Source organism: Seriola lalandi, unplaced genomic scaffold, assembly GCF_002814215.2.
Source record: "Seriola lalandi dorsalis isolate HSWRI2012SDOR001 ecotype SW California unplaced genomic scaffold, Sedor1 jcf7180002054916, whole genome shotgun sequence".
NCBI classification, from domain to species: Eukaryota; Metazoa; Chordata; class Actinopteri; order Carangiformes; family Carangidae; genus Seriola; species Seriola lalandi.
In genome coordinates this window covers 2318301-2387444 of record NW_019525468.1, presented here as the reverse complement: position 1 = coordinate 2387444, position 69144 = coordinate 2318301, and the positions used below count along the sequence as shown (strand labels likewise).

At 39.8% G+C, this 69144-nt stretch overlaps 8 protein-coding genes and 1 long non-coding RNA gene across 13 annotated transcripts in view; 3 read left to right on the top strand and 6 right to left on the bottom strand.

Annotated features, from left to right (window-relative positions):
* nhsl3 (NHS like 3) overlaps positions 1 to 1465 on the bottom strand; it is a 33253-nt gene extending 31788 nt beyond the window's left edge. For 2 of the 3 annotated variants that reach the window (XM_023430991.2, XM_023430993.2), the window contains exons 1-2: positions 1326 to 1465; positions 220 to 689 (exon numbers count right to left, since the gene is read on the bottom strand). In XM_023430991.2, coding sequence (XP_023286759.1) covers positions 220 to 451 — 232 coding nt within the window. In that variant the 5' untranslated portion in view covers positions 452 to 689; positions 1326 to 1465. The remainder of the gene's footprint in view (positions 1 to 219; positions 690 to 1325) is intronic. The other variant, XM_023430992.2, reaches the window with a different exon arrangement.
* An 11192-nt stretch (positions 1466 to 12657) lies between these two features.
* Positions 12658 to 16905, top strand: sync (syncoilin, intermediate filament protein). The gene is made up of 6 exons (XM_023431054.2): positions 12658 to 12802; positions 13952 to 15540; positions 15624 to 15838; positions 16045 to 16252; positions 16375 to 16499; positions 16580 to 16905. Exons 2-6 carry the CDS (start codon positions 14011 to 14013, stop codon positions 16626 to 16628), a joined length of 2127 nt encoding a protein of 708 aa, XP_023286822.1. The 5' UTR covers positions 12658 to 12802; positions 13952 to 14010; the 3' UTR covers positions 16629 to 16905.
* A 304-nt stretch (positions 16906 to 17209) lies between these two features.
* On the bottom strand, positions 17210 to 22742 carry rbbp4 (retinoblastoma binding protein 4). Its single transcript, XM_023431055.2, has 12 exons — positions 22442 to 22742; positions 21667 to 21817; positions 21417 to 21562; positions 20929 to 21102; positions 20682 to 20797; positions 20361 to 20521; positions 20082 to 20208; positions 19799 to 19876; positions 19385 to 19461; positions 18862 to 18919; positions 18642 to 18752; positions 17210 to 17989 (listed from the first exon to the last, which is right to left on the bottom strand). The coding sequence occupies exons 1-12, from the start codon at positions 22455 to 22457 to the stop codon at positions 17927 to 17929; spliced, it is 1278 nt and encodes a 425-aa protein (XP_023286823.1). The 5' UTR covers positions 22458 to 22742; the 3' UTR covers positions 17210 to 17926.
* A 315-nt stretch (positions 22743 to 23057) lies between these two features.
* On the top strand, positions 23058 to 33460 carry tert (telomerase reverse transcriptase). Of its 3 annotated transcripts, none has more exons than XM_023431074.2 (18): positions 23058 to 23266; positions 24787 to 24961; positions 25431 to 26745; positions 26830 to 27019; positions 27096 to 27249; positions 27345 to 27512; positions 27616 to 27777; positions 27865 to 27966; positions 28097 to 28182; positions 28292 to 28408; positions 28517 to 28588; positions 29315 to 29503; positions 29743 to 29869; positions 31120 to 31181; positions 31472 to 31596; positions 31697 to 31834; positions 32612 to 32775; positions 32908 to 33460. In XM_023431074.2, exons 1-17 carry the CDS (start codon positions 23187 to 23189, stop codon positions 32713 to 32715), a joined length of 3366 nt encoding a protein of 1121 aa, XP_023286842.1. In that variant the 5' UTR covers positions 23058 to 23186; the 3' UTR covers positions 32716 to 32775; positions 32908 to 33460. The 3 variants fall into 3 exon arrangements, with proteins under 3 accessions (XP_023286842.1, XP_087025933.1, XP_087025931.1); XM_087169807.1 differs by lacking the exon at positions 23058 to 23266 and adding an exon at positions 23502 to 24655; XM_087169805.1 differs by lacking the exon at positions 23058 to 23266 and having other exon boundaries at positions 24677 to 24961.
* slc6a18 (solute carrier family 6 member 18) lies at positions 32486 to 39384 on the bottom strand. The gene is made up of 12 exons (XM_023431079.2): positions 38886 to 39384; positions 37849 to 37989; positions 37466 to 37603; positions 36691 to 36872; positions 36480 to 36590; positions 36270 to 36382; positions 36059 to 36187; positions 35808 to 35964; positions 35386 to 35590; positions 35135 to 35294; positions 34857 to 35019; positions 32486 to 33855 (listed from the first exon to the last, which is right to left on the bottom strand). Exons 1-12 carry the CDS (start codon positions 39025 to 39027, stop codon positions 33637 to 33639), a joined length of 1860 nt encoding a protein of 619 aa, XP_023286847.1. The 5' UTR covers positions 39028 to 39384; the 3' UTR covers positions 32486 to 33636.
* On the top strand, positions 36426 to 37210 carry LOC147817694 (uncharacterized). Its single transcript, XR_015436135.1, has 2 exons — positions 36426 to 36560; positions 36681 to 37210. It is a non-coding gene; the product is annotated as an uncharacterized LOC147817694 (long non-coding RNA).
* A 2280-nt stretch (positions 39385 to 41664) lies between the features above and the next one.
* On the bottom strand, positions 41665 to 50024 carry LOC111673328 (sodium-dependent neutral amino acid transporter B(0)AT1-like). The gene is made up of 12 exons (XM_023431077.2): positions 49708 to 50024; positions 47667 to 47807; positions 47382 to 47519; positions 47019 to 47200; positions 46811 to 46921; positions 45598 to 45710; positions 45323 to 45451; positions 44580 to 44736; positions 44297 to 44501; positions 44021 to 44180; positions 43366 to 43528; positions 41665 to 43155 (listed from the first exon to the last, which is right to left on the bottom strand). The coding sequence occupies exons 1-12, from the start codon at positions 49904 to 49906 to the stop codon at positions 42982 to 42984; spliced, it is 1872 nt and encodes a 623-aa protein (XP_023286845.1). The 5' UTR covers positions 49907 to 50024; the 3' UTR covers positions 41665 to 42981.
* A 1533-nt stretch (positions 50025 to 51557) lies between these two features.
* On the bottom strand, positions 51558 to 57144 carry LOC111673330 (sodium-dependent neutral amino acid transporter B(0)AT1-like). The gene is made up of 12 exons (XM_023431080.2): positions 56883 to 57144; positions 55453 to 55593; positions 55232 to 55369; positions 54959 to 55140; positions 54380 to 54490; positions 54192 to 54304; positions 53912 to 54040; positions 53317 to 53473; positions 53034 to 53238; positions 52777 to 52936; positions 52399 to 52561; positions 51558 to 52180 (listed from the first exon to the last, which is right to left on the bottom strand). Exons 1-12 carry the CDS (start codon positions 57079 to 57081, stop codon positions 52031 to 52033), a joined length of 1848 nt encoding a protein of 615 aa, XP_023286848.1. The 5' UTR covers positions 57082 to 57144; the 3' UTR covers positions 51558 to 52030.
* Positions 57145 to 57631: 487 nt separating this feature from the next.
* On the bottom strand, positions 57632 to 63324 carry LOC111673348 (sodium-dependent neutral amino acid transporter B(0)AT1-like). Its single transcript, XM_023431103.2, has 12 exons — positions 62881 to 63324; positions 62387 to 62527; positions 62001 to 62138; positions 61726 to 61907; positions 61505 to 61615; positions 60719 to 60831; positions 60506 to 60634; positions 60255 to 60411; positions 59932 to 60136; positions 59673 to 59832; positions 58906 to 59068; positions 57632 to 58794 (listed from the first exon to the last, which is right to left on the bottom strand). The coding sequence occupies exons 1-12, from the start codon at positions 63077 to 63079 to the stop codon at positions 58588 to 58590; spliced, it is 1905 nt and encodes a 634-aa protein (XP_023286871.1). The 5' UTR covers positions 63080 to 63324; the 3' UTR covers positions 57632 to 58587.
* Positions 63325 to 69144: the final 5820 nt, after the last annotated feature.

Genomic DNA, 69144 nt, shown 5'->3' with positions numbered 1-69144 from the left:
TTTTATTAGTTCGGATTTAGAGTTAAAATATGATTTTTGTTTTCATGAATACAATCAATTTAAATTTCTTTCATTAGCTGCTATTTAAACTCATTTCATACACTCAACTTTTAATGGCCCTTTTATGTTTAAAGATTATTGTAAATGTGCAAAAGTCTTGACAATTCTTTAGTGAGAATCTTGTTTTCTCTAGTATAGTATAACGCCATGATCACTCACCTTTAGCAGGATCATGGTTCTGAAGTCCCAGTTTGGCATCCGTCACACCAGTACCAGTTCGGTTCATTCCATTGCCGATGCTCTTCTTCTTCCGGCTCCCCTTTAACCAGTTGAAGGCCTGCCCCAAGGAGCTTCCCGGCTTCCTCTGCCCACGCTGAGCCCTCGCTTCCCGGGCTAAGATCTCAGTGATGTCCCTGGGCACCAGGTCACCTGTGGACCTCCTCCGGGACATCCTGGAGGTTGGTCCTGGGAGCTAAGGCCCAGTACCTCCCCTTAAATCAGTGTGTGTCTTCTGTCAGAAATAGGTTACAGGATCTGAAATCTCTCTTCCTTCGGAGGGTTTGATGAACCCCTCTGTCCCTCTTTGGCCTCGCTCAGCGTCTCTGTTTTTCCTGTCTGTCACCACCTGGGACAACAATGAGATCAGCAGAATAAGAGAGACAGGTCGAGATGGAAAGAGAGAAAAAAGGCTGAAAATGAAAGCCACAGGGAGGACAGAGTTACATGAGAAAGCAGGAACAAGACCATGAAAAAGAGCAGACTAATTAGAACAGGGAGATTAACTGGAATAAGTCAAACTCACAAAGGAGTATTACAAAATAAAAAGGTAAAAAATGGTGAAATATTGTGAGAATAACTGTTAACAATGTATCAAGATCAAGAGCGTTCCCACATTGTCCTACTAAAGTTTTCCCTTTACTTGTCCGCCCCAACTTTCCCTCTTCCTATTCTCTCATTTTTGTGCTTGTAGAGAAGAAGCCCCAGGGAGGAGAACTGGACCTCTGCAGCGTCTATGTATGTGTGTGTGTGTGTGTGTGTGTGTGTGTGTGTGTGTGTGTGTGTGTGTGTGTGTGTGTGTGTGTTCATGCATGTGTGACATGTGGTTCACATCAGCAGAAAAGTTTGTATGGGTGAGTTAGAGAAGAGAAAGAAGCTTAATTCAATAAAACTAGCAGTGGAAAATACTTTGAATGCATACTTTTTACTTTGTAAAGACATACAGACAAAGAACGCTGATGAACACAAGCAATTTCTCTACATGTTGCCCAACTCACAAACAATGCAAAATACGTGCCGTGAAACGGTGAGACATGTATACAACTTACTCGGAAAACGTGCTGTCGTCTCCTCCGCTCCCCTCTTTTCTCTCAGCCTGAGAACAGCCTTGCGGAGCATGTGTGTGTGTGTGTGTGTATGTATGTGTGTGTGCATGTGTGTGTTTAGCAGAGTGAATGAAGCTCCATGCTCTCTGAACAGTCAGTCCCTCCCTCTGTATGAGAGCCAGCCTCTCCTCCCACCTCTCACAGTGCTGTTAGGAGTTAGGTACTCCATTTCAGTGCTGGCTAGCTCCAAACAGCTGGGATTTAGTATTTTAGCTTCAGTGTTGAGTCCTTTACTTGACCTGCACAAGTCATTGGTAGTTTCTTGTCATACAGTTGGCTTTCCTTTTATATTTTCTCCTAGCCTCCTTTCCGGGGATCAGGTGCAGTCATCCCAGTCTCCCTCAGGAGGGGAACCCCTGGGTCACGAATCATCATGGCAGCTAGGAAAGAAAAATACACTCCTTGGATCAGTGTATCCATATTATAAGGCAATACAAGACAACAAGCCTGGTGTTATTCTTGTGTGGTTTTCACAGAGGGTACAGGTGGATTTCTTTTGCTCTTGAAGAAAAAATCTTAAAAAGCAAATCTGATGGCAAAGTTTCCTGGAAAACTACTGTAGAGTCCAGTGTTTGAAGGTGGTCTGGCAAAGGTGAAGAGGTTCAGCTCTTTCTGTATATAAAAAGGGAGTGGCTCTTTCCTGTCACTATGTAGCCAGGTGGAAACCCAACACCCCTTGTTAAAAATAACACACACACACACACACACACACACACACACACACACACACACGCATAATTAGACAGACAGGTAGGGTGAGTCACATGAGACCAGTTAACTTTAAGTCTTGTCCAGTTGTACTCACTGTCAACATGGAAGCTGTGTGTGTGTGTGTGTTTGTGTGTGGGTTGGCGGGAGACACATGTCAGAAGTAAGTGCAGTGCATATACATGTGTGTGGTAGGACTAGCTCATCTGGTTTGAATGTGGAGGGGATCCACTGGGGAGGGGAAGGGGGAAGCAGGAGGACAGGAGTCAAAGCCTTGAGGGAGCAGAGTGAGACACACCTGTGACCACTGTGACTCAGTCTTCTTCATTTAGCTCCTGAGATGGGGCAGATAAATTACCTGTCTGTTGGGATTCCTGGGCTAATTCTGGCACAGGATCTCCGGACATCACGATCAGCCAGAGTTGCTGTATCAAAAGGGCAAACATAATGGGGAATCATATGGATCATCTTCAGCCAAGAGGGAATTAATACATGTGGAGTGAATTTACTTGACACACTAAATATTGGGTAAAATTATCATGTGCCACATTGCCTTTATCACCCTAAGATTTAAACGTTAACTTGCTCCACCCCCCCCCCAAAAAATCTGACCTATTGCACAGCTATGAATGTGAAATGATTCATAATGTCTCGGTGTGTGATGAGGTAGCTGTGTGTGTGTGTGTGTGTGTGTGTGTGTGTGTGTGTGTGTGTGTATGTGCATGTGTGAGGTGGGGGAATCCATACTGTATGCGTGTACTGGTGTGTTGGGAGGGGCTGAAATGAGTCATAGTTTAGTTCACTCATGCCGAACACATTGAAATGTTTTAACGTTTCCATGGCGATACAATAGAAAACAGCCACACTCGGTATGTCTGCGAGGGAGCTGAAGAGTGTCTGTGCTTGTGTGTGTGTGTGTGTGTGTGTGTGTGTGTGTGTGTGTGTGGTAAGAGGTACAAAATCATTAACTCCCAGAACGCTATGGGCCTACTGGGGAATGTAACACCAATCCTCCCCGACTCTGTTTTCCGCTGTTTCTCTCTTTCTTCGTCACTTCTTTTCTAGCTAAACTGTTGTAGCTACATTTACTGACTATGTTTACATGCACGCACGTATTCTTTTCCAAGCCTTTCTGCTAGAGAGAAGATTACGCAGAATTACTTATGGAAATGTTAATACTTTTGTTTTGAAGGAACATGGTCATGCTAACAACTTAAGATGGTTGTAGAATAAGATACGGTATAGGGCAATGGGACTTCTGAGCGTGTTTTGGAATCCGTTTCGTATGTAGCTGCAACAAACTTTAATTCTATATCATTAGTGGAGGAATACAGACAATCTGGGATCATGTTTATTTATGGATACATGATTACAGAGATATGCAGGATCTTGTTATGTATAAATAATAAATCTTGCAAAAAATGAGGCAGTATCTGGAAAACTGTGCATATAAAACATAACCGCCGACTAAAACAAGTTCAAACAGTCTGAAGTCCAAAACATAACAAGCATAGCAAACTACAAGGAGCCTGTGGTGTCTCACACATAGGAGTGTGATATGGATAAAAACATGCACACAATGAAAATACTAACATGCGGGTATTTTGCAAATATTATGTTTATCGTGTTCACCATCTTAGTTTAGCGTGATAGCGTGCTAACATTTGCTAATTAGCCAGAGACACAATAAACCAAAGTATTGGACAAATTAACATCTTGACCTGATGACAGCGGTAACAGAATTAAAAAAATGTTTTTGTTAAAGTTCATCCTGCAGGAAGAATAAATGTATTTAACAAAATGTATTGCAATCATCCAGCAGTTGTCCAGACATTTCAATCAAAACGACAAGTGTCAAAAAGCTGGTGGAAAAGTCAGGGGCTCACGAATGTCATTGAGATTCATCCTCTGAGGACCATGAATGTTTGCACAAATTTGATGACAATCCATCCAATAGTTGCTGAAAGTGAAGGACTGAGCCACATCGTCACATGCATAAAAAACTCCCAAATTGCCATAAAGCAGTCGTGTTCACAAGGTCTAATGCAACCTAAACTATAGAGATAGCAACCTTAGGTATAAACGTTTTAACAGATTTTTATTGTGTCACAGTATATATCATCATATGGTCAACTATGGACCGAGAAGTACAAAATAATAATGTAATTCACACAGTAAGAGCTGTCTGGTTCCCATATTGTAACGACTGCACACTGCTGAAAAGATCTTTTTTTTTTTATTATAATATCTGCACCAAAGAAATACAGTATAAAGCTGACATAAGGGATGAAACAGCATCCAAAGATCAAACAATCCTCTGCAGCAGTCAGAGGGAAGAACCTTGCTCAAAGACATTCGGGCCTTGAGACTGTCCAGTCACACAGTACCATAAACAGGCAGCACTAAATCAGTAATGACACCAACACGAACTTTCTGTCATCGGCCTCTGTGCGTATCTGTGTGTGTTGGATGTGACTGAAAGGAGGCTGCAGGCAGGAAATCCATACTGCCGGTTGGGATAAGCCCAGCTCTCTCGGACCAGCATTATCATTCCCGACCTGCCTTTGTCCTGCGACAGACGCATTCTTTCTGCACCGACTACTTCTCTCTGTCCATTTCTCAAACAGAAGCATACAACACTCAAACTATGTCAAAAGAACACCAAAACAGGTCTCAACTGCACTAATCCATTGTTTTCTTCCATCACCTCTTTAACATGAGTGTGCATGTTTACTCTCTGTATGTACAGTAGTACCAGAGAGTAATCGAAAACACTGAAAACTCTGCAAAATTACATTCCACAGTCCACTATTTATAACATCAACCAACTCAGGGGATGGGAGGGGTGCAAATTTAGGTGAGAGAAAAAAGAGAAATGAGGGCAGAGAAAAAAGCGTGGCATGTAATAATAGTGTAAGAGAGAAGAGGGAGAGATTCCAGGTTGATACTCAGCTGTGAAACACACAGAGGGGAATCCTCTGTGTAACAGAGACAGCTTTGTCTCACCAGTCTACGACTAGAATAGATGTTAGAGTCTCTGTTGGCAGTGAGTTGTGCTTGGTTCTGGTTGAAAAAAGGGGTATGGAAACAGGAATGAACAAAAGTATAAACCAAAGTAGTTCAAGAGCTAAAAAGTGTGAAGAAAAAGAAAAAGGGAGGAGGTAAAAACAATTCTCTGACCTCTACTTCACTCCAGCTTTCCCTGCCCAGGCATGTTGTTGCCCTTCATGCTGTATGCAGCCACTGACAGTCCCTACCACATTCTTCTGACCTGCCTCAAACAGACACACAAAAAGACCAGGTTATAAGGTTGTAAGAGTGGGCAGGAGGTGTCCATTTCCTTGCCCTCATGAGAAAAAGCGAGGAAATGGAAGAAACATTGTTGAGTAATATCTCTTGTGTGTGGGTTAAGTTTGATGAGGAGGAGAGGAAAGAGAAAAATATGGGTTGAAACTGCAGAAAATGAAGCTATAAGATTTGGCTGTTGCCTGTTTTATGATGCCTCCAGGGAACAATTTTGTCTGAGAGCCAGACAATAAGGCTAAAGGAGGGTCATTTTCTTAGAGTCTGTTAGTTCTACCCTAAAATAAAGTGATATCCTTGAAACACTCTAACTCTATCCATCACTCTTAGGGACAGATGTGTAATTCACTCTCTGGAAATACGTTTGCCATGTCAGGCACACAAATTACACAAAATACCCATTATCCACAAATAATGTAGTGCTCATTGCCAATGTAAACTATGTTGACTGCTGTCACTGAAGACCTCTTCCTGACCTTCGACAGTGACAAGTATGACAAGTATCGGCTTCAGTGCTTTGAACTTAAAAGCTGTGATGTGATGAGAAACTGAACCATAATGCTGACCCTAGATCAGTGTCTCTATCTGTCTGATACTATCTAGCGCAGAGAAGGAGGCGGGTGGGATCTTCATGTGTGTGTAACCCTGTCGCAGACCAGCTCTGTGACCCGTAAGCTGTTCATCAAATTTTATTGGCCAATCAGTGTTTGCCTTTGCCTGGACAAGTTCAAACTGGCCTGTTGATGGTTCTTGCTTTAGGCTGACTTGACCCTTCCTGGACATACATAAACAGACATAAATTAAATAAAGGGACCTGTAAAATGTTACAAATGGCCCCTGACCAACTACACCGCTCCTTGTGTTTTTGCTGAAAGATAAAATAATAAAACACAGTCAGAGCAAACACACAAAGCCCTGTGTGTCTGATGTTAAAGGGTGAAGCTGTCTTCTCTGTGGACACTCAAGTATTTCTCAGAATCCAGGAGTGGTCACAGCCAAAACACACTGGCTGTTTGCAGAGCCATCTGGTTAGCAATTCACACATACTCATGAAGATACACAAACAGACTCACACAATTCACTCAAGTTAAAATACAAGCAGAAATATTTAGGCTTAGATTCCAGATATTTCTGATTAAGAAAAACCTTGTTTTTGGCATTTTCTTGGAAGTCTGCAATTGTTTTGTTGTCTGTTTCAGCCATCCCAGTCACAACAGAAGGTCCACGGGACCTGTTTTGGTATCCTGACTCACTACAATCAGGGTCTATATCCCTACTTTATATAACATTCATCAAATAAATCTCTTTCTTTTCTTGTGTAAAATGTTTTTTTTTTTCCATTGAGTAACTTTATATTTTTCCTCCTCATTTTTATTAATTGTGTAGTCAACTTTGTGGATAACTATTCAACACTATTTAGAGAACTACTCTGCACATAACATTAGTCAACAAAAACAATATTCACTAATGTGAAAATAAAATGTATACAGTATATGGTTGAATTTATTTCTATATACATCTATATACTGTACATCCCATTTTGCAACATGGGGGTGTTTCAGGGAAAAAGACCATTCATAATGTTATGATAAAGCTGAACTGCTCCTTTAAAAACATGACATGAAATATTTTTACAGCAGGAATTCCTGAAAGGGTGTGGTTGCTGCTGGTTTGTTTGGGACTGGACAAAAACAGGCCACAGCTTTCCATCTATTCATCCATCCATCCATCCATCCATCCATCCAACTATCCCTCCGTCTTTCTTTGTCTCTCCCTCTCTCCAGTTGCAGAGGAACTGTCTGTCTGTTTTCATTCTCTCCAGGGGGTCGTTTAAATGAGGCACTGACGTCACAGCCAGGAAACCTGAAGTGACCCCTGTCGAATCTTTACTAAAATAACAGGATTGGCACTGCTGCAACATCTAATTAAGAGAGCTGAAAGCACAGTGGTGATTCTCTCAGCTTAAACCATTTCTGAAAACAACAGGGATCAAGTCTAAGGTTTTTGGGAGTGTGCAAAAAGATATTTGTTAACTTTTGAAGTCTAAAACCTACTTTATTGTAAGAAGGCATCACAATATTTACTGTAGTAGCTCAAACTAACATTTACACCACACCATCTTAAAACAGCAAATTCCAGCTCCTTTAAAGGATGCAAACACACTCAGTCACATAGACACATGAATACATGCTGTACACTGAACACCAGCCAATGACTCAGAGGAGTCATATTAACTTTACATCTAAGCATTATATGTTTGGATTTAGAAACAAACTGCAGTTGAACAGACCGTCCTCTTGGGAGCATTTATGATTCATGGCTGTGCTGAAAGTGGTACCAGTAAGAGCTGGGTGAGCCAGAGGAATGCTACAGTTTATACTGACTTAGTGTGGTGGTTAACATGTCGTTGTACTTTCTGTGAGATTCATGTATACTAACATTGAAACAAGACTAAGAGTCTGCAGCCCTGGTAGCAGGTCTGTGAGGGTGTACTTGAGCATAATGCTAACAAGAGAGTGAGCTAACATACTCTAGGCCTACCGCTAATGCAGAAGTTAGATACAGCATTACATGCACACAAACAGCCTTAAAATACAACTGAACCCCTATCCAAATCTAATATCACTATTTATCAAGTCTTTGGTTGATCAATGGTCAGTATCTCCTAATGGTTTAAAGTTCCTCTCCAGACATGTTTTGTAAAACTCTGTAAAAATACTCTGCTATGATTTATACTTTATTTAACACAGTCTTCCCACATAAAAAGTGAAAACAATTGTAACACTGGAGCAGGAAGCACATCTTCCCTTACTTCCTCATTAAGAAATTCCGGATCAGGCCTTGTGCCCCGCCCACCAGCACTGCTTGCGTTAGCTTGATAGGTGAAAGAGCAGTGTGTATCAAGATGGTTTGCATTAGAGGAGACATTGGAGAGACTCATATCTTTGAACCTCAGTCAGACCCAGACTCAGATGAGGAGTCTGTTGTGCACCAAAATCAGCAAATAGCAGACATATCAGAACTTTCTCTGTACTGAAAAAGTTTCAGGTTTATTTTGCACGCCTCCCTGGTACCTGCAAGTTGATGGGATTGGTTCCTTAAGAATATAGCACATGAAAAACCTGGCTGCCTGAATCCGTTTTCATGAGACCGTCATTGGTGCACTGAAGTTGTAAGGTTGAAATGGCATTGGCAGACATGGTGTTGACTGTTTATTTGGCTCATGATGTCTAACAAGGTTAAAAGCTTGATTTTCATTAGAGGTGATTTCATTGATGGTGTTCACTCTGTAGATGAAGTCTATGGCAACAGAACCTACAGTGTGAACCTCACTGACTGAACATGTGAGCTCCTCTTTCGTCAGCTCGTCTCATCTTTCCATATCAGCTGTTCTCATCTGCAGTGCCGTTTCATGGGAACTGGTTGTGACTGTGCAACAGTGTAAGGGTGACACACCGAACAGTAAAAGATCGGCAGAAGAGGTTGACTTAGTGTTAAAAAGCCTGGGCTCTGCCTCAACACTTAAAAATTAGGGCTATTTTCAAAACATCCATTTAGCAGCTACAGCTTGTTCCCTGTGTCTTTTTAAGGGTAAGCATGTCCGTCATCTTTAAATGGAGGAAACATACTTAATCCAGACCAGTGGAAAAACACACTGAAGGAGGACATGAGGCCACCTACTTCATTATATTAAGTGATCCCTTAAGACTGTGAAAAGCCAACTGGTACAAACACTGGGTGGCTGATGACAGTAAGAAGATGGCGACTGACAATTATGTAGCAGAGGCACTCTCTTTAAATAAACACCAGATAAGGTCACTGTCATTAAAACACACTTAGACACAGTGAGACAATGCTGTATGATGCATGGAGTGACAGACAGCAGGGAACAACAAAGTGAGAAAACATAATTTGGGAAAGCGGGATGGTAATCAGATGATCCGCAGTCGAAATCTTCTGACCAGCAGAGAAAATGTGCCTGGAGACACTGAATCAGCAACGCCACGTCCTCCATCTCAATAAACAGCTGTCAATGTGTCCTTGAGCAAGGCATTTTATCTCTTATCTTAGCAGTAGAACTCGGGTTGTACTAGGAGGCACTGGTATGAAAGTGAGATTACGAAGTAAGAAAGTGAAAATGGCATCCATGCTTTTCTGACTTCCTGTAAAGACAAACGTTTACTGCTATCTAATGTCAACTTATGTAACCGTAACCTAACATACAGGAGGTCCAATTAATCTATAAGTCTCTTCTTTAGCAAATAGAGTGACATACGAAGAATATTGTATTATAATCTGTATTATAAACTTTATTTATGAACATGTAAAGCACAGCACATGTATGGATGTGTTACAGTCTCAATACCCTTTCTTTATGGCATTTGAACATTTCACATTTCATGAAAGAGTTCCTCTAAATACTTGTTTCCATGAGAAAAGCTCATGACAAAAACAGCTACTATTAATTTGAATGTACATACAGCTTGTGGGTCATATATAAGACAGAAAATGGACACTTTTTGAGCTACCAGTGTAAATATGGTGTACATATTATTCATTATTGGTCGATTTAGCAGCAATTTCTTAACCTTTCACTTAACCTGTATTTCAAAATCACACAGGGAAAAGTAACCCCAGAATTGAATAAAACCATGAGTACAACCAAAAAGGAGCCACCCATAAGGGACTCTTTGAGAGGAAACAGGATTCTAAACTATTCTTGGAAAAACGTTTTACAGCTGACAATGGAGTATACGCACATTTAGTTTTGAGTGGGATGTATATTCTGAAGAGTCACTTAATCTGTCCACCAGTCGACACAGGTCTCAGAAAATACACAAAAGAATCTTAACTGATCTCAAAACAAATTTTAGTGAATATTGCACAGTATACTTGTCTGCATTTGTGGTCCTCCACCACAGTCCCAGTCTGAGCCAAGAAATACTGTACTGTCAGCTCCAAATGGCAGAAACGGGAAATATGAACAATATGAAACCGTGTGTGTTTTATATCTCTGCCATGTACAAAAGGAAACTGGCTACAGTAAAATTAAAACATTTATGAGTTCAGCTCTTTCTAGATACTGATGCCTTACTGCTGCTTAAGGCACAAAAAAAAAAGGAAGAGAAATGTGAGGAAGAAGGAAGACACACTGACAGGATGTTCTGGCGAGTTTGGGCAGTACTGCAGATTGGAGCAGACAGTAACAGGCTAGTCCAAATGAATGTCCAGCATATGGTCTACCTCAGTGGGACATTCAGTCCTGAACCACAACGCCCCCTTAAATATTTGGTTTCCCCCTGTCCTGCTCTACACCCACCCACACACACACACACACACTGATGATCTCTCCATCCTCTACGAAGGAAATGACAGAAAAAAGACAAAAAAAGAGCATAAAGGATGTGAGAGAGATTTTTATGGCAGAGAAGTGAGAAAGAGTCTCTCTCTGGATCCAAGTGGCTGTGTGGGTGTGGATCAGCACAACAATGTTAAACCGTTGAAACAGATCATCTCTGGACATAACGTCATGTAAATTACTGTCTCTCTTCTAAAGCCTGGACTTACAAAAACACAGAGTCACAGTGGTCAACAAGGGTGAATAAGATAAAAATTACATCTTTTCTTGAGTAAAAGGGACGCAATCTTTTCTTGGAAAGACTGAATCAGAATAACAGTCAGTATTTTACAGGGTGTTAACTGCAAACAAAAGCATATTTGGCAAAAAAAAACTCATGTAAATTCTCAGAAGTAGGACTTGCAGAAAATTAATCTTAGATTCATTTTCTAGCACATATATTAGTGCTTATAGTGGTCCATCATTCTCTTACTATGCCCCAATTCCTTTGTAAAGCAGGAATTAACCATTAACATAACTTTAAAAAACAAAACATAAATACAGAGAAAATACTGCGAAGTTATCCAGAGCATTGAGGTAAATTTGTATAATGCATGTTATTTCATCTTGTTAAAAACTAGATAAAACTATTGCTGTTAGTGCTTTAGTCTTGTATTTACATTTCATGACAATCATGACTTCTAAACTGATGCTGCATTCATAAAAAGAAAAGCCCACAGGAACACGGGGTAGAGAGGTTGAAGCTGTTTCTAGACAGAACTGGTTCTTCAGAGTTAGGAACTCAGCATTTCCATTTGTTACCCTTGTGAGAGGAGTTGTGGAGCCATCTAGTGGTGTCATTTTATTATATTATTTCTTATGTAATATAAATATAAAGAAATATAAAGACATATTCAAAAATAGTGTGAAAATGACAGGCATGGCATAGGAAAAAGGGAAATGAATGACAAACTGTCATTACCCAAAATAATATCTAGAAGATAACTTGAAATCATAGTTTTGGGGTAAAAAATAAAAATAAAAAAGTAAGTAGTCATTGCAGCTCAAGATATGGGTTGCACTGAAATCTGATTTTCACCATCTTCAACATTTCATCATCTCAATCGTCTCCTCCTTTATTCCTGTAAACCTTTCCCTTTCCTCTACGTCTGCCACATCTTTTCATGCTTTCTACAGATCTATCCCATCCTCTCTGGCCTCAGACTACAGAGGGGGACCACCTGGTCCATTGTTGGGGTCAGAAGTTTAGGTGAAAACCAATCCTCCCGTGGGAAGTGGCTGGAAAAGTGCAGGGAGCTATTTAAAGACTTCTCGATAATGAGGAGGCGCGGGTGGAATCCTGGAGCCATGGTCTCTTTCATCATAAACATACACACACACCATAAACCCCCAACACCCATCCACCTCTCGACAGCCATAATAGATGCTCCCAACTGCGACTCCATCAGACCACCTGGCGTTACAAAAGAAAAACTATGCTGTCAGTGATGCTGGCTGTGTGCTACAAGTTCTACTGATGCAAAATTAGATGATCTTACTGAGCTTCTCTTGAAACTACTGAGACATCAAGACAGCGAGTGATTTAATTTCCCTGTCCAACACAGGTTTACCTTCAGTATGGTACCAGCTTACTGCCATGTACTTAAATAAAGCTGATTACTCCAATGGCTCAAGAAAATAAAATTTAAAAAAGATATGGCTGCCAGGTGTTCGGTCTAATCCTTAGAGGTCCATTTTGGCAAATCCTTTATCTCTCTCGAGTTGAAAAAGCCTGCCGTGGCTCCTCTCTCTCCCTGCCCAGTGTTTATTAATAAACCTAAACAGATTCGAGGTAGTCATGGTCACACATAGCAGCACAGTGACAGAGAGAGGAGGAGACTGGGTCAACTGTCTATACCCCCCTTCTTCTCTCAGTTCATCTGCACACTACATTGCTCCCGCTCATTCTTTGCTGCTCACTTTGCTTTGTCGTTTGAACCACAACTCTTACAACAAATTCATCCTGATGATACAGCACAAGTACAAAGGAAACTGGGATATATGCTGAGAGGTAAGTTCATTTATAATTGACTGCGGCATATGGTTTGTGTTAATGATTCTGATAAAATTTGAATGAAAACACTAACACTAACCATGTATGTAGCTCTTAGCTTTCAAGCAACGAACTGTATAACTAAAGCAATTTAAAAACTAAAAACTAAAGACATGTCAGGTGTAGCATAAAATAATTTTTTCAAATGTTGTTATTTAGTTGAAGGAGAAAAGTTGGTTTAGAATGGTCAGCAAATGTAGGCCAGTGCTGTTGGGGTGGTGGGGTCTAAAGGAATGTGCCTCATGCCCACGCCTGTCCTGCAGCGGGACAGCTGGTCACTCTCATGTCCTTCCAAAAGTTTTGATCACCCATGCACAACAAAGTCCAGTCCTTAGGCACTGGCGACACTTAAAAGAAAAAGACAGAAGGGTGTTGTGGGTGCTGTAGGTTTTAGTACATTATTCATATCATTGGATCTAGCTTAACACAACAGCTGAAACTGCATCTGGAATTTCGAGGGAGGAGGTTATGGCCAGGAAAAGAAAACTGTCAAATAAATGTCACACTTGTCTTCCATGGCCTGTCTACATTACAAATCTCTCTGTGATGACACTATTGGGTCAATTTGATCAATTTACTCTCTGGGAGTCTCTTGCCAGTCTTGGCAAACACCTCAAGGGGTGAAATTACAGCCACATTATTCACCAGGGGAGAGTGCAGATGCCCATCCATCGGCACAATGACATGTTATGATAATCTGTGCTCTAATGTAATCTGTGTAATGCCACTCGTTCGAGCTTCAGACAGAAACCGTTTGTAGGTGTTTATATTAGTAGTGTTGCAGTTTTCATTTGAATGCATAAGTAGATTTGTTTGAGGTGTGTCTGAGTATGCTGTGCCCAGGAGATCTAGCCAAAGGGGACAGCTGCTGGTGGCATACTTTCTGCTAAACTGTACCCTTGCTCTGTTCTACATGCCCACATGTGACAATGACATCAACATAGTTTACACAGAAGACTGGCCAACATATTAACTCAACTCCTCTGTCGACATATCAGTGCAGGCAAGGCCTAGTATCTGTGACATGCAGCACGAGTGCCAACAACTACAGCTATCATGCTTGATATGCATCAGCTAAGCTAATTATATTAATTTGCTTTGGTCAAGGGATGAGACGGTTTTGAAGGAGATCATCTATGTCCAAAGAGGGTAATTAGGCTAAACCAATGGAGGACATGGATGCCAGCGCTTCATCTACTGGGTTCGAGCCTCTCTTCATCAAAGAAGAGGATGGGGAGCCAGACAGAACCTTCATGGAACAAGGGGAGTGCAACACGGCACAATCTGGACTCACCTTCACAGGAACACAGCTGAATCCATCAGCCTTAATGAAGCCATACTTACAGGAGATGGATGACTTACTGAAGAGCTGTGAGGAGCTTACTGGTATTCCCTTTGGCTCTCGCTTCTCAGAAGGTTACACAGAAACAAGCATGAGCGAATCAATTCTTGGTCAGAGCAAAGAGGAAGTTACAATGGAGAGCTACAGAGAAACAAGTATGTCTCCCCAACCATATCTTTCCACAAGCTACATTGACACACACATGGATGGGGCCGGAGCAGAAGACCAGTCAGCACAAGGGCAGCTGCAAGGCTTGGGCACCATCATCAACAGGTGTGGAATGACCACTGAAGTTTCTCGCCAGACAGAAATGCCTATCACTTCAGCAGGCACCAAACTGAGTGAAACTATGGTGGAGTATGAGGGCCAGCTGCTGGGAATGTTGGCCATGCTGGAGAATTGTATGGAAGAAGCTGGGATGGACTTTGAGCCACAAGACTGGGCTACAGATGCAGGCCATGAATATGTGCACATCAGTAAGAATCCTAATAGGGGCACAACACTGGTCCCCATTCAGCAAGAGAGGCCAGTGAAGTTGGAAACCCAGCCAATGCAATTAGAATCCTGGGCTGCTCAACATGCAGAGGGAGATAAAGTTTCCAAGGACAGCAGAAATGGCGTGACGGTAGGTTCAGCAACAAATAGAAGTCAGCAGAATCCTTTGCTTGGCTGCGACACCATGGGTGGCATTTCGATGGAAACACTGGAAAGGTCAGGGAAAACAGTTCAGGGGGTTCTTAATCCGCAGTTTTCACGGCCATCAGAGCCATTAGATAGTAACGAAAATGATCCAATGTACTGTGAAGGGACAAAGACAGGCTCAGAAACAAATGAAGACATAACTGGGACTGAGGTAGATGACACTGAAATGTCAGCTGAAGAGAGACTAGAGTCCACGGATCTGAAATCTGGGATGAATGAATTAGGAGATTTGGGGTCTCAGATGGAGGAGTGCATAGAGGAAGTACAGCAGTTAGAGAAGAGGAGGAAGGAGCTGTTGACAGAAGTGCTTCAGTTGAGAGGGAATAAAAACAGAGAGGAGGCAGAGGAGAGCAATAAGGAGGAAGAAGTGACAGAAGAGCAAATTGCCACCAAAGTGGCAGAGCTGATGGCTATACTAAAGAGTGAGGAAGAGGGGAGAAGGGAGGAGAGGAAAAGGGAGACACAGAGCCTCAGGGAGGAGAGAGCAGAGGAGGAGAGGAGGTTGTGGAAGGTCAACCTGGAGAGACAGGGGCTGCAAGAGGAGTTCAGAAAGCTGAAAATGAGGCTCTTCGTCACGGCCAGGGACTGTACCCACAGTCAGGCCTCCCTGAACAACCAGCGCCGCGAGACGGAGCTGCTGAGGAGAGAAGAGGTAAGACAATTTTCAACTAGAGTCTTCATGTGTGCATTGTATTTCCAGGAAAACCCTAACATAATTTTATTTCCATGCTGCAGGTGAAGCTCCAGTCTCTGCTGCTTCAGCTGACAGAGGAGGGCTGCCAGCTCAGGTCAGCCCAGCAACAACAGGTCTTAGAACTACGAGCAGCGCTTCATGCTCAGGCGTCCAGTAAGACCTCCAACACCCAGGAGGATCTTACCGAGTGCAGGAGGCATTCCTGTGGGGACATCCAGCAGTATTTGCAGGGTGGACTGAGAGCCCTGGAGGATAGGTGCCTCTGTTTTCACTCTTAACACAATTAGCATTTAGAGGCTGATTATACTATATCTTATAGTACCTACCTCTTCTCTATATTAATCTGAAAGTATAATGTGTACTGTTTTCAATTTGGCTCCCTGCAATTAACCACAGGGAATTTGTTGCTCATATTTCAGTTTTGGGTAGAAACTCATTAAAATCAATGGTTGCCTTGGCCAGGTATGAACCCATTTTGCTGGCGTTGCTGAAGAGGAGAGACGCAACAGCTGGAGCGCTGGTGAAAGCTAAAGAGCAGGCCCAGGAGCTGAGAGCCCAGCTGGGACCCCTTAGGGAGGAGATCCAAAAGCTGAAGCTCCAGAGGGCTTGTTTGGAGGAGAAACTCAAACTAATCCACATCCATCGGAGAGAGGATGCGGGGCAGTACAAGGTGAGCAAAATGATGCGGAGAGGGGTGTTTAAAATGGGGAAGATGAAAAGATAAGATAAGATGTACATATTAAAAGTGGTGTAACTTGATACTCAAAGGACTTAAGTTTTCAACCATTACAGGAGACAGTGTACTGTCTGGAGGAGAGCAGCAGAGAACTGAAGACTGAGTTAAAGATTCAGAAGAAAAAAACCAAAGACACAGAAGAGTTGAGAGACAGCCTAACCAAACAACTCCTCCTTTACAGGTAAGATATGTTGATCTATTCTGCTTCTTACTTTTAAAACCCTACAGGGAAGCACTCTAATCAAATCATTTTTCTTACAGGGCTGCCATTGAGGACCATAACAAGTGTAACCATGAGGAGAAAACGTGATTGTTTTTTTGTTTTTTGTTTTTTAAATCAAGAACATACCCGCGAACATAGTTCCGTGACTTAATAACAAAACTGATTATCTCATTATCTTTTATCTGCAACATAGTGAATGCCAAGGTTCTATTAATGCACTTTACACATATTAAGAGACATGCTGTTGTTAAAACAAACAAAACTAAGATTGACCTAGTTTGTCCAGAACAGTCTGTAAAGATGAACCAGACTGCTGCTTGTAGAAAGGTTTTTGTTATGAATAAAAGCTTTACGGTTCTTCCAACCTGAGTGCGCCTGATGAGTTAATGTCTGACTCTGAAGAGAAGAGAGGGGTTCATGTACTTATATGGGCAACATGGCTGAAGAACTAAACAATGGGACACAGAGTTATAGAGTGAGAGTAAGATCAGAAGACAGGAGTGCACCAAGACGTCACAGCAGACACATGAAAAGGTCTGAGCAAAGTGTGATGAGGCATAACCAACTGTTTCACTGAAAGGATTATTTAGGTTTGTTTAAAAATACTTCTAGGCTTAGCAAGACACTGATGCTATTCAGAGGCATTGACATCAAGTGCACCCAAAGACTAATGAAAGACAGTTTTATTAAGAAATGCACTAACAATTTAACTGTACAAATGCAAAATCCCAAAACATAGAAAAATGTATTTCACAACGACAAAAATGATTAGTAAATTATTTAATTCCTTTAGACGAGTAATGTAATGTTAAGGTGACTGGACATGGGAAAACAACTGGACAATTCAAACACAGATTCAGAAACAGCTGGTGTGGAAATCGGAGTTCAGAACAATTCAGTGGTGACCAAACTGACTAGTTATTTGCCTTTTACATTAAACATGACATTCTCTACACTTTTAACATGTGTGAAGGGAGCTGTGTGTGTACACAACAGCAGGTTACTGTGAATAAGCATTTTTCTTGGGCTCTCAGTATGATCGCCCCCTTGTGTTGTAGAAAAGCTTTTTTGAAAAAGCATTGGCTAAAACATTTCAGTGTATAAGGGAAAGCCAATTTGGTTACAAAAATATACTTTTTATATGAAGTGCAAATAACATGGCCGAGGCAATAAATCACTGAATAAAAGGGGAGGTCTTCACTTTGAATATTCCAAACACAACCAGGGCTGTACATGCTTACTCTCTTTCCTGTATTTACAGTGATTTGTGACATATTGTGTCCCACCAGTAAAGTAGAGCAGGATGGGAAGAAGTAGCTGCATGGATCTTCTGAAGTGGCAGTTTGTGATGAGGTTAAAGGTTAAGACAAATGTGGGTAAATGTGTTACGCTGTGGCTTCAGGGTCTGTTGCACCCTCAGGATCTTCATCATTGTAGATGTTCTCAGCCTACAAGGAGAATCAGTGTGTCAGTCATTCAGACATACTGTCAAGTTATTAGACATTATGAGTCAGTGCATTATTGGATTCAAGGACAACCAGAAAAAGATGAACTCTCAGGCTTTCAAAGCACCAAGGTTTATCTATTAAAACACTACTACATACTTGACTGCAAGCTTTCCTTATATTTATGACAGTTTAGTGTTAAAGGAAATACATTATACAATATTACAAAGGGAACAAAGTAAGCACACACCGTGGTTAGTACACTTAAAATACTCACCATTTCTCTTTTCTGTCTTGTCACTTTGCCCTGACTGAATCCCTCCAACATAAAATCAAAAATCGATCTTGACTGAGATTTTCTCTTTGTAGTTGTTAGCTGAAATTTCAGGAGCCTCCCATCAGGCGATTTATTCCTACAATTCACTGTTGATTGCTCTGATCCACCATGTTATAGCTTCTTTAGAGACATGGTATCCTGAGAGCAGTCGCCTCTGCTGTTTGTGACCTTAAAATGTTCCTGCAAAGTTATGATTTGGTATGTTGTCTTTGAGATAAAATAATTCCCTATAAGACAACATAATACAAAAAAAGAATCATGTTCTCTGCCTGTCCTCAGCTAACATGTGTTAGTAAAATGGGGACTCAGCTGTCTTACCATTTGCCAGACTTGCATAATGTTGTCTTCAGACACAGAGCAAATCACCCAGGGCTCATTGGGGTTCCAGGAGAAGTCTGAGATCTTGGCTGTGTGTCCTCCATGGATAAACTGGTACACAAAAGAAAAACCACTATCATCATTATTGTGATACACGATGATTTTACCAATTAGAGTGAAACTCAACCGCCGAAGATTAGGAGACTTCAATGTGACTCACCAGTAGCTCAGGAGGACCATCCTCTGCATCTTCTGGGGACTGCTCCTCTCCGATTTTACTACAAAAAACAGACAGAAGAGTTAAAGTTCTGAATCATGTTATAGAACAACTAGACCCTATGTCAGCTAGATGAATCTGCAACTGTGTCATGATTCAAATGTCCACTAGGAGTGTTTTTGAAGTGAATGTCTTCAAGTAAGTCTGTTCTACAGGAGCTATATTTCCAGTGACTATGATGACGGTTCAACAGCACACCAACTCATCTTTAAATTGTATCTGTATCCCCTGGATAAGGTTAATTAGCTGAGGAAAAACACAGAGCATTGCTCTGGAAAAAATCAACCTGACATGTAAAGAGCACAGAGCTGAGAAGAGCCACATCTGAGATCTGGGCAAGAAGCTTTGTTCCTAGACCAGTGGACATTACCACACTGACTAAAATGTAAGGGGATCACCACAATGGAGCCACTACGAGACATTGCCACATACGGTGGACATAAAGGGTAGATGTCAAGTTGTTTACCTGAGATCCCAGACATTGAGGCGACGGTCTGTTCCACTGGATGCCAATATAGTTTCATTATGAGGTGACCACTGAACCTGGAAAAGCCAGTCAGACAACTCAAATTAGGTCAACCTGAGCAGCAACACAGACGTATAAAACTGAAACTCTCATCACAAGCATCTGTCAGGAACATTTATCTCAAAGTTCATATCTGCTTAGCAAGTGCTGATGCTTCTTACTCATTAACCTTTTGACTCAAACATCAGAGATTCTTCAAAGCACCAGGAAACAATTTTGTCTGAGATTACTATTATAAATGCAACATTGTAATTTAATTTCTACCAAAGTCTTTTAGTTGACTATACAGATTTGAATACAAGATATCCTGCTATTCTTATTTTGAGAAAATGTCACAAATGATAAATATTTTACCTGGAAGATCTCATCCTTGTGTGACTCAAAGGAATGCAGCTTCAGTTTCAGGTTTCTCAAATCCCAAAGAGCCACAGTCTGAGTGGGAGAGAGATATTACACATACCTGCCAGATTTTCTTCATGTCTGTGATAACATGGCAGTTTCAAAATAGCAATAATGTCGTCATTATTTATTTAGTCAAAGAGCTATAAGATGCACATCTGACAGAATTAAACTTCATGCTATCAATGAAACTAAAGATGAGATGAAACAATTAAGATGAGGTGGAGTATTGCATCACCTTGTCTGCAGAGCCAGTGGCAAGGATGAACTCGCTGTAAGGGTTAAATGACAAGCAGTTGACCTCTGCAGTGTGGGCATCTACTGCATGGCTGGGTTTGGAGGTGTTGTTTGAACGAGTGTCCCAACTGATATGAAGAAAGGCAGGGTGATCGTCATTCATTTGTATTATTTAAAAAAAAAAAAAGACAAATATTGATGGACTGTGCAACATTGCCTAACTTTTCAGGTGAACTGCTTCACCAACCTGTCAGATCTGACTCATTATGAATCTACTTACATCATGAGCTTCTGGTCATCTGCTACAGATCCAAAGAGTGACTCATGAAGCAAGTGCCAAGAGACGTCTTCCACCACAGCAGTATGACCGGTGAAGATCGTCTTTGCATCAACTATTTTCCCCTCCTTTGGCACAGCACTTATATCCCACAGACAGATCGTCTACAGATTAAAGAAAGATGAGAGGTAAAAACCACATCAATACTTCACATTCCATGTTTGAACACTTCTTAAAATTTGAAATAATAACTCAATAAAAACCAAAATATGTGAAGATGTCTGATGATGGTTCTCAACCATGAAACTTTAATTTTCCTCTTACATGGTCATCTGATGCACTAAGCAGACAGCCAGACAGATTTGCATTCCAGGATAGACCATAGCCCTCTTTCTGATGACCTCTGAGTCGCAGATCAGGGCGGCATTCTCCATTAACATCTATGGACAACAAAATGAATGCACACTGTTATTATTTCCCAGCATAAAAAACAGATACACAGTAATGAGGTGTTAGTCATGTTCAACAACATGCAAACTTTAGCAGTGTCTGTACTCTGTGATCTATGTACCTGGCTTGGAAGGATGCTTGGTGTAGTCAAACACAAGCACGTCTGAGGTGGGGGTCTTAGTGGCAATGATGCAGGGATTCTGTGGCATGTAGCGGGCACGGTTGACCTCTCCTTCATGGTTAATCTTGATTTCTATCTCGATCTTGCCACTCACTGAGCCAAAGCCTCCAAACTCTGCAGCAACATACAAAGATGCAATATGAGACAGTGAGCTTAAGAAAATGTACAATTCACCTATAACACCAGAGCACTAATTCCCGTTGTTACTCATAAGCTGTGGGAAACAAGTTGTGTAAGGATTCTGGAGCTATCTGAAGAAATCCAATAATAAAGATGATTAAGCCCAACTTAAGATACAGATCCTGAGGGGTCTGCCACTTGATTTAGTGTGTTACAAAAAACTAAACAACTTATTAGAAATATACATGAAAAGTCTGCCTGTCCGAATATGTACACTTATTAAGCATGTGACTGTAAAGTTCTCCAACCTCCTTTTTCACTGTCATAATGTGAGGCGTCAAACTGGGCATCATCATTGGGCAGCTGGACACTTGCAATGACTAGGTGATTCTGCTCATCAGATGTATGAGTGCCCAGTACCAGTCTGTGTACACTGTAATCCTTCCCCTCTGGCCTGTAAGGAGAAAAAAGTTTAGTCATTAACGTCATTATCACTTATTGAAAGGAGACATATTGGTATACACACATGTATGAGATTACTACTGGCCCAGTGTGTACCTGGAGACATCAGGCAACCACTGAGCGGTGAGGCTGGGCCACTCTAAAGCGTGGGTCATAACCAGGTCATAGAGGAAGGGGGTGTTTTTCTTCCAGATCTTGTACTCCTCATTAATCACTCTTTCCTCCACTGCATCGTCAAATGCACCAGCTATAGTGGACAGAGAGTGACAACAGAACCATTGATGAATAATTGGTACTTCTACATTTCATTTAGTTGCTAAAAATACTTGCAAGATATGTCTATAGCTTTCAGTGGCTAACGGTGTCAGTTTAATATTAAGGAAGTTGACGGTGTATCTCTGCTATAATCAAGACATTACTGATAGCTAAAGCTATGAGGTTCGACAAGAGCTGTTTACAGTTGTCTTTGTAGTAGACCAATGAATGACTCTCGACCTGACTAGTGCCCGGTATGTAGGCATGTTTGGAGTAACAACCTAACCTGGCTATCATGTGTATACTCTTGCTACATGGTTAGCATACCTATTATAACTTAAAACAGTGTGGTACTGCACCGTCAGTTGCTACCAGTATATAATAGCTAACGTCACTGTTGGCTAACAAATAACGCGAAAACTCGAAATGAAAACCGAAACCGCGGCTGTTACAGCTCACACAATGGAGGTTTTACGCGGCTTAGGTTGTGAATGTGAAAGGTTAATTCTGAAGCTATAGCAGCTAACTGCTACTTAAGCTAGCCGTATAGCTAGCTTAATACATGTCCGATAACAGCGATATTTGTCGCAGACAACATTGAAACCCTTCATTTTACCTTCCTTGTCCGCCATTGCAGGTATCTTAAGTAGTTGATGGACGACAGTCACTTCAGGTTAGTTGATACTTGGAGTCAAAGAGCCTTGTCGCAGGTCTCCCTGTGGTGAGCAAACCCCAGTGCCGTTTAAAGCACAGAGTGAACGAAGCTAAGCTAACGGCTAACTGAGGACTGGGGGAGACGTGGGTGCATTCGCGCGCTCAATACAAGTGAGAGAAACGTCTTTCCGCCAATCACAGCGCAGTAGCTGTGCTCGTGCTGACCATAGACTGCATACAACAATGGACGTCTCCGGGGTTGAAAAGTGAAGCCAATGCGGAAGTGCCTTAATGTGCAATACCACCGACAGCTGCTGGGGGCTGCCTCCAAAAAACTCAATACACTATTATTCAAAAACGCCAACTTCTATCATGAAATACTCAGTAAACATTTTTTTCCACAACTCATTACGGTATGCTGGGTCAAATCCACACCTCTCGTTCAGTGTACTGGTGGTCCATCTGAAATAATCATCAAATTAATTAGATATTAGGCCATAAAAACTGGTACATTTGGGGGCGTGCCTGTATGATTGACATGCCTGGTTTGCAACGATTGATAAACTGACGACGCAGGCCAGGAGGAGGGCTCGAGCCGTGTGCGCGTCGTATTGAAACAGTTGTTAAATTTCTATTATTATCTCAATATCTGTCGATGTAGGAGGAATTTTGCACTAACAGTTTTTTCTGTTAGTTATTTAGTTTTAATGAGTTTTCGGTTCACAGTAATTATGACTCGTTCTTCGGAACTAACAGACCGAAGGGATGCTGATATACAGTTTTTTCGGTAAGTAAATGTTTATTTCCTGAACGTCCTACGGTTTTAATGTGTATGCACCCTAAAATGGACTGCGTTTTTTCCCTACGTGTTTTGACCGGAGAAGCAAAACAGCGAAACATTCAATTTTATCTCATTACCTTATTATCTGTATGCTCTTTTCGCTAGTATCGTATTGTATTGAGTACAATACACAATGTATACTAGAACATTATCTTGTAGGAGTTTGTCATTTAATACTGTAAATTCATACACAGTAGTCCTCAACTGAAGCAGATATAGCTAGATAGTTAGATAGCTAGATACTTTATTTATCCCCTACGGGAAGTTTATGATGTTCATGCACCTGTCCCGACAACTGGTATATGTGTATGATTAACTGTGATCCACCATGTCTGAACTAAAATGTTTTGTTTTTTTTTACTGACATCCTTAGTTCTCAAATGGGCTGTGATGATGATGATGATGATGATGATGATGATGCATCATCAACTTCCTCTGATGAGGGGACAGACCAGCTGTTGAGACATTTGTTTATGTGCCGGTCAGAACTTGCCTGCTCTACAAAGAAGGCGACGTTCATTAAGCCAAACTCGAGGCTTCAAAACAGCAGTTCACAAACCAATGGGTGACGTCACGTTGTTTGCCACTTGTATGGGTGCTGAACAGTGGAGGGCATCAGGTGGCCGCCTTAAAATATTACAAATCTTATTTTTATTTTTGCCACATGTCACACTCATTAGAGCACATTTAAAAAAACAAAGCCATCGTTTATTTAAATTTAAAATGATCTGACACTCTACGGATTCTCTTGTGATCTCATCCATTTCAACGGCAACTAAAACAATATACTTATATTTCTCATAAAATATTTCCTTACTTATTGGTGTATCTATTCTATACACGTGTCTTTAATCTTGTTTACCCCTGGCTCTGTTTGTTATTTGTATGATGACTGTTAAATAAGGTTGTGAAAAAAGTGAGGACACTACTGTCTTATTGGTCATATTCGACGAGCATGTTATCCTCACTGTGAAAGAAGTGGTTATTATGAATAACAAACCCTCGAAAAGGGCCTCTATGGTGCCTGTAATGACTTTATCATCTGATGTATTCCTATCTTTTTTTGAGGAAAAAGTCTATCCGAGGACAGTTTAATTGTATTTCTCGGTACAAATCGCATAACGTTTAAATATGCATGACCACACTCGTATGTACCGCTACATTTACAGGTGGAACTGACAATATCTTGTCAGGAAAAAGGGACAACATGCCTTTTTTTGTTCGCCACTGGTCAACTGTGATTTCACCGCTTTAGTATGAAGCTATCTTATTGGACACCTCCTCTTAAGTGCTCTCTCATTGGCTGACGATGACGCGGGCCCTTGAAACGACAAAGTAAGGCTCACCTTGAGCTTGCGCATTACGTTTTTAAGCACGCGTTATGTCATGTCCTGAGTGATACCACAGCGTGCTCATTCGGTCAGTATGACGACGTCTGATATGTCCGGTGTGCTTGGCATCCTCAGGTCTCTTTATCGGCACATACAGACACTGGAGGAATTTGCAGACAGCATCGTGTTCAGAGAGGGACAGAGGGCTGTGCTGGTCCAACAGTCAGACACAAACCGCTTCAAATCATTCGTACAGGCTGTTTTTGTCTGCTTTGATAAGGAGCTACAGCAGATACCAAGCTGCAACCAGGTAAGTTTTACCTATCCGGCATGCATCTCGTGGAGTTGACTCGAACCTCTGAACAACCATGGGGCAGTATTTCTAAAACTAGCTGCTAACTATTTAGCTAACGGCTGCCAAGGCAGTAAGGTCATATCTCATGGAAGCATTGTTCAGTAGTGTTATAAAAGAGTTGGGACAGAAATTATGTGCCGAGGCAGAATAATTTAATTTCCGTTCAACAATAATCCGGCATCAAATGTGGCAAACTGTAAATGACAGTTTTATTGTAAAATAAAAGAAATTATCAGCTTTAGCTGATAATTAGTCTTGAATTGTGATATATAACGGTTGCACAAACCATTACGCTTTTTGGGTTATATGATATTGAATTTTAAGTTTTCTTGATTTAAAAAGAAAAAGGAACATGCTGTGATTCAAATGTTAGAAACATTCTTGCGTTGATGTGATGTATGTTATGTTGTTTTTTTTTCCGCAGATATGCACCCTGCCTGAATTGCTGGCCTTTGTTCTTAACAGCATGAAAAGAAAAAAAAAAAGAAATGTCTTGGCACACGGCTACAATTATCTCTCCTTGGCTCATGAGGAGCGGGATGCAGACCACTTCAAATTCCAAGGAGATGTAACCCAAAGTGCTGCTTATATCCATGGCAGCGACTTGTGGAGGAAAGTCACAATACGTCTTGGCACAGACATCACACGGTACCTGTTGGAGAGCTGCTCTGTGTTCATGGCAGTCCCTCCCTCATGTGTTTTCCAGGTTAGCGGTGTTCCGGTATATGACAGGGTTTCCATGGCGTCTGCTTCCACTGGGTTTTATCTCCAGCCTCGCTCCAGGGCACATAATAGTACTCGGTTTAGAAGAAATCAAAGCTCAGTGACCTTGAAAAGAAGACACAGAGTCGAAAATCCAGCAGTCAGCAAGAGGAGGAACAGAATGAATGTAAGTGTGAAGAGGAGGAAAAGAAAGAGAGACACGGATCACAAAGATGATGAGGGGGTTATGAATTGTTCAGGAAAGAGGAGACGAAAGGGACAGCTAGAACCCACACAGGACAACCAGCAGGTTTGCTCTGAAACAGTGGAGGAAGAGCAGCGAATGTCTGTGGAACAAACACTATCTATGAAGCCTTTGGAAAATGGTTGTACTGGTTCTAAACAGCCTGTTGAAATTCAAACAAACAATCTTCCCTTGGAAGGAGGACCCAGTTGGAGATCGGGGGTTTTCCCTCCTTTTCCTCCATCACAATGTTTTATCCGTACGCTGGGATTCCTGTATGGGGGAAGGGGAATGCGTGGCTTCCTTCTCAACAGGAAAAAGAAGAGCTCTGTTGGATCCAGAAGGCTACAAGGGCGAGATCTAGTAAGAATAGTCTTCTTTGAGGGACTGGCTTATCTAAACAGACTAGACAAGAAGCTAAAGAAACTCCCCCAACGCTTTTTTAACATGGTCCCCCTGTTCAGTCAGATATTGCGTCAACACAAGAGGTGTCCGTACAGCAGAATACTGCAGAGGATGTGTCCACTGGTGAAAGAGAGCGATGGAGGACAGGGAGAACTGAGCTCCCTCTTGCCTCAACACTGTGCACCTCACCGGGTCTACCTGTTTGTCAGGGAATGCCTTTCTGCTGTGGTCCCACATGAGCTGTGGGGCTCTGATCACAACCGACTTAATTTCTTTGTCAGGGTCAGGGGTTTCCTGCGCAGTGGCAAGTTTGAGAAGCTTTCATTGGCTGAATTGCTGTGGAAGATGAAGGTGAATGACTGTGATTGGTTGAAGATCAGTAAGACAGGTAAGATTATCGTTGGTGGTTAAGTAGTATTTTTATTCTGCTGACATATGTATTTTTGTCTGACATAAATACTCTCATCTGCAGGCAGGGTCCCGCCCAGTGAGCTCTCATACCGGACACAGATCCTGGGTCAGTTCCTGGCTTGGCTTCTGGATGGCTATGTTGTAAGCCTCGTCCGAGCCTGCTTTTATGTCACTGAGAGCATGGGCCAGAAGAATGCCCTCAGGTTCTACAGACAGGAAGTCTGGGCCCAACTACAGGATCTGGCCTTCAGGTACATACACGTACACACATCTGCAAAGGTTCCTATTTATACAACCACAAGCTCACAAGCCATTTTTGTGATTTAGAGGTCACCTTTCCAAGGGACAGATGGAGGAGTTGACTCCAGCAGAGGTGACATCCCTCCCCAAAACCACCGTCATCTCACGCCTTCGCTTCATTCCCAAGACTGATGGCATGAGGCCTATCACACGAGTCATAGGAGCAGATGCCAAAATGAGGGTACATTTTTACAATGACGTTAAAGTCAGTTTTGTGTTATTACGTGTTGTAAGCGTATGCAGGGTTTTTAAAACGCTTTCTTTTCTTCCCTGCAGCTCTACCGAGGGCGTGTCCGGGACTTGCTGGATATGTTGCAGGCCTGTGTGCGCTCCACTCCATCTCTCCTGGGCTCCACAGTGTGGGGGATGACCGATATCCACAAGGGGCTGCAGTCTCTGGCTCAAGCCCAGAAGGACAAACCACAACCCCTCTACTTTGTTAAGGTTGTTTTCTTTTTATTACACAATTTTAGCACACAAAAAATCATAATCATCATAAATCATTTCCACTTTTAGTTATTAATTCTGTGTTTTCACTGTGGTTAAGGTGGATGTGAGTGGAGCCTATGAGAGTCTGCCTCATGACAAACTCACTGAGGTGGTTGGCCAGGCCCTGTCACCTGTCCAAGATGAGGTCTTTACCATCCGCCGCTATGCCAAGATCTGGGCTGATCCCCATGAAGGCCTGAAAAAGTCCTTTGTTAGACAGGTACCATCACACCCACACACATGAATGTACTGTTTACACACACATTATTTGACCCACTTGTGGCTATTGTCACTTTTGTCGATACAGGCAGATTTCCTGGAGGATAACATAGGATCCACTAACATGAAAGGGTTTGTGATGTCACTGCAGAAAAGGAGCAAAGTTCATCACGCCATACTGGTTGAGCAGGTGACTTCCTGAGATGTATCTTTTAGTTAAAGTTGTTTGATAGTTTTTCCTTTTTTTTTTTTTTTTTTTTTTTTTTTTTTTTTTTTTTTTTTTTTACGTTTTAGCATTTCACTCCTTTTCTTTATTTCAGCATTTCTGCTCAGATCTTCTCGGCAGAGAGGCAATGCAGTTTTTCACCCAGATGCTAACTGGCAGCATTGTTCAGTGGGGGAAAAAGTAAGCAATACCATGAAATGACTTTTGTGACCGGCATGTCATGACTCATTTTCTTTCATTTACAATGTGACCAGGAGAGTTAATCTGATTTTGCCGTTGTGTTTTGCAGAACGTACCGTCAGTGCAGAGGAATTCCTCAGGGATCGGTTGTGTCCAGTCTGCTCTGTTGTCTCTGCTACGGTCACATGGAGAATGTGCTTTTCAAAGATAAAACTGAAAAAAAAGGGTACAGCAGACCTATCTGTAGTTCACTTAACCTCTATAGATGTAGTAACACATGTGCAGCAGCAGAGAGCAGTCTTTCTGTACCTTTCCCTCTCTGTGTCTCCTGTAGGTGTCTGATGAGACTGGTGGACGACTTCCTTCTGATCACCCCAGACTTACACGAAGCACAAACATTCCTCAAGTACGACACACTCACAGCTTTGTCATGTCACATATTACTACTCATGTGATACAGTTGTTCTCACCCAACATCTATTTTTTTTTTACAGAACTTCCTCATTTTTTCTCATGCACTTTTCAAATATTCTGAATATTTCAAACTTTTATAAAATCCATTATTAACCACATAATTAATTAATCTTAAGAGTTGAGATGAAGCACTCAGACTATCTTGACTGTTGAAAAGGTCAGATGTAATTGAACCTTATTAATTTACTCTCACTGTGTTTAACTGGCAGCCATTTTTTTTTTCTTGGCAGTAAAATTGTTACCAGAGATCGTACAAAATATTTCGAAGTAGCAGGCTGCAATATGATCTGCAGTTCCTTCAGAATCCAACATAAATGTATCAATGTATAAGAGTAATAATAATGTAATATATAAGAGTATCAGTGTAAGATAATGATAATATAATATATAAATATATCAATGTTGTTATTCCTCTCGTGCATCATGTTTGTCTTGTGATATCATCAATCCATAAAATCAAGTGGTAGAATTTAATCAAATGGATTAGATTTTATAATCATATAATTATTCCAGTGATATAAGATGAAAGAATAAAGAGACAATTCAAATGCACATTCTTTTTTTAAATGGAAAAATGTCGACAGCCAAAGATTTAACACAACATGATGCTGAATTTTTGATATAGCAGTTGGTAATGACATCTGCACTTGGTGTGTAGGATCTTGCTGGCTGGGGTTCCACAGTATGGTTTAGTGGTCAACCCGCAGAAGGTGGTGGTCAACTTTCAACTTTCAGGAGGCGTTGGCTCTTGTCCCGGCATTCGCGTGCTGCCCCCTCACTGCCTCTTCCCCTGGTGTGGACTGCTGCTGGACACAAACTCACTGGATGTCCACAAAGACTATTCTAGGTGAAACATCCCGTCAGTTGTAATTGCACTGTAGAATTATTGCCGACAGTGTACTTCTTGCGTGATAAGTTATTTAGCTTTGTCAGTCTTTACGGTTTCTTGTAAGCTGGGTGAATCCCAACGCTGTACTTTGTACCTTCTCATAAACATTCATCGAGACAACTCCCAGTGTAGCATGGATGACTAAGTCTCCTGTAGTTTTTAAGTGATTTTCCTTTTCTTCTTTCCATCTCTGACAGCTTCGCAGGCCTGTCTCTGCGCTACAGCCTTACTTTGGGCTCTTTCCACTCAGCTGGACAGCAAATGAGGAGGAAACTGATGGGCATCCTCAGACTCAAATGTCACGCCCTGTTCTTGGACCTCAAGGTCAGGGAAATAATTATTGTGAAAGTTCAAAAGAAGTTTTCCAAAATCTTGTGAACGCTCACTATTAACATTACGTGGCTCTTAGTATATAAAGTATTTACCCCCCCTTTCACTTTTGGCAAATTTTATTGTGTTGTAGATTGAATATTTTTAGAAATCTTTGCAAAGTGCCATCATCAGGTCAAAAGTTTTATTTCCAGTATCCAGTACTTTAATTAATCACCAAATACCAGCAAAACTAATGACATCTGCTTCAGTCTCATGCTACAGTTAAAGGGTGAATGTGTTAAACCTTATATCGGCTAAACACCAGCATGTTGGCATTGTAAATAACATGCTGATTTAGCTTAGAGCGCGTCTGTGCCTAAGTACAGCTTCACAGAGCTATAAACTATAAAACAGTTTTGTTGTCATAGGCATAGTTGCATTCAAGCAATATCTTTAATTATAATAAGTAAGGAAAGGGTATGAGTGAATTGAATAATGTTAGAATTTTAATTATAGCTGAATTGATAAGACCTTAATTGCTCTAATTAGATACTGCTAGCAGATAACACACTATATTTGGGATCTAATTGATGTTAGCACATGTAGATTTATATTTAGATCTACATAGGCTAAATTTATCCACCTGCAGTTTGTTGTTTGTTGCACTGTGTTTGAAAAGGCTCCTGACACAGCTACATTAGTGCTAGCAGCCATAAACAAACATAGACTAGCTGTGTCCTACTTGAGGAGTTGCCTCCTTCACATGACACAGCCTATAAAGGTATAAACATGAACTTCCAAGGCCCTATAGCCTCAGAGAGTTCTCCTATAGAGTCAGAAGTTTCCAGAAGTGGTTAATGACAGTTGTAAATTCAACGATATCTGAGTTTATGAGCCATGATATTTCACTTCCACTCATAACAAACAAGAATGTAAATATTAGTAAATACAGTACGTACAGAACAAATAGTGAAACAATCAGGGAACAGGAAATATAATGTATGTTATATATCATTTACAAAATAGTAAAGACTGTTTATTTGCACCTTTCATAAGCATTATTGCATTTGATTGAGATGCATCTATGAAGTGGAAGTCCCACATATATTTTTTTCTGTTTCAGTCCCTCTTGTTTCATTTCTGTACCTGCACTTTTGCACTGAATATAATATATAATATAATATAATATAATCTATACATACATATAATAATAATAATGATAATAATAGTTATAATAATAATAGACTCATTTTGCTCCTCAGACCAATTCTCTTGCGGCAGTCTACAAGAACATCTACAAGCTGGTTCTGCTTCATGCGTGCAGGTAAACACACTGACCTTTTGTGTCTCCACTCTCCTCCAGAAGCACTGAAATCGAATGGCAATAAACACAATGCTTACTTCCATTCTCGCACGTGCTCACTGGCTTCGACTTAATAAACAGGATTGTAAAGATAAACCTGCTATTAAAATAAACACAGAGAAGGTTGTTAATCAATACCTGCGCTGAGCTGCGACGTAATTGCGCCGCCTTTTTCTTCAGAATGTAGATATCTGAACGGGGAGGGCCTGTCTCTGTATTCTCTTTGTCCTCTTTATGTGTTTTCTCTTTAGGTTCCATGTGTGTGCCCAAAGTTTGCCATTTGGTCAGACGGTTGCTAAGAACTCTGTCTACTTCCTGCACATGATATGGGACATGGCTGAGTACGCCAACCACCTCATCAGGCTCAGCAACAAAGGCAATTTCCCCCACACACATCTCGAAAAAGTAATTCAAAACATTATCAAGTTCAAAACTTATTCTCATCATTTTTTTCTTCTCCCTTCCTCTTTTTCCAGGACTGATTTTAGGCAGTAAGGCTCAGACAGGCACCGTGCAGTATGAAGCAGTGGAGCTTCTTTTCTGTCTTTCCTTCTTGCTGGTGCTGTCACAACACCGTCCTCTCTATAAGGATCTGATCCCACACCTGCACAAACGTATGTACCTCCAGGAAACACACACACATATACAGAAAGTATCCAGGACGACTAGCACAATTCTCCCAATAATAATAAAAAATGTGATGGCTATAACACATTTCCTACAAAAAAAGATACAATCTAATGTGCTACACAAAAGATGAAACATATGCAAGAAAAGTAATGATGCAAGAAAAAGCAACAATAAATAAACCAAATTTACAGTCAATTGAGCTAATGATTATTTCATCATCGATTAATCTGTTGTCATTTTTTCAATTAATCATTAAGTCTAAAAAATATTCCCAAAAAATGCCAAGCAGAGGTGCTAAGAGCCTGAGGTGAAGTCTTCAAATGTCTTGTTTAGTCTGACCAATTATCCAAAACCTAAGCTATTCAGTTTACATATTTAACTGTAAACTGAATATAGACGAGGAAAAAAGTCCTCACATTTCAATTTGTGCAAAAGCTGTTTTCATGGGAAGAGGTCAAAGGGGGCGATAGATTTTTATTCAAAGAAATATGAAGTGACATGTGGCATGAGTCAATGAAACGGTTTCTGGTGGTGCGAGATCATCCAAACAACTATTAACAACCATCAGATCTTGCCAGGAATGCCAATCCCTTTGAATGTGGACTTTGTGAGAGATGCACCCAACTCATCAAATATTACATGTACTCAAGTCAAGTTTATTGTCATCTTTAAATCGATTTTACAGGCAGATGAATGTTACAGTTCACCAACAAAGAGAAAAGAAGGACACCTTCCTATCTTCTGTTATCATCTTTTGACAGGGAAACGCAGTCTGGAGCGGCGTCTGGGGGATCTGAGGCTGGCCAGGGTCCGACAGGCCACTAACCCCAGGACCCCAGTTGACTTCTTGGCCATCCAGATGTAAACTACCACCTAACCTCAGTTACTGCTTCCAGCCACCAAGAAACCCCTCATCAGCTGAAAGGTATGAATAAGTATTATTTCCAGCTTCTCTGGCATTTTCATGTTGTTTTTTCTCCAAAATCCGTTTATGTTTTTTTTTTTTCAAATTCAAGACATAGAGCAAAACTTTCTTGTCTGCTTGTCTCATCCTCAGGTTTGCGAGAGAGTAAGATGAGCAGTGTGTTGAAATCAGTAACTTGGATTTATCTGATCTGTCCGTGCCAAAAAATGTAATGTATCTGTTATAGTGTCAGGGAAGCTGGCTGCAGAGAAAGAGAGCAAAAACAGCTCTGTTATAAAACACTGAAACGATAAACTTAAGTCATAAACACACCCAATAAAACAACAACCTCCATATATCAATAAAAGTGGATGAATGAATATCATCCAGCTACTCTACTAGACTCTGTGTCAACCCCAAGCTGTTTGTCTCTCTGGACTTTGATTAACACTTTGTGGTGATTTTCCACAAAGAAGACATGACATCACTTTGGAAATAATTTATATGTAAATCGGCCCACAGAAATATTGTCAGCACATTGTCATTACAGTAAGTGAGTCAAATGATTTTTGTAGAAGCTGTGTAAAATGTAAGGTTTTGTAAATGTGGAAGTGAAGACGACTGATTGAATATTATTTACATCATATACACTACTACTGTGAATTTGACTGTTAAATAAATCCGATTTGTTTATTAAGGAAACAAATGAGTTGTCATATGTCAGGTCATGTCCTGATAAATCCTGATAAATGTAAACATAAAAAAATGAACAGGAAAGTCTATTTTACAGTTCATAGTGACTGATTATATGTCAGTTCACCAGTGATTTAAGAGGAAAGGTCCACAGAAGTGGTAATATCCATCAGGAAGTCGCTCTGTTTTCTAAGCTCTCTGGTTCCTCTGTTCCTGAGTTTCAACCTCAAAGCCGTCGTTGAAGTAGGGGTTCAGTTCAGCGGGAGGAGACGACCTCTTGCGCATACAGCAGATCAGTTTGTAGATGGCCACCAGAGGGAGGGAAAGCACAGGGACTGCAGAGAGGATGATGATGATGGCAAAGACCCAGTCCGGGTATGGCTTCACTTCAGTTTGGGGGAATAGTTCCTAAAAAAACAAAGAATAGATGTATAAAAATGAAATGAATCAAATGTTGTATCATTATTGAATTTTAAAGTTAAGTTTAAGAAAGAGATAAAAGGATTGATACCACTTTATGCGGTTAATACAAAGCTATAGCCAGCAAGCAATTAGCTTAGCTTAAAATCACTGTGTTCAACCAGGAAGTACTAGTAATGCACAGGTTGTGTATGTATTAAGGAGATACATGTTATTAAAATTGGGTATATTTCTTTTTATTTTTGGACAAAGCTATGACTATAAAGCTGTTTCCCTCTGCTTCCATAGCTTATCACCTGCTGGTGCTACCTTCATATTTGGCTGACAGGCATGAGAGGGGTTATAGTCCTCTTATCTGGCTGTCAGTAAAAAGCAAATAAGCGAAACTATAAACCTGCATTACTGTTCTTTGTTTGTTTTTTACCACTCGTAGACAGCAAAACAAGCTATGAGCACAACATTGACATTATCACCCTATTATACACATCCAGCAGACAACGGGAAATGTTAGCTGTTTCTGATCACCAGTTGAATGTAAGTCATACAGTCACTTTGTTTTAGATCTAAATATGTGGAAGTGGTCTCAGACTTTTGTACGTACTGCATATACAGAAGGGTGACAAATTAAAGGAAAAACCTGAAAAATGAGTTTAGAAACAGGATGACCCCATCCATAGGGCATGAGGGGCCACTACATGGTTTGATGAGTATGAAAATAATGTGAATCATATGCTTTGTCCCCCACGGTCACCAGGTCTCAAACAAATAGAACACCTATGAGAGATTTTGGACTGATAGACAGCGCTCTCCACCACCACCATCAAAACACCAAATAAGGGTATATCTTTTGGAAGAATGGTGTTCATCCCTCCAGTAGAGTTCAGAGACGTGTAAAATCAATGCCAAGGAGCAATGAAGCTCTTGTGGTGGCCACACTATGTTGGTTCATATATATATATATATATATATATACGGCTTAACCAGCTTACATAAAGTGGGTTCCATGTAGGATAGGTGGGATGTTTTTGCGCCTGGATGACCACATAGGCAACCAGCACCACCAGGAGCATTAAAGGACTGATCACCATCCAGCACGCCTTCCAAAAGATGTTGGGCCTCTTCCCAGTCATGAAATAGATGTCCTCACTGAAACTGTAGCGAGGACACAGGAGACCAGAGAAAATGCTGAACACATTGGGACTAAAAGTTTTTATGAATACTAAAAGACTATTGAGGATATATTGGAAGAGGAGGAAGAAGAGATTACGTTTTCATTCCACGGACATAAATGACCCCAATAATTTCAAAGAATGCAATGATGAGCAGAGGCACAGAGCCCACGTAGCTGTTAAAGACCTCCACCCAGTAGTTCCCCGAACCCAGGGTGAAGATGAGAGCCGTCAGGAAGCATATCAAGCAGACGACTCCTAAGAAAGCAAGAAAAAAAGATTTTCAGAGACGGATTTCAAAGGCAACAAAATTTTGACTTAAGAACAACATGAGCAGATCTGCCGGTACCTGTTACAAGCTCATGAGGGATCCACTTGGGCACCAGTTTGAGGTCATTGATGGGGGTGAGCACTCCCTCTAAATTGCCAAACATGGAGGAGAGGCCCAAGCTGAAGAGCATAACGAAGAACAGTATGGCCCAAACCTGCGAGCCTGGCATCTCTATCACTGCCTCAGTGAACACAATAAAGGCTAGGCCCGTACCTGAGGCGCTCTGGGGGAGGAAGATGAAGGAGACAAGAAAGTAATGAGGAAGCTTCAACTGGCTGTACGTGTGTGACCAGCACATGATGTACTGTACTCCAGGAAAGACGGGAGGCAAGAGTGGGAACAGCACACAGGATTTAAGTGAAGTAGGAGTTCAGAAAAATGAGACCTGGACAAAAAGAATGCAATGTACAAGATTGGACGTGTTTTTGATGTTACCTTACCTGGTCAAGGAATGTATTTAGGTCACAAACCCTCAGGTGCAAGTTGGCCACCTCACTAGGATATGTCTGATTTAGATATGTGAACGAGTGCTCGTAGCTCTCCACTGTTATGTTCTGGTCTGGAATCTGAAAGTGGTTGGTCAGAGCCAAGATGTTTCTGCAGAGGAGATACAAAAAAAATCCACCTTGTTAGTATTAGAGAGCAAAGAAGAAGTTTTAAAATAAGGAATACAATAGATGTGAATACGTACTCTTGTAGGCAGGCGTTGTAGAGAGTGGTAGCTTTAAATCCCAGGATGGAGAAGATGGATATGGAGGCGTACAGAGATGTGGCACTGTTTATTATGCCTACTAGAACAGCATCTCTCTCACAGTTGTTTCTAATAGACACAAAACAGAATCAAAAGTGAGCTTTTTAAAATCGTCCCAAGTTTACTGAGGTAATTGAGTTTCGTTTCTTACCTCTCTGAATTATAGCTGGAGAAAGCTATGAGACCTCCAAAGGCCACAGAGAGAGAGAAGAAGATCTGGGTGGCAGCGTCCAGCCACACCTGAGGGTTCATCAGTATCTCCCACTGGAGTGAGCGCAAAGACAACACATCAGGTCATTGTGTCTGTGACAGGAGAGGCAATTTTACATCACCTGTAGTAGCAACAAGTGAGCACACTCACATCAGGAGAGAAGAGGTACAGCAGTCCATCAGTAGCTCCAGGCAGAGTGAGGGCACGAATCAGGAAGATGGTGAGCACCAGGTAAGGGAAAGTGGCTGTCACATACACAGCCTGAAAGTTAAAAAAAAAAAAAAAAAAACATTACTAGGTATAATACAGTGGTGGAGAGTTAAATTGGAGTGTATATATATTTTTCACCAGGTGAACTGACCTTTCCCATGGACTCGATGCCTTTGATGAAACATATGTAGACTATGCACCAGGCGCTGGCCAGACAGATCACCATCCACCACTGCAGGGAGCCGCTGGTGTCGATGTCAGGTGTGATATTCAGGGTCTCACGGTACCAGAAGTAATTGACTGGGGTGCTCTTCTCACACTCGACATTATAGCCTACATGGAAAAAGAAGATTCTGTAAGGGCTTAAAGTAATTATTGTTTATTCCCGTTTAAAAATTTCATGCACTTTAATTTTCAGTATTAAAATTTCTTTTGGATTTCAGATGTATAATGTGTTCTTGCATAATTTATGTAGCATTTCAAAACCATGAAATAGATTTCAGTATGTCGGTATGATTACTGTGCTCTTTGCCTGTCACACATTATCTGCCACTGAGCGAAACTTACCATGAAAGAAAAACATCCTCTTTTTATTTTATGTTGTGGTGTAATATTCCTTTGTGCCATAAAACAATCCAGTAGCTCTCTATTAAATCTGACGTGGAACGCCATGTGGAGCCTCATAGTTAATCAGTCCTCTCATGATAGTTTAGTATGTTCGAAGTTATCATGCTTTCCTAAACCTAATTTGATAGCAGTAATATTTCATATACAGTACATGTATCAAACTGCTATTAGACAGTATGTTTGTTGTTACTGTCAGTGTGGAAGTGTAAACACTGGTTGGTGTTAATTTAATTTACCTGTGTGACAGCAAAGTTATCAAGAACAGCTAGAATGAGAGACGGGTGCAGTTTCCCTCTTACCTGTGTGATTGTCATTAAGTGGACACTGGCTCCACGGCAGAGGGTTTTGGAAGGAATGAAAGAAGTACCAGAGCACCCAGGCCAAGATGGTGTTGTAGAAAATACCCACCAGGAATGACACCACCATAGAAGCAATGCCTGCATGTAGGAAATGATGTCAGGAAAATAAATAAACAACAATTTACATCCACAAAAATGTTTCAGCTCATGACATAAGGAAGAATTGTGTATCATGTTTTTCTGAGAAATCTTTTCATTCCATTTAATGTTTTGAAAAACAACTTTCAAGAGAAGGAAGAATCTTTTATTTTATTTCATTTACTTTTGGATTTGTACTAACTGAAAATACTAACACATTTTACTAATAATCCTAGGTCACGTACCGAGCCCACCCAGCAGTGGTGAGATGGAGTTCCAGACACCTATGCTGCCCATGCGGAGTCTCTGTCCTATAGCCAGCTCCAGGTAGAGCAGGGGGAGGCCCTCAAACACTAAAGCTATCAGGTAAGGGATGAGGAATGCACCTGAAGATAATAAGTAAACATTTGCTTCACAGTTAGACATCAGTCAAATTACAAGAGTTTTTATCAACATACTTTGCTGAGAAATTTAAAAATAGGTTTTGTGATCATGAGTGACTATTTGAACTATATTAATGAAGTGAAAACTATTCTTTAATTATCTTGATCAAGCAGTAATAAGTGATATTTAAAGCAATGATAAATAAGGGCACTGCAATAATAAAATAAATAAATTGTTCACACTAGGTGATCAATAGGATTTTTTATTTGTTTTCCAAGTTGCTACATGAGTGGACCCGAGTCATGTGAGTAAAAATGCATAAAACCCCCAACTACTCCTCACTGCATGTGTACCAAATAATCTAAGACTAAAGTAAAAGTGACTGAAGGAAAATGGGACTGATTGATCCCTAAGCCGAGGTCAAACAGAGGCTCACCTGAGTCTGAAACAATGCCTGTGGGAATCTCAATCTTGATAGACTTATGCACGTTTACAGGATGGCTGTTTACTCAACTTTACCCTGACCTGGGTTCTTTAGGATTCTGTGGCTTTGGGGCTCAAGATATCTGACTGAGAGCTATGAGGAAGTAAATACAGGAATTTAGACTATTGAGTGGGAAAGATCCGTAATGCTCCCTGTGATCAATCAAACATAGATAAGGCTCACCATTTTCCACAGACAGTAACAATAACTGGCCTGGTCCATTTGTTAATGACTAATTACACTAAAACAAAAAGAGAATCTTTGCTCCTGTGGAAATTCAACTGTAGCCAACATTAAAGCATCTCATTGCCGGATAAAACACAGGTGATAAAACATTTAAAATCTCTCAAAGTGAATGTTATTATAGTGCAATGTGAAATAGGAAAAAAAATGAATGTAAATGTAGCATCTCACCTCCTCCATAAATTTGGCACAGGTAGGGAAAACGCCACACATTTCCAAGTCCCACTGCAAAGCCAATACATGTTAGCAGGTACTGCACCTTGTTGTCCCATTTGGGTCTCTCCTCTGTCCTAGAGCTGTTTGCTTTGTCCATCCTGAGCCGGCCCAAAAGATTAGCACAACCCCAGTTCTCTTACAAAGATGCAACCCTCTTAATTCTAATTTACACTTCAATCCGGTTGTATGTATTTTTCATTTAGTCCAGAATTCTCCTCCTGATCTCAGTTCAGTGTACGTCAGAATAAATACTGTCTTGAGTGGGTTTGTCTAAGTGATGTCCAGTTCTCCCCTCTCGTCCTCTGTCTGACTCCCTTTAGGGGCTGTCCTTTAAAATCTTATCAGATTCTGCTATGAGTCAGGTATACAGATTTTATTGGTTTTTATGAAGAACTCACGTCAACAACAAGTGAGCAAAAACATCAGGCATGATGATTTAGTAGCTGAACCTCCCTGTTTGTTTAAAATTGGAGTGTGCTAAGCCTCAAATTAATGGATAACCAGGTGATGCTGTTTCAGTGTTACACTGACCTACAACAAACTGTTCAGATGCAGTCAATAAAAATACATCATTAAAGTTGTAAAGTGATCATGCTGTGTTTATTCACTCAGTCAAACTTTACACATTTAACAGGTTTTGTTAATTAAAATGCAAGGCAATGTGCAAAACAGAAGGAAAAAAATAAGTAAAATGACATTTAAAGCAAGCAGATGAAAAAAGTAAAAAGTCAGTAAAAATAAAATGTATTAATAGTAAAATAGTGATAGTAACTGACCTAGATGTAAGAAAAGGTGAAAAAAAGCAGCGAGAAACTATTTCAGAGTCTCTGTCCATATGTGCCAAATGCTGCTCCAGCAATCTAATAAAAAGATAAGCCTTTAAGAGGCAATGTGGAACTGTTGAATTCATACTCCAAACAAGTAGGGGGCAGCATATTACCAGAAATGTACCATACCACACCATACCATCAGACACACTGACAAATCCCGACGGACCAAAAGAAAAATCCCATAAAGTTTTTACTCTGGCTCTCTGCATGCCTGATATTAGGGGTGTGCATGAGAGAGTGCATGTTTCCGGGACTGCAATCACTGGCTACTCACAACCGAGTATCAACCCTCGTTCTGTTAATAAGCTTAGTTCATTTTTTTAAATAGTTTAAACTAAAATACTTATAGCTCTTGTAAACTCTATTCTGATATTAACCTGAGGCTAGTGACAGAGAAACAGATAGAGCATCCAGTGACTTTTTGGAAAAACTTAAAATACTGTTCTTAGAGGAGAGACACCAATACTGCCCCATCTGCTCACATCTACTCTGTTCAGTGAGTGGCGAGAGGTGGGGCAGCAGTTTGTTACGCAGATGGAGGCTGTGGGCTGTGTGAGAGACAAAATAAGAAAGATATTGTGTCGCTTCTAGTCATTTCTCTGAGTGATCATTTTACAAGTAAATATAGCCCAAGTCACAGCACAGTTGTTGTCTTTAACTCGGTTTTAGCAGCAGAGCAGCAGTTAGGAAAATGGCTTGGAAGTGATTGCTGGTTAACATGTACTCTTAATGGGCCATGTGTCAGTCACTATTTTAAACTTACACCGTTGTCTGACAACAGTAACAGAAAAACATGTAAATGAAAACATCTTTATTGGAAATTTTGGCTGTATTAAAATACTATATATGTGAGCACAGAGAGTAGGAGAGAATCTAACAGATAAAGGGCTGGAACCAGCTGACACTAGGCAGATAGTAAATAGGATGCAATCATGTAATGTCAATCATGTTAATCTGGGGAAGCCGTTTTGATTGCAGATTGCGGTTTTAGTTACATTACTTATCTGCAGATTAGAAATAACTGAGTTAGTAATAATAATAAAACCTTCATGCCTGTGTTTCCTGTCTGTGACGATGAGCTCAGGTTTATTCTCTTCTCCCTTCCCAACCTGTTATATTGTTCTTGCCAATGTTGATTCCCATGAGGATGTACTCACTGACGAGCAGCTCACCAAGTGTTAATTAAAGATTTTTTTGGTGGTAACTTGCATCAGGTACCGAAATTAATGACCGACTGACTGAATCAAATACAATTCGCCACAAATGCTATAATTTGTAAAACAGTTGCACAAATGCTTTTGAAATTGATTCAAAGTTACATCAAAAGCTTCATAGCAAAAAATGTTAATATTATTGCTTAGCCATTTGGCTGGATCCTTTCTGTGAGTAGTTTTAGTCTTGGTCTCAGTCAGTGTGGATTTCCCTCTGTTAGTCCAGTCCAGCACTTGCTATGGAAGCGCATTTGGAAGGAATCTGTTGATAGCCTGTATGAACAGCAAAATGGCCAGTATGGGCACCTGACTATTGTTTGGAAAGACTTGAAAAATTGCGAGCCTATCCTTTTAACAGAAAAATATTGGACGTGTAGCTAGAAAGTTTCATGACTATATCAGTTTAAAGCTTATTGACTTAATAATTCCCATATTTGACACAATTAGCTCATGAAAAACCGTAAATGTAAAAACACTGTAAATGTGAATTGATTTTCTCCTACATCTCATAATGATTATTGTCATCTGTAATTCTCTTTCTGTTGAAACAATACAATTCCAAGTCTGTTTCTGCCACCTGCTGGTGTAAACATGCTTCTGCAAGTCCCAAATAGTGCGTGCGTGCATGTCCCGTTCTGCAAACACATAATTGGCAACTGCAATTAAGAATCAAAAAATGTCTAATCCTTAAAGCATTTTTGAATGGAAACATATTTATTAAACACAATATTTGAACAAAAAATGTGCAAAAATAAAGAAATTAAATTAAAAACAGCAATATCACAACAAAAAGTGCATCTATAGCCTCCTCCACCAGGCCAGACAAAACAAGAAAACTTGTTCTTTTTTTCAGGCTCTGTTGCTGCAGGTTAAACATACAGTACACAAGCTATATTCATACATACTCATATCCATACGTATATACCCGTACGCACATATACATGCATATACTTGACTGTACAAAATACATTCACATGTATATGTATGTATATGTTTTACGCATACATATGCATACCCCACATATATACAGTATATTAATATATATACATACTTAAATGGCTCAGTAGTAGTGCTTATGTACATATGTATGTAAGAGATCAAAACAATGTAATGATGCAAAGGTTTGTAGCCATAATTTCTCATTCATATTGTTAATCTCTCTTTTTGCACTCATAAGTCCAACTGATTCAGTTTTTGTCATCCATGTAATTCCAAATATATAATTTAGGGTTTAAGGGAATATTCTCTAATAATTTTACGTAAAGTTAATGTAACTTACTTCTAAAATATTTGCAGATTTGGGCATTTCCACTTCATTTGAGAAAAAAAATCCTTTCTCCTCATTAATTTTCTGCCTGTCTTATCACTGAACTGTATAATTAGGGCCTACACATACCGAACTGATATCAAACAGCTAGTGCTGATGCATTGACTCACATCAACTTGTGTCTTCTCCTCTTGAACACACCACAAGGGCTATATATTATAAATATATTAGGCCTCATTGTTTTTTTTAATTTTTTGAGGGATCATCTTAAAGTTGGCCACATTATGAGTATGTACTTATATTCAAGTTATCGGACAATTCATGGTGTCAAGGTAAAAATCTGTTGAAAGTAAAGTGAGTAAAGTTTTAAAGTGACAAAAATAGTTTAATGACAAAACTCACAAGCAAGCTATATTCATGTACAAAACTACATGCGCGTTGCTAAACAGGATCGGCAGCTATAGAGCGTGGATGGATGAAAAACAGCATAATGTCTTGCCTTTTAATAAAATAAAAAAAGATGCAATACAATAAGAAACTCATTGATAGGGCAGCCATAAAGCATGAGCAGAAATATGTCCAATTTACATTCATTGACATCATTAACAGCTCAGCCTTGTGCCCCACAGTTTGCAGCGGAAAACCAAATAAGCTTAAAGATTTTCTTATGAAAGCAACACAACAAATTTTAAAAAATATCATGCATTTTGTTCTACTCTGAATTTTAGGATGTTTTAATTACTTTAAGAAATTTGCTTCATTTTTTCTGTGGATGCACATTTTTTCTTGCAGCCAACAAAGATCAGTCGACATAATGCATACACAGGCACTGCCAGGCTGGGGACTCCGGCCAAAAGAAATATGACTGCACTTATCCATGAAGGGTACGGTATTGATGCCAGCGATGGAAACCCCTCCTGTAAACCACAGAACAGTATGATTACTGACAAGTAAGTGAGTTATCATTATATGCTGTAGTATCAACAACATTTACCATAAAAATATTATATTATGAATTTGTCTTTTTTAATAAGGCATGATCAGAGAAAAAGGGCTTGGAGTTTCAGTCTGATCTGACACCCAAATATTAATGATCTCAGATTACTGTTATGAGTTTGTGTTCTTACAGAGTTGGGGTCCCAGACTAAATAGGTGAGCTCCTCTTGGGCTTGGGTTACCAGGTAGAAAACTAAGATAACCAGGATGATTAGAGGACTGATGAACCTCCATGAAACCTGCCAGAAGATGGAGGGCTTATGTCCAATCATGAACTCCATGTCCTCATTGAACCTGTCACACATGAAGGGTTTTAATTAGATTATGATATATAACTTTATTTAATCAGGAAAGTTCCACACAGAAATTAAAAAGCTGTTTTACAGGAGGGTCCTGGCCAAGATAGTGGCACATACAAGACAGATCATACATGTTACAAAACATATATCAGACTTAAAATAAAACAGATACAATATAATACCAATAAACAGTAAATTTGTGGGATATAAAACCAAAACAGTGAGCTGAAGGGTGCTAAAACAGTAGAGGGGAACTCCAAGTAGATTGATACTTATCTGTAGGTTGACGTGACGTAGTCATTTTTTCCATTAAAAATATTAATCAGCAAAGATTTAAGTAAATATATTATATGGATAACTGTTATTATCATTAATATTTAATCCGTCATTAGAACAAAGCTCAAAAGTGGCTGCTAATATTTCACAGTAGGCTGTACAATATCACACAATACCGTATTAACTGAATATAGGAGCTTTGTGCACTAACCTGTCTATGCCGTAGATGTACACGACAGCTATCAACTCAAACAATCCAATGGTCAGAAGTGGAACCGATCCAGCAAAGTTGTCAAAGAGAGTTACCCAATAAAGCCCTGAGTGCTGCGCAAACAGGAGGGAGATGACAAAGGCAACAACGCATGTTGTTCCTGAAACACACATGAACAAAAACAGGGGAGTTTGTGTTAAAACACAAACCAGACAATCACTTCATCTGCGGTTGCAAAGCCGACGTATAGATTAATTTAACTACAAAACAGAATACCAGTCAGTGCTTCCTGGGGCCATTTTTTAGGAAACATATTCAGGTCTTTCAAGGGTACCACCACTCCTTCAATGTTGCCAAACAGGGTCGAGACCCCCAAGCAGAGAAGCATGATGAAAAATAGGACAGACCACGCTGGAGAGCCAGGCATCTTGGTGATGGCTTCTGTAAACACAATAAAGGCCAAACCTGTTCCCTCCACTCCCTGAGCAAACACAATTCAGATTAGAGTAACAAACAGTAATAACTGAGGAATCTGATAGATATTCATCAATATAGTTACCTCGCTGAGGAGTTTGTGCATGTCACAGGTTTTGATGTCCAATCCAAGAACAGTGTCAGGATAGGAGCTGTTGAAATGAGCGAACACTTCCTCATAGTTGCTCGTAGTGATGTTATCTTCAGGTAGTTCAAATGTGTTTAATAATGTCATGATGTTTCTAGAAAAAAAATATGTCTTTGATTAGTAACTCTAGATTACTGGAACAATACAAATCATATTTGTATTTTTTTTTTGCCCCTCAAAATTTGAGTTATGTACACAACTGAAGAATTGAAGTTATGGATAGAAAATGAGCATGTTGTTAGTCAAGTTATCATGATTAAAAAAAATATTTCAGTTTTGCTATGCTCATTAAAGACATTACTGATATAAACAAAACTCTGACGGCATTAGAAAACGTTTGATCTATTTTTCCAAGTGTTAGGGCTTCCCCTTTTTAGATTTTGATTGCACTTTTAAAAAAAGTCTTGAAAATGCACTTTAAAATACAAATTCTGTGACTAGTCACTCGTTGATACGATGATCATATTTCTCAGTGGCCCAGTAACTCTTTTCATCATACATATGTGTGTGAGTAATGTAAGATAGACATAACAATCTCTAGACCCATTCAATAATTTGTTTTCCATATACAGTACATCTGAGAGTAATACACATATAAGTGAAGAATTGTTTATCATTATTGAAAAAAGGAATTTTAAAAAAAGGCGGGGTCTGCTTAACTTTTTCAAAACTGTACTCACTCATTGATACAGTTGTCATATTTCTCAGTGGCCCTGAAGCCAATGATGGTGTAGGTGACTGTGGCAGCATAGATTGAGGTGAAACCAGTAATTGCAGTCAGGATCACAGCATCTTGCATACAGTTGTTGCTTGGGAGAGATAACAGGCAAAAAATGAAGGACACATCATGTCTGACAATGGCTACTTTCTTTTTCATTTTCATTGATGTGAGCTGAATAAGAGTTGAACTTCTATGTGGTTATAAAACACAACAGGTCTTCTAAATGTCTCTTACTGAACAGGGTTGTAGCTTGAGAAGGAGATGAGGCCTCCCCATGCTATACTGAAGGCATAAAAGACCTGGGCACCTGCATCCAGCCAAGTTGTTGGTTTCATCAACTCCTCCACCTGCAAAAGTATGTAGTTTTGAGCTTTGAGATACAACACATTTTTTTTTGGCTGGACTGGCCATGGGCCAGCACTACATCCATAAATGTCCCTGACTGACTGAGTGAGTGGTAGAGTTCAGTGAGTGATGAAGTTTTACCATTGGTCAGTCCAAGTGTTGGACTTTTCCCATTGGCTGTTTCTCTTTCAAAACGACTTGGCACAAACAGTTTCTATTGCACTATCGAAGATCTTTACAAGAGGTCCACAACAACTACCTTATTTCCGCAAATAGTGGCCAAGGCTTTTACTTACCTCAACTGCAGAAGGTAACAGGCCTTTATTTGACGCAGACCTTTATATTTAAGTCCCTCCGTTTAACATGTATAATTGGTCATGCTGGTATTTTAGTACAAAGCCTTGTTTTGATCTCCTCCTGTTTGCCCAGTTAAAGTTTCTGAATTACGTGTAACTTTCCAATTGCTGCTGTTTCTGTTGTTTACATGCTATTCAGATCTGATAGTTTCTTTAGCTGTGCTCTTTCTCCTTCCCATTCTCTTAGATCTCACTTGCTTGGTGTGTCTCATGTTTAATTATTCCTCTACTCCTTTAGTAATAATGATACATGTAAATAAAGTAGTTTATTTGCCGTAATGGAGGCAAGGCTCAGTGAATTGGAATCGTGGCTTAGCCTTAAGCCCCTGGTTTACACCATGGTTATGCCAAGTGTTGTACAAATGTACAGTAACCCTAATTGACATGCACATTATTTGACAGGCATCAAGACCTCTGGTCTATATTCTCCTGGTGTTTCCTCTGGCGAGTCCGACTATGGAACAGTCTATAGAACAAATAACTATAAAATCAGAAATGGACTTTCACACCTGTGACAATGGCCTATTTATTTTTTAGCACATTGTACTATTACATTTTGACATAAATCCGGAAGTTTAAAGTGTTTTGGCACGCCTGGCCAAGTGGCGCTATCCATGGTACTGAAAGGGGTATTTCGTTCTGGCATGTTCAATTAGCATTTAATCTTTTGTTTTGTTTTGTACAAACATATATGCTATATATACCAGGTTAATATATAGTTTTGGTTATCAAGATTTGAAACATACGTCTGGTGTGAAGAGGAACTTTATTCCGCTCAGGGCTCCTTTAAGAGTCAGTCCTCGGACCAGGAAGATGGCCAGCACTATGTACGGCAGGATGGCTGTGACATACACTGCCTGAGGTGAAGACAAGATATTAAAAAAAGCATGAAATGATAGTGATTGATAGTTGTGATTCAGTAATGTATATTATTTAACAGCAGGTTCAACAAACCTTGCCTGAAGTGCTGATGCCCCGTATATAGCAGATACAGATGAGTGTCCAGGCAGCTAAGAGGCAGACTACTATGGGCCAGTGGAGTCCCTCAGAGTCAGCTATAGAGGCTGAACTATTTAGAGTCACTCGGTAAAAATAGTAGTCCACAGTAGAGCTCTGTTGACACTCTGGTACAAATGCTGCAGGGGCAAGAGAGAGGTTTCTGCAAATGTTTTAATCATGAGTAGAGTTCTTACTGTGTTGAGCGTGTGTGTGTGTGTGTGTGTGTGTGTGTGTGTGTGTGTGTGTGTGTGTGTGTGTGTGTGTGTGTGTGTGTGTGTGTGTGTGTGTGTGTGAGAGAGAATGTGTGTTTCCAAATACCTGTCCCATTGTCAGCAAGAGGACACTGGGTCCAAGGCAGTGGGTCTTGAAAGGAGTTGAAGAAATACCACATGATCCAGGCTATCAAGGTGTTGTAGTATAGTCCAACCAAAAAGGATACCAGCATGGAGGCTATACCTGAGGGACAGCACCATTAACTGTGATTTCACACTCACAGGAAGTCAGATATTCATTGAAAGCTTTGCGTTGCTGTGCTGTCTTGTTTTATATGCATTTATTTTGCCTCTGCTTTGGACATATTGTTCCAGAGCCTATTTTACATACCAATACCAGTCAGATAAGGGCTGATAGCCCTCCACACTCCCACACTGCCTTTCCTCAGGCGCTGGCCAATGGCAAACTCCATCAGCAGGAGTGGCATTCCCTCCAACACCAGCAGGATCAGGTATGGGATCAAAAAGGCTCCTGGAAAATGAAGACGATCGGTGTTACAATATTAAATCAGTATCACTGAATTTCTGACAATCGGAAGCCTTGTTAGACTCCCAAAAAGAACAGAGTAGCCTAGGGTGTAAAACATTCCCATAGGATAGGGTCATAAATGATACTGACCCTTGTGACAGCCCCACCTGCTCTTTCTGCCTGTCTTTCTTGTCCTGCTTTGTTTTCTCTGTGCAGGTAGTTGGTTGGGTTGTTTGCTCATACCTGCAACCTCTGCGCTGAGTCTCTGAGTACATAATGGACTGCCTTTCCTCTGTCTCATTGCTGGACTCCTGCTATACTCCTGAGTATACCCTGTTTGTCTGTTTTGTTTGCTGATATTCCAGAAGAATTAACTCAGAATTTCCCCTAAACTGAATTTGCTCTCATCTGCTGTTTGCTAATCTGTGTGTACACTTTTGTTGAATTTGTACAAATGGATAGCTAAACTCAGCAAACACTTTATTTATCTGTGTGCACAGTTCACTAATTTGTTTACTCCAAGCCATTGTTTTTTTTTTTGTTTATAACCACTGGCAGAATCAGTAGAACCCCTTTACATTGCTTGATTGCTGTATTTATTCTGACAATAAAATCAGTTATTGCCACAATTGGTTTTATTATATAGTTACAAAAACTTAATGGTAACTTCTGGCAGCCCTGCCAGGGATTTTAAGGTGTATAGTGTAGTCCAAGTTACTGGTATTTTACAATGAGCAAGCACTAGTTTACAAGCTAGCAAGATAGCTTGAAGGCTTGCTTGTAGAATAGTCACTAATTGTGGCTCTTATGCTCTGTGCATACAATATATTTTTGTTGCAGTTTCCCATTTTTAAATGGCAACTATGTCAATATCCAAGTGGTAATTCCAACTATTGCAAAATCTGGATATTTCCTGATTGCTCCGATATCAGTCTTGATGTTTTAGAAAAGTGCCTGAGAACACCTCAAATTAGACAAACTCCATCATGAAAACACAAATTTAATGGATATAGAAAAATGCTTTACAGTCTAGTGCAGTATTTTTAGCCTCTACAAAGCTATCTTTGTAATTGAGCTGTTTGATGACGTATCACTCTCAGGTTGCAAACATGGGAGTCTTTCCAGTGGAGGTGATCCAAAGCTTGGATATCGGTTGCAACAACCAAAAACAAACACAAATCAGAGCAGAACAGAGAAGATGCTAACATGAATGACTACAAAAGGCAACAATTACAATACTACTTTTCGACCATTATTATTATTTTTATTGGCGCTAGTAGTAGTTGTAGTGGTAGTATTTGAGTATTTGTGGTGGTAAAAAGTACTTTAAGCACTACTACATATTTATTTATAGGAGAGAATATTTATTCATACTCTCTCCCTCATACTTACTCATTGCCTCACTCCCACAACCAAATATACACGCTCTCACACATAAACATGTACACATACTTGCACTTGCGTAATCCAACTCCAAGTTGACCAACGTGAGACAATCTAAATCCCTTATATGTCCTGGTTCTTTAGTAGCTGTGCTGTGCTGTTTTGTTTTCCCTGTCTTATCCTGTTAGTGTGTTGTCTGTTGTGTTGTGGTAAATAATGAAATTGAATTCTAATATATTATCTTAAGAAAATTGTCTCATCCCCTGTGGTTTAATCCACAGTATTACTTAACACAGCCACTTTTGAAAAAAAAAAACACAAAGTGCTAGCGATTTCTTTGAAAGTGAAAGAGTTCAGAGTTCACTATATCAGCACTTGCCTTTTGAACCTTTCTCTTGAAGACTCATACTAATATTGCACTGCTAGAATTTGTCCCTCCAGGAAAATCGCAGGGGAAAGACCATAAAGTTACTTACAGTGATATAAGAAGACATTTTTTTACCATTCTATCTCGGCTTACCTCCTCCATGACTTTGACATAAGTAAGGGAATCGCCACACGTTGCCAATCCCAATGCAGAAACCCACACAGGTTAGGATGTACTGGGCTTTGTTGTCCCACTTGGGCCTGTCACTGGCCTCCTCCTTCTCTAGCCTCTCCAGATCCTCATAGTTAGGGATCCGCAGATCCAGTCCCCGGTTGGGAAATACCAGTCTCATGGCGAACCGGCTAAAGCAAAGATGTTAACACGATCGTTCTTGGACGTTGAAGTGAGCGCTTGGAGTATGCACTTGCCAAGGTTGAGACATGTTTATGATCTTTTACTTTATCTGGTGCAGTTCAGATTGGCTAGTGCACAGTCTGTACTTCTATTTTTATACCACCAGTCTTGCTGAGTTGTTGCTCCAGGAATATTAAGAAGGGGTATCAAGTGTAGGAAACTGTTGAATGGAAGGTTCGCCAAACTAACTCTAACTTTACAGCTGAGGCAGTCACTCACTGAGTAGAGTTTCACCTTGAGAATGAGGTGAACCCTCCAAGGAGGTCAAAGGAAAGAAAACCTGTTCACTTGCCTCCAACCATGTCATATGGATTTATGAACTAATTCAGAGATAATTGAAGCTGGTATGATTTAATAAAACAAACCTGAGATTTAGTACTAATCAAAACCTGTAGTAAACACTGTTTCCAGTTGTCCTGGGCATTGTTAATAATTGCTTGTTCAGGCTTTATTATAAAGTTTTATAATGCAGTTCTATAAGCTGGAATGTACTTCTGTTATAATCATGAGAGACATCCCATATATTGTATAACATTTGACACCATGTTTCTAAAACAAAAAACACAAACACCACAATTTTCATAATTTGAGAAAACCACGAAAGGACTCCTAGACTCTGGATAACTTTACTGTGTCTCCCACTTCTGAAATTACCCCAGAATGCGTTTATGTTGATGATGTAACAATTCATGAGCGTTGTGCTAGCTCACACGGTTTCATGTTAAATCTACTGTGGTGTTCTACCGATATTAATGAGTGACCTCGTGATGATGCCTCAGTAGGATTCAGATGTTTTATAAGACATCAGCACATGGACAGGTACATCATGTAAAGCTTTCTGATACTGTTATCGTTATTTTTGTGAATTATTAAAAGACAATGGTTTGGCAATTGTCCAGATGCACTAAATGAATAAGAAGCAAAGTTCAGTTTGGCTAGAACATTCTTCAATAACATGTTATTTTATAGTTATAATTAGTTATTGAAGTTACTTATTATTACTTGTAAATGATATTTAGTGTATTGTGTATCGGCACCGCGGGCTGCTGATCAATCCATGTCAGCGTTTATTTATATTGTTATAATGAAAAATAGAATAATCAGATTAAATCATATAGTAGATCACTATGCTGTAGTTCGATGAGTGCTCAAATAATGGATTTATTATTTTAGCAACTATGTTATCACATTATCACAGTTGAAGAGCCTTTTACGTTTCTCCTGTACCTCAATCACATGCAAAGTATCCTGCCACAGTGTGTTGTGCTTTCCTGCGTCTGGTTCACCGGACCTTACTACCACTCTGTGTTCTCTCAGTGTGATGTCTCCCTCTCTTGGCCAATTTGCTGTTCTTATTCATTTTTAAACATCTATACTGTGTGGTTAGGTCCCAAACACATGAAGTGACATCAAACAGCTCATGCTGTTAAAGATCAACTGATGCACTGCCTCATCTCACCTCCTGTCTTCTGTTAAAAGTTACTCTTTAACACACCACGAAGAAAACTCTTGTATCTAAATGCAGATGTAATTTCTTTGAAAGAGCTTCATTGTTTATGGCAGCCGTTAGTCTGTACTTCACATTCAAGTTTTCACTTATTCAACTTTTATTTTCACTCAAATACATCAAGGTAGAGCAAATTAAAAAATAATATATAAAATAAGAGCACAAAAATACAAGGCTTGTAAAGTTATTTAGTCAAAATTATATTACACTGAGACAAAAATGATTTCAACAGCAAAACTTACAAGTAAACTATACATTTACAAACCAATATGCCCCTCTATAAATAGCATAGGCAGGTAAAAAGCATGTATGGATCGAAAACTAATTTTGTCCAATGGAACGAGAAATCTGTGCAATGAGTAAGTTTATTTATACAGCAGCCATATAACTACAAAATATGAGCAGAAATTCAGAGTATGTTATTGAAGTGCGTCACTAAAACATCAGCATTGTGCATTTAAACATACCCGTGCATTCATATAAAACATTGGAATTCTTGTGATGTTAATTGACTTTAAGAAGGCAAATTAAATAGGAAATTTGGCTAATTTTTTCTCAGGATACAATTTTTTTCTTGCAGCAAACAAAGAGCAGTCGACATAATGCAAACGCAGGCCCTGCCAGGCTGGGGACTCCTGCCAAAAGAAATATGACTGCACCTACCCATGAAGGGTACGGTACTGATGCCAGAGATGGAAACTCCTCCTATAGAACAAATAGCAGTATAGTTAGTGTATTTAGCATTCAAATGATTTCCAAACTTTGGTGAAATACGGTGAAGCTATTTAATATATGCTATACAACAGAAGAAAAACATTAGTGCCATATAATTTGTGTATTTTGCAATGAGGGAACAAAAAAACAACATAAAGCAGGAATTCATATGCTGTTAAATGAGATGATCACAGAGCTTGTGTTCTTACAGAGTTGGGGTCCCAGACTAAATATGTGAGCTCTTCTTGGGTTTGGGTCACCAGGTAGAAAACCAAAATAACCAGGACGATTAGAGGACTGATGAACCTCCATGAAACCTGCCAGAAGATGGAGGGCTTATGTCCGACCATGAACTTCAAATCCTCATTGAACCTGACACACAAGAAGTTTTAATTTAGTTTTGAAAAGTTTTGAAATATGTAATGAAATCCTGTAACACAGGACTTGAATAGGTCTAGGGTTTTTTTGCTCAAAAACTGGTAGAGATTGGTGCTGGTAAGTGTATGGTCATATTGAAGCCAGTATCAAGATGTAATGCAAACACAAAAAGGCAATGTGTTGCTAAAATAGTTTGAATAGGCACTAACCTGTCTATGCCATAGATGTACACGACAGCTATCATCTCAAACAATCCAATGGTCAGAAGTGGAACAGATCCAGCAAAGTTGTCAAAGAGAGTTACCCAATAAATCCCTGAGTGCTGTGCAAACAGGAGGGAGATGAGGAAGGCGACAACACATGTTGTTCCTGCACCAAACAGAAAGCAAAGACAAACACTAAAGTTGTTTCATTAGTAGATGAAAAGCTGAGAAACTGACAGAGTTGATTTTTAAAACCAGGTTACCAGTCAGTACTTCGTGGGGCCATTTTTTAGGGAATACGTTCAGGTCTTTCAAGGGTACCACCACTCCTTCAATGTTGCCAAACAGGGTCGAGACCCCCAAGCAGAGAAGCATGATGAAAAATAGGACAGACCACGCTGGAGAGCCAGGCATCTTGGTGATGGCTTCTGTAAACACAATAAAGGCCAAACCTGTTCCCTCCACTCCCTGAGCAAACACAATTCAGATTAGAGTAACAAACGGTAATAACTGAAGAATCTGATAGATATTCATCAATATAGTTACCTCGCTGAGGAGTTTGTGCATGTCACAGGTTTTGATGTCCAATCCAAGAACAGTGTCAGGATAGGAGCTGTTGAAATGATTGAACACTTCCTCATAGTTGCTTGTAGTGATGTTATCTTCAGGAAGTTCAAATGCGTTTAATAATGTCATGATGTTTCTAGAAAAAAAAATATGTCACTGATAAGTAACTCTGGATTACTGGAGTCAACATTAAAATATGGGTTCAGATTTTTCAAGTCTGTCTTAATACTTGCTAGTGTGTCTGTAAAAGATGGGGGACGACATCTGACAACGTCAAAAATGTATTTCAAAGTACAGTTGAAGCTATCGATGTCTGACTTGGTATGCTGGGTGTTTTCCAAAGCTATGCCATATTAGTTCAGATTTTCCTGTATGAATTGTTATCTGTTATACTGTAACAGTAAGCAAACACTGTCCTTGGGAAAACTAAAATAGACTTTGTACTATGTAGCAATTGCATAACTTACAAGAGATCTCTATACCCTTCTTTAAAGGCCCAATATTTTTTGTCAATATACTGTAAGTCAGAGATGAATCCACATATATTTGCTTATCATAATCGAACTGTACTCACCCATTGATACAGTTGTCATATTTCTCAGTGGCCCTGAAGCCAATGATGGTGTAGGTGACTGTGGCAGCATAGATTGAGGTGAGGCCAGTTACTGCCGACAGGATCACAGCATCTTGCATACAGTTGTTGCTTGGGAGAGATAACAGGCAAAAAAATGAAGGACACATCATGTCTGACAATGGCTAATTTCTTTTTCATTTCATTGTGTTTCAGTGAGCTGAATAAGAGTTGAACTTCTATGTGGTTATGAAACACAACAGGTCTTCTAAATGTCTCTTACTGAACAGGGTTGTAGCTTGAGAAGGAGATGAGGCCTCCCCATGCCAAACCAAAGGAATAAAAGACCTGGGCACCTGCATCCAGCCAAGTTGTTGGTTTAATCAACTCCTCCACCTGCAAGAGTGAAGCGTGTGAGATTGATTTGAGATAAAACACACTTTTTTATTCCAATCTAGATTTGAAACATACGTCTGGTGTGAAGAGGAACTTTATTCCACTCAGGGCTCCTTTAAGAGTCAGTCCACGGATCAGGAAGATGACCAGCACTATGTACGGCAGGGTGGCTGTGATGTAAACTGCCTGAGGTCATAACGAGAAAACATGGAATAATTGATAATGGAAATCCAACTTAAGTTTTTTCAGCAATGTATCATAATTGACCATTTGCTAAATCCCTTCCCCAGATATCAACTGTCAACTGGCACTGGGTCTGTCAAGCTTTGGATTTCCCTACATGTGGAGTGTATGTGGCTGCTGGAAGAGAAAAAAAGTTTACAAGGTGGGTTCTTTTGCTTTACAAAGATTGCAATTTATTTTTGTGTGAGACATGCAGCTTTAAAATAGCTATTTGTAGGTTTTCTCTGCCAATAAACGTGGTTTCTTGTCAGGAGCAGGTAGTGGTGATTGTGCTTTGACGAGAGCTTCGACCATTGTTGTCTTTATGATACAAGAGGCTATATGAGCAGCACTACGACTATGAAATTCTGAGTGTCCTTGTAAATGTGCCACAGTTATCCTTGTATTCGTGTAACTGAAGGTTGAACAAACCTTGCCTGAAGTGCCGATGCCCCTTATACAGCAGATAGCGATTATCGTCCAGGCAGCTAACAGGCAGACGACTATGGGCCAGTGGATTCCTCCAGAGTCAGCTATAGAGGCCGAACTATTCAGAGTCACTCGGTAAAAGAAATAATCTATGGTGGAGCTCTGTTGACACTCAGATACAAATCCTGAGGGATCAAAAAAATATGCATAAATAATGATGCAATTAGTATTCTTTAGTGTAAATGTGTATGTGTGTGATATAAATGTGTGTAATACCTGTCCTATTGTCATTGAGAGGACACTGGGCCCAGGGCAGTGGGTCTTGAAAGGAATTGAAGAGATACCACAATATCCAGGCTATTAAGGTGTTGTAGTACAGTCCAACCAAAAAGGATACCAGCATGGAGGCTATACCTGAGGGACAGCACCATTAACTGTGATATCATACTGATAGGACGCCAGATACCCGGTTTTGCTCCAGAGCCTACTCTACTTACCAATACCAGTCAGATAAGGGCTGATGGCCCTCCACACTCCCACGCTGCCTTTCCTGAGACGCTGGCCGATGGCAAACTCCATCAGCAGAAGAGGCATTCCCTCCAACACCAGCAGGATCAGGTAGGGAATCAAAAAGGCACCTGGAAAATGTTAAATGTATGTGATCAGTGATTTGAATTTTCAATTCTAAAAATGTGATCTTTTACTGGGACGTAAATATCTCTTTGATAGTCTTGTCGGCAGTTCCTTTATCAGCCACCATGACAGGTGCTCGTTAACACTGACATACAGTAAAACTGCTCCTTTCCTCGGTGATAATGGTTTGGATGGCAGTGCCGGTTGGTCTTCCATTTCGGTCCACAAGAAAATACCTCATGAAATTCAAGGAACCCATATCACTATTCCACTCGCTGCATTTAAAAGTTTTATGCTGGTGTAATTAGATTTTGGACAAGGCATGACAAATGAGTATGATGAGGTGTTGCAGATGGCAACACATATATGGCCTTTCGTGGATGGAACTTGGCAGGGTTGAAATATGACATATATAAAATGTTTAAATAAAGAACTTTGCTGATAACGGTAATTAATAACAGTTATGTATTAACTACAGTGTACACTCAAAGGTGACTCATTTGTTGTTATATAAAATCATGATAAGCAGAGTCAATGCAATTTGTAATACCATTCAGTAAAGTTTTTTACTTAATGGACAAAAAATATAATGCAATCATATCACACTTACAGCAGACACAAGTGTAACATTGGTATTGTTTTGTATCCATCAGTATATTGCTGATAGCATGGACTATGGACAGTGGTTTTAACTGTATGGACTTAAGTTAACAAGTCACCTTTGAAATCTGTCACATCTCCTGTGGCTCAGTGCGCAGCGATGACCCACTTAACACAAACATATACACACCCAAATATATGCAGTGTGAATGCATTCTTAGCATTCAGTTTAAACTCAATTGTAATGCCACAGGTTAGTCATTACTTCAGAGAACCTCATACACTTGAGAATCATTAATATAACTTGATGGTAATTTCATGCCATTCTGTCGTAGCCATGAATGAGTGATATATTTAACTTACCATTTATCCTCAGGTACAAAGGACCAGTGATTTTGTTGGAAGTAAAATGGTTAAGTTCATGGTTCAGGTATTTGGCCTTTTACAACCCCTCATAGACAAATTCTGCACTATAAAATGTCCCTTAGAGGAAATATACATACATAATTGATCACAATAAAATAATTCCTGGTTACCTCAAACATTAATTCATTTGTAAATCATTACATCGCATTTACATTTACTCATTTGGAGGACGCTTTTATCCAAAGCAGCTTACAAGTCAGGGACATTACATCACAATAAGTTATTCAACTTAACCAGATATGTTCATGTCCCGCCTGTATCGGCTTACCTCCTCCATGACTTTGACACAAGTAAGGGAATCGCCACACGTTGCCAAGCCCAATGCAGAAGCCAACACAGGTTAGGATGTACTGGGCTTTGTTGTCCCAATTGGGCCTGTCACCAGCCTCCTCCTTCTCCTTCCTGTCTAGATCCTCATAGTTAGGGATCCGGAGATCCAGACCTGGGTTCGGAAGTACCAGTCTCATGGCGAACACATGTGTACTGAAGCAGAGACGCAGTGTTTACTACAGTACAGTTGAATCATTAGTGAGGGGTTTGTGTATAAGTATGAACGTCCACATGGAGGCACTCAGCAATGTTGACATGTTTATGATCTTTTACTGTTGCAGATCACTGATTAGCCAGAGCACACTCTGAACTTAAAGCCGTATATATAAGTTAAGTCATAAATATATAGTCAAATAAAGTCATTCAGTTTCAGAATCAAATGTCAAATGTATAAAAATTTCATGGCCAATCTGAAAAAAGATTTTATTCACTAAAATAATTACTAAGCTCATGCTGGATGCTCCTTTGTCACAGACAAATGAGAGGGAATCACATTAATTGCTTTGGTAATTTGTTAGTAGTGTTTTATTTTGAAGGTTTATTCAAAGTCACTGTTACAATAGGAAACTGTGACATGCAAGTGTTGCCAAGCAAAATAATTTAAAGTGCCAGTAAGCTCATGTATTCTACATGATTTACTCTTATAACACATAGGCCTATTTCTGAGAGAAGAGTATTGATACAGAGTACAGATGACAGTTTATGGCAGTGTAAGTACAGTTTTGTAAAATACACCAAACGTTAAAACTTTACAACACTCCCCCACAATAAAAAACTAACAAACTTATAGACAACAACAGTTTGACTAAAATGCACTGATCACATGAATGTAATAATTTTTGCTTTAAAAAAGAAAGACATGCTTGCAGTATGTCAAAAGTTTTAACAAGAATTCACTCTGTTGAAGATTATTTACAAAATATTAAAATAAAATATTTTTGTACACTAGAAACATGTGTATAGTAAAATTTACAATATTAAGCAATATGCTTATTGGTTTTCTTACAGAGAATGAGACAAAACTGATGCCACTTTCATATCTTTGTACTAAATATAAATAGCTGCAGCCAGCAGCAGGTTAGCTTAGCTTGGCATGAAGGCTGGAAACGGGGGAAAAGCTAATCATGTTAAACGACATACTGATTTTTACATTTTTTGTTGTTACACGGATTAAACAAATGGGATATACAAAAATTAATAAGAGCCTTAGATGTGCTGGTACGCAGACTTTATTATGTTTAGACAGAGCTGGGCTAGCTGTTTTCCTAGCTAGCCAAGCTCAGCTAACCAGCAGCTGGCTGTACCTTTATATTTAGTGCACAAACTTTAGAGTGGCATCAATCCTCTTGTCTTACTCTCAGCAAGAAAGCAAATTAGTGTATTTCCCAAAATGTCCAACTATTCCTTTAATGTAATAAACAGATTCATACTATTGTACATACATATTACAATAACAAGAAAAGTATTATCAATTACTCTTTTCTCCAAAACAAGTATTTTACAGAAAATGTTTCTAAATTTACTTCTACTTTTCCAGTCAGTAGTCTTTTATTATTGTACAGGGCACAAGGAAGAGAAAAGCAATAAGTATAATAAAACAGGTCCACCTCAACACATTTTTAAATAATCAATAGAAAAGCTATTTAAAACTTTTTGTCACTCATTTGTATTTTTGCAGAGATGGTGTCCAGTTTCTTGTCACTGTAGTCCTTCTGCTTACAGCATTTGCTCTGGATGAACTTGAAGAGGGCGGTAACTGGGATGGCTAAACTGGGAACTCCAGCCAAGATGAAGATGATGACGTAGATCCAGGAGGGATATGGACGCGGTTCAAGGGTGGGGAAGCTCGCCTATAGCCACAGGCAAGAGAAAATGTTACGGTTTATAGCAACATATCACATTTTAAAAGAATCATTGATAAGAGAAGTAAATCGAAAAAAAATGATGACAAGCACACTTACCGCCTCCTCGTCCCAGACCAAATAAGTGAGTGTCTTCGAGATTTGGGTAATGAAGTAGAAAATCAAGATGACGATCATGATGAGTGGGCTAACCACTCTCCATGTCACCTGCCAGAACATATTGGGCTTGTGGCCAATCATGAACTCAATGTCCTTGTTAAACCTGTGCGGAGGCAATAAGAGGGAGATTTTATGTCAGCTAATCGTGTACGAAAGCATCCATAAAAGACGACCTTGCACTTTTATTAGTTACAGTAAATAAAGCAGCCTGTTGGTGTGTGTTCAACAGGTTGATGCTGCACTGAACTTCAAAGAAACAGAACAGGACTCTGTTTCTTTAATCTAACCTGAACTTTAATGCACAAAAACATAACATAATGCAATCTTTTGAACATTTTGTCACTGTGAGTAGCATTTTTTCCCGCTTTGATCAACAGTATTATTGAAACACTGAGCAAAAATACATCACCACAGTCTTGCTACATTACAAGATACTCTGTACCTCTTTATCTCTCCTACGATGAATGCAAGACATTATCTCTGTCCCAAGGTTAAGAACACAATATGCTGTTATTTCCTGCTTTGCGACCAGCCACAACAGCGGATTGCCTGTATTGTTTTCACCTGCTGTAGCGGGAACTACCACAGAGGGAGTTTTGAGTACTTGGACAGGTGTTTATATATCTGATTGTCAGAACAATGGTGTCGCAATTATGTAAGATACGGTCACGAAACTTAACATGTGATCACTTACTGGACAGACTCACCTGTCTATCCCATAAATGTAGATAACAGCAAACATTTCACAGAATCCGATGATCAGAAGGGGGATAGAACCTGCGAAGTTGTCAAAAAGAGCCAGCCAGTAGTTTCCAGAGCGCAGAGCAAATATGAGCCCGAAAACGCAAGAAATTAAACAAGTCAGACCTGAAAAAAAATTACAAAAAAAGTGGTTACACTCATATCTCTACATTGCATTTTCTAATCCCACATGAACAAGTATTTTATATTTAATAGGAAATTTACCACAGAAAACTTCTTTGGGCCAAGTTCGGGGCAACACTCTGAGGTCCTGCAAAGGAACCACGACTCCCTCAATGTTGCCAAACATAGTCGAGAGGCCGAGGCAGAAGAGCATGATGAAGAAGAGGACAGCCCAGAGAGGAGAAACAGGCATCTTGGTGATTGCCTCCGTGAACACGATGAAGGCCAAACCTGTTCCCTCCACACCCTGAAGGAGTAAACACCACATAAATCAATCATTGACCATCTGTTGAAGCATTTCTGTGAGACTGAAACTAGAGATTTTAGTTAAATGTACTGAGAAATATTTAATGTTCTCTACTGACCTGACTGAGGAAGGTCTGCATGTCACAGGTCTGGATTTGCAACCCTTGAATGATAGCGGGTTGCGTTTGGTTGAGGTGCGTCAGAACCTCGTTGTAGTTGCTCTCTGTGATAGTGCCTTCAGGATAGTTGAAGGCATTTATCAGCTCCAGGATGTTGCTGCAGAGAAAGCACAGAGAGATGAGTTCAGTCTGACACAAGTGACTCAGAGTGTGTTTCTTAAGCCCTCTTTTTTGAGAAGTTTGAAACTCACTCTCCCATGCAGTCATCGTATTTTTGCGTGGCCCGGAAGCCGATGATAGAGTAGATAACCGTTGCAGAGTACACTGAGGTGCAGCCATTGATGATAGAGATGAGAACGGCATCCTGCTCGCAGTTGTTGCTACGAGAAAAATAATGATCATGTGAGGAGAAGCGTTCAAACGAGGGCTCATTGTGTGACTGTGCACTTGAGGCCGTTACTCACTGAACAGAGTTGTAACTGGAGAACGAGATGAGACCTCCAAAAGCCACAGAGAAGGAATAGAAAACTTGGGCTCCTGCATCTAACCAAGTTTGTGGATTCATTAACTCATTCACCTAAAAGAGAATCAAAAGATACATTCTTAGTAAAACTGAGCTGAGATACCTATGCTAATTACTTCCTTTTGTGATATTTCTGCTCTTTAAAACTGACAGTAAACACTATCTCCCATTGTCCTCGGTACTGTTAATGATTAATATGTCAAGGTACTGGACACTAGGATCATAGTTATGTTTTGTTTTTTTCTCAAATATAATTATCAACAACACATAATAAAATCAGGCAAATGGGAGTTTAAAAAACAAAGTTGGCATATGAATATTACTCATATTTAATTTATCAGTGGATTACTACTGAAAATGTCTCATCAGTGGCTGGCAGTATAGTCTTTGAACTTTCACTATCAGCTTTTATCAGTGCCATGATCAAAGTTTATCTCAGTCACTTCAATTAATTTTCAATTTAGATGCAATTTTGCACATTTAGTATTCAGCCAGAGTGGTTATCTCTGTGTGGTAACTACAACCCTGTTAATCTTTTGCATTTCAGTAGTAGATTATGTGCAAAACTATTTCCTGTCACATTTTTTTTTTTTTTTAGCCATTTCCCTGTTTCCACTCACTATGCTAAGCTAAGCTAACCAGCTTCTGACTGTATCCTTATACTTTATGCATCAGACAGGTATAAGAGTGGTATCAATATTGGGCGGTGTGTTACAACGTTGCTTACATCTGGCGTGAAGAGGAACTTGACTCCCTCTAGGGAGCCTTTCAGAGTCAGTCCTCTGATGAGGAAGATGGTGAGGACCAAATATGGCAGAGTGGAAGTGACGTACACAGCCTGAGAAATGGGAAATTAATGAAATAATTAAAACGTTTATTTGAATTAACATATATGCACAGTAGCAGGGATCACTCCCACATTGGATTACTTAGATGTAATGTGCTGACCTTTCCAGAGGTCTCGATGCCCCGGATGCAGCAGACGTAGAGCAAAGACCAGGCAGCTACCAGGGCCAGTACCATCCACCACTGCAGGCCCCCAGACTCACCGATACCTGTTGAAGTGTTCAGAGTCTCCCTGTACCAGAAGTAGTCAACGGTGGTGCTCCGAGCACACTCCTCTACCAGACCTGCGAAGAATCATATAGTGAAGAACAGGACATCAGAAACCTTCAACCTTTTTGGATTCAGTCTGACTTTTATTTTGATAGATGAAGTTATACCTGTCCTGTTAGCATTGAGAGGACATTGGCTCCAAGGCAGAGGACTTTGAAAGGAGTTGAAGAGATACCACATGATCCAGGCCATGATGGTGTTGTAGTACATACCCACCAAAAATGAGACAAACAAGGATGCAATACCTGAAACAGAATGGAAAAATTAGTCTTGTGGTAGTGGTCTTAATTTTTAACTAAAAGTTTGCAGCCATGCTAGCAGCTCTGTGAGGCTGTACTTGCTTTCAGCCAAATGCTGATCATAAATGTCTGTACCACATATCAAGTAATTGTTTAGATGTTTCAGTCATGTGGTGCTCTAATCGACATTATTGCCTTCCCTGGGGCATGTGCATGTGTGTTTTTATTTATTTGTGTTTTTTTTGTTTACCCACCAACTCCAGTCAGGCAGGGATTGATTGATCTCCACACTCCCACGCTGCCTTTCCTCAGGCGCTGACCGATGGCAAACTCCAGGTGCAGCAGTGGGATTCCCTCCAGAACCAGCAGGATCAGAAACGGGATCATAAATGCTCCTGGAGGTACAACATTCACATCATAATGAGTTAACCCTGCAGTGAGTGTTTGACTTTATTCAGTACTTAAGTGAAAGTCAGTAAATATTCAGCAGCCGACGCCATTTACAAAAATGTTCCAATAAAGACACTCATAAACTGTAAAAAGCATTTTTTATTATCTATGCTATGTACAATTTAAACCAAGCATTTTCATTTTTCTAACGCACATATCCCTTCAGACGTGTCAGGTAGTTACAGTTCACCTCTTTATTTGTGTTACATACTTTTTCTAAATCTCAGTTATTTTTTGTGCATTTTTAAAAAAAAAAAAAATACTGAAACAGAAAACATCCAGCCGCTTCACATCTTACCTCCTCCATGACTTTGACACAGGTATGGGAACCTCCAGACGTTGCCAAGTCCCACACAGAAGCCCACACAGGTGAGCAGGTACTGGGCTTTGTTGTCCCATTTAGGCCTCTCCCCAGCCTCTTCTTTCTCCATCCTCTCCAGGTCCGCATGAGAGGGGATCCGCTCATCCAGTCCTGGGTTTGGTATCTTCAGCTTCATGGCAGCTTTCTGTAAATTTCACTGGACGCAGAATTGGAAAATGTAGTCTTGGAGTCTCCCTTTTGGTCAGCAGTTGTTGTTTTGCTGCTTTTCCCGGCAAAGCTTCCAGAGGCTGTATGTCCTTTCTGAAACGATCTCCTCTGTGCTGGGAGCTGTTACTGATTCTCTGGTGACTGTCCCTCTCTCTCCGAGTCCTACACTCCTACTGAGTGTCCTGGGAAGGGGAATCGAGGTATACTGCGACCTATGGCTCCTAAACTGCAGTTATCAGTAGCTCATTACAGTCTGTGTTGTATTATGTAATGTCAGCAAGTTTAAACGGAAAAAGGTGCAACCTTCATGATAATGGTTAATACATCACATGAGGTGCCAACATTTTTCCTTAAAAGATTAGTTTGGTATTCAGGCAATTGTAAAGGGAAATAGTTTAATTTGATGTAATATCAAGAAATCACAGGTCTTTATTTACAGTATATATAAAGGAGCATCATGTTGGTTGTTTACTCCTCTTTAAACTGCTAAATTTAATCTAGTGGCCAGTAACCATCCAAATCATTAAAATGTCATAATTACAGAGTTTGTGTTTCTTTTTTGGACAGAAAGACAGGATGAGACTCTCCGCTGTCAGAGGCAGCACATTTTCCATCTCTGCTTATCTTAACTATTGGGCACTGCCTTTTCCAGTCCTTGAGAAGTCAGATTGTTTTATTGCATAGGGATGTACAAGCCAATCATCTCAGTCGGCACATTCAGTTCACATTCTCTCATACTTAATAAATGATAAACCGTTCTTATATTAATGATAATCACCAGAGTGATTGTGAAGATGTCACAGAGTAGTGGAAGTGATCTTTTTCCTGTTTGTTTTTGTATCATAACATTTTTTCTGCAGTGTAATCTTTAAGCAATTCAGAGAGCTTATAAATCTTATCAGTGTTCCTTTCTAATGCAATAATTAACCAAAGAAAGGCCGGTGTCGGCATTTACAGCGGCGTGTATACTGACTGGCTCTATAGCGGACGTATCTAGGGTTATTTTAAAGATGCCTCTAAAGATATCTGTGTTTATGTAAAGTTTGTGCGTAACTACATGGTCCAAAAAATACTTACCTGTAAAGATACAATACGTTTAACGACCAAAAATCAGTGCCGCAGTAACTATGTGGAGTTACATGTGGATAAGTACTGTGGTGGAAATTCTCTAATAAACAAACAACAGGCTGTCTCTCTGAGTTCATTATCACAACTTGCAATCTGACAGCGTTTCAGACAACAGAGCCATCGTCTCAAACAGTCACTTCATACAGAGACATGATGTGATGTCCTTGAGCAAATTACAATCACATCATTTGCAGCTGTGTCTCGATACATTTGGTACATTAACTACACAGACTTACATACTTCTTTAAAAAAGGTTCAGGCCATAAACTACCTGATTAGTCTTTTCAGGTTTTTTTCACTCCTCAGTACATGGGTGTCCTTAATTAAATGGTAATAAACAAATATCATACATGATAAATTTGTTATATTGACTGTCTCTTATTATATATATCTCACATGCTTTTACCAACCAGATTTAACATAGAAATGCATGAATATCCATCTTGCAAGAAAACTCAGTTTCGTGCAAGATATCTATGAAGCTAAGCATAAGTTCAATCGGGGAGACTCTTTATACCTCATTCATTCACAATTCTCTCTTGCTCTCTCCTGCTTCAAATGTTTTCGATAACCAATCAGATTTCGCCACAGTCTCAACCTGTCAATCACTTTGTTGCTGTCAAACTTTAAAATCTGTTCTCCTCTCTTCTGCTGTCAGCTGTCATTTCAGCGTGTATTGCTGAGACCCTCCCCGACACCATCCACCCCCAGTCTCCACATCCGGTGCGAGGTCGAGCTCATCGCCGTCCACTCGTCATCACATCCAGATCTCCAGCTCCTAAGTCTCTCCTGATTTAAATGAATAATAATCACTCATCTAAACACCAACACCAGTCAGTTAAGAGTTAATCACAGCCCCAGCCCTTATGGTGCCAATGGCACAGAAGGACAGCAGCAGGATAAGGATCGGGATCATAAAAGCATCTGGGGACACACCAAGGTAAGCGTAGATAAGCAGAGAGATAGAAGAGATTTGTGTCTGTGTGAGTATAGATACACCTTTACTTTACTGTAACCATGTGATCGTTGGAACATTAGATGTTTTTCTACACCTCAACACATTGAAACAATTTATAATTTCTGTCTTTTCTATCTTCATTACTTTCTTCATTGTTCCTTTTATATCCATTTATTTAATCATTCCCCCTGTTCATTCTATGTAGTTATTAATCTTTCAAAACGTCAAGTCATGCGAAACCTTTTACAGAAACAATTACACAGAGTATAATTGAAGCTAAGAAAAGGGTGTATAGGAGCTTTTACTGTCTTCATTATCATGATGCGGGTGGAGTAGGATCAGGGCTAAAAGTTCACTCTGATGTCAGGACTTTTTCAGATAGCAGAGGTCTAAATCATGAATCACACATCAAATTATGATCATTATGAATAATCATTTTAAAGTATGTAGAGGTAGAGTCATATTGTTGCCTGTACAGAGAGGGGGATTTCGAATTCAACTTGTTACTTACTGTATGTCACTGAACCTTTCAGTAGTAACATGAGTTAAATGTTAACCACTTGAGACTATATACAGACACTTCTGAATGGCAGCTCCTGCTTTACCTTACACCACTACAGATACTGTTGGGAAATCCTATTTCCACTTCAGAGATATATAGTCCTCTCCCTCAGCTGGCCCTATTTACAGTACCCTATCAGTAGTAAACTGAGATTACAGGAAGCTATATAGTTTGTAGGTGTACTGTTTTTGAAGTGAAAACACTCAGTCCAGGAAAACATGACAAGATTTGTTGTCATGACATTTGTTACAGACATTCATGCCCCCCACCCCCAGGACTAAATGTAATCACTTTGATGATCTCTGAACCTCACCCCGTCTTCAAAGCAGGGCAAGTTTATTTATGTAGCACAGTTCAGAAACAAGTGTTTTACAGAGGAAAGGAAATATATAGAAATAAGACATTAAAAAGACGTTAATATTGTGTCACCAGGTCTGAATTTTAAATTGTAGTTTATGATTAAAATTCCCATCAGCCTCCACTGCACTTTATGTTGCTAATTAGCAAATGTTAGCATGCTAACATGATAAACTAAGATAGTGACCATGGTAAGTTTCAGCACATCAGCATGTTAGCACTGTTGTTATGAGCATTTTTAGCATGCTGACATTAACATTTAGCTTAAGACACCACTCAGTGACACTAATCAATGATTTAGTTTCATGAAAATGTTGCAGATCATTTATTTTATGTACCAACAGTACCACAATAAAATACTATTTCCATTTGACCATTTTTATGTACTGGCTTCTGCGCTGATAAATGCTGTGTATATGCACTGAGTGAGATATGCTGCTTTATCTGGAAAGCGTTAGTGATATCTGAGCACCTCTCAGGCAGGACCTGAGCACAAGACCATGTTCAGCCGAGAGGTGGAGGTCAGGGAATCAGTGGAAACACTAGTAGTTATTCTTCACTTCTGTTACATCAGACCCTGAGATCACCCTGTGTAAAGTGGAACAACTACAGTAGCTAAACATAAAAATAAAATAAAACAAAACTTCCCTGCTCAAAAATTGTGTGTGTGTAGAGTAGTTTAATGCATCAGTGGTGCTTCGCTGCCAAATGGACATTTAAGTCACACAATAATGTTCACGTGCAAGAGTTAATGTTTAACCTAAATCACTTTAAGAGAAGATATTAGACTTAAATGATGCATCATGGTTTCATAGTGCTATACTGAGTGTGATTGCTCAATAGATTGTATCTTAGGGTTTTATATTGACTCCAGTGTCTTAATTTATACCTACCCCAAAAAATGTGATCAATTATGAACAAAAGTGATGCTGACAAAATTTCTTGTATTTTAGGGCTAGTGAGCGATACACCATTAGGATTTGTGTAATTACTACACAACACAGTAGCATTTATCATGAACAATACTGAGTAATTTATTTTCCAAACACAAAACATAGCTTCCTTCAATTTTAATATTTTTTTTCTTCTTTTAGTTTTCACATTCCTCTATGAAAAATTCGTATTTTCGCAGCAGATAAGAAGAGTTTACCAAATCCATGACTTTGACACAGGTATAGGAACTTCCAGATGTTACACACAGAAGCCCACACAGCTGAGTCAGCAAAGTTGTACTTTTAGTTTACAGCTGTCAAATACACCAAGTCTTAGTTGTAGATTTATAATGAAGTCACTGGTTCAGACTTTTACCACAATGTGTGCGTCATCTTCTCCTTAAGTGATATTTTAACCATTTTATTCTTATTTATTCCTCAAAAAAAAAAAAAACATTGTGTGGATTTTATCCAAGAATACCAATCTGGAAGTGAATGTGCATTTCAAACTGTTAATAAGAAACTTGCTGAAGATCCCACTGTAAATGTGTGACTACAGTCAGGAAAGAAGAAGTAGAATAATTTGCCCTTCCAATAAATTTAATGGAAAACCAAAATGACCCTTAAGAATAAGGAACCGTAGATTTGATCTTGTACTTTCTGTTATTATAGAGCTACATATATATAGAAGATTGAAGGTCTACAGTGTTCGTCTCAGATAAGAGGGAATAATGCAGGGTAAGGTGCACTTACCGTTTCCCCCACAGTACTCTGGGAGATCATTTAAAGTGTCTAAAAGTTGCTACAGAAGCTGCAGACTAAAATGAATCTGTACATCCTGGCTGCACTGCAGGGAAAGCTGGTTACTGCGACATCCTCAGGATGCAGTTTATTTGCAGTGAAGCCACTGTGACTTCACAAGCGGAACAAAACACTGCAGAAAACAAACACACCTCACTCTATGTCTTCACTCCTCTGCTTGTCTAAATGATGTTATTGAAATCCAGTCATACTGAAATAGAAAATATATGGTGACTCTGAAAGTAAAATGTCTTGAATTTTTGTTTTATGTTTGTGTTTTCAGAGTTGGTAATTATTCTTATTTCTCTTTTTTCTGAATATCCCATCTCACTGCGTACAGGACATCACTTCCTGTTTGTTTACCCTGTTGATATTGATGTTCTGATTCAGTGTTTTTGACATTTACTAATTATTCTGTTACTAAGGTATGTCTGAGGATTATCAGCCTGAGTTTAGACACAGGCTGATCATCCCAAACCATGCTGTAGAGCTAGAGATAAGAGAGCATGCAGTGATTGGTTGCCACGGTGTGTGAGGAAATCTTTGAACTTTAAGCCTTACTTCGCAATCAGCCACTGACTCATGAGCCACGCTGTACTGGCTCATTAGTGGTAAAGATTAGTGGTTTTCTGCCCTCCAGTGGTAACAGAGAGGTTGTCTCCATTCAATCCAATAGATTTTGCTCTCATACACAGATGAAGTTTACAAGTGCACAGACAAAATGGTAAATGGTAAATGGATTGTATTTATAAAGCACTTTCATCCGAACCACTTTACAATTTGCCCCTAATTCACACACGTTGATGGCAGCAAGCCACGTGACGAGGCACTGGCCTTCGACATGGGGATGAAACCATGATGAGTATGATAAATGAACCTGTGTGATGCAGTTTAAAGAGCTTGTCAACAGCTACAGAGCTCTGCTGTGTAATTATTTAGCTTCGTTGTCCTCTGAACATGAAATGAAGTAAGCTTTGCTTTTTCGTAAATCACCATATAGTTTCATGATTTCATTGCAGCTGTCTTAAACTATATAGTATCTCTTTTATAAAACTGTGTGGTATGATCATCATTTAATTCACCTCTCAAAATTAAGATTGATTTCATCACCTACAGCAGCTGCAGTGAGTTTACTGTAACTAAATGTTCCAGTATTCGTTTATATGAACTGAGAATGCATCTTTAGTATTAAACAAATTGTTTAATATTCTGTAGAAAAAGAAACTAAGTTGGTCACTTGCATTTCACGTTTTTGGCCACAAGATGTCAGCATTGGTCAAAATTGCCCTTTAACT

Bases quoted from the DNA above. Each gene is read 5' to 3' on its own strand.
- sync (XM_023431054.2), top strand. From the start codon at position 14,011: ATGGAGGACATGGATGCCAGCGCTTCATCTACTGGGTTCGAGCCTCTC. The intron at 15,839-16,044 runs GTGCCTCTGTTT...TGCCTTGGCCAG, and splicing joins CTGAGAGCCCTGGAGGATAG to GTATGAACCCATTTTGCTGG. The intron at 16,500-16,579 runs GTAAGATATGTT...TTTTTCTTACAG, and splicing joins AAACAACTCCTCCTTTACAG to GGCTGCCATTGAGGACCATA.
- rbbp4 (XM_023431055.2), bottom strand. The intron at 21,563-21,666 runs GTACACACTGGG...TTCTCCTTACAG, and splicing joins TGGTTGCCTGATGTCTCCAG to GCCAGAGGGGAAGGATTACA. The intron at 18,920-19,384 runs GTAAACAACTTG...TGTTTTTTGTAG, and splicing joins CTCAATGTCTGGGATCTCAG to TAAAATCGGAGAGGAGCAGT.
- tert (XM_023431074.2), top strand. From the start codon at position 23,187: ATGAGTTTTCGGTTCACAGTAATTATGACTCGTTCTTCGGAACTAACA. The intron at 27,778-27,864 runs GTACCATCACAC...TTGTCGATACAG, and splicing joins AAAAGTCCTTTGTTAGACAG to GCAGATTTCCTGGAGGATAA. The intron at 31,597-31,696 runs GCAATTTCCCCC...CTCTTTTTCCAG, and splicing joins CATCAGGCTCAGCAACAAAG to GACTGATTTTAGGCAGTAAG.
- slc6a18 (XM_023431079.2), bottom strand. From the start codon at position 39,027: ATGGACAAAGCAAACAGCTCTAGGACAGAGGAGAGACCCAAATGGGAC. The intron at 36,873-37,465 runs GTAAGAGGGAAA...TTTTCCATGTAG, and splicing joins ACTTAATGACAATCACACAG to GCTATAATGTCGAGTGTGAG. The intron at 33,856-34,856 runs GTAAGCTGGTTA...TTGTTTTTTTAG, and splicing joins CTACATGGAACCCACTTTAT to GAACTATTCCCCCAAACTGA.
- LOC111673328 (XM_023431077.2), bottom strand. From the start codon at position 49,906: ATGAGACTGGTATTTCCCAACCGGGGACTGGATCTGCGGATCCCTAAC. The intron at 47,520-47,666 runs GTATGTAAAATA...GCTGTCCCTCAG, and splicing joins CCCTTATCTGACTGGTATTG to GTATAGCCTCCATGCTGGTA. The intron at 44,502-44,579 runs GTAACTATATTG...GTGTTTGCTCAG, and splicing joins TGCACAAACTCCTCAGCGAG to GGAGTGGAGGGAACAGGTTT.
- LOC111673330 (XM_023431080.2), bottom strand. From the start codon at position 57,081: ATGAGACTGGTACTTCCGAACCCAGGTCTGGATCTCCGGATCCCTAAC. The intron at 52,937-53,033 runs GTAACCTGGTTT...TGTTTGGTGCAG, and splicing joins GCCCCACGAAGTACTGACTG to GAACAACATGTGTTGTCGCC. The intron at 52,562-52,776 runs GTTAGTGCCTAT...CTTGTGTGTCAG, and splicing joins TACATCTATGGCATAGACAG to GTTCAATGAGGATTTGAAGT.
- LOC111673348 (XM_023431103.2), bottom strand. From the start codon at position 63,079: ATGAAGCTGAAGATACCAAACCCAGGACTGGATGAGCGGATCCCCTCT. The intron at 62,528-62,880 runs GTAAGATGTGAA...TTGTACCTCCAG, and splicing joins GTGTCAAAGTCATGGAGGAG to GAGCATTTATGATCCCGTTT. The intron at 58,795-58,905 runs GTAAGTGTGCTT...CTGTGGCTATAG, and splicing joins TGGTCTGGGACGAGGAGGCG to GCGAGCTTCCCCACCCTTGA.